General features: G+C 35.5%; 1 protein-coding gene across 1 annotated transcript; it reads right to left on the reverse strand.

The window, feature by feature from the left end:
* Positions 1-4,026: 4,026 nt before the first annotated feature.
* SLC6A15 (solute carrier family 6 member 15) lies at positions 4,027-33,137 on the reverse strand. Its single transcript, XM_062568102.1, has 11 exons — positions 32,849-33,137; positions 22,429-22,586; positions 21,851-21,977; positions 19,447-19,628; positions 17,875-17,985; positions 14,668-14,909; positions 14,370-14,562; positions 13,249-13,441; positions 10,241-10,400; positions 6,012-6,174; positions 4,027-4,399 (listed from the first exon to the last, which is right to left on the reverse strand). Exons 1-11 carry the CDS (start codon positions 33,135-33,137, stop codon positions 4,028-4,030), a joined length of 2,190 nt encoding a protein of 729 aa, XP_062424086.1. The 3' UTR covers position 4,027.
* Positions 33,138-72,089: the final 38,952 nt, after the last annotated feature.

The following is a 72,089-nucleotide window of genomic DNA, read 5'->3' on the forward strand; positions in this document are numbered from 1 at the left end:
TTTCCTGAGCGTGCTGCATCCTGGCTAAACAATGAATGTTTCTGTCTTTCATGGCGCTCAGTGCAGAAAACTGTTTCTGGAGTATCTAAAATCATTTTTGCAAACATGTCCTTTCTTTCTCAGTCACACTTACACAAAGATAACTGGCTCCTCACTTATGTGACAGGATCACTCACTCTTCCCCTTATTCCAGCCTGAGGATGCAAATTCAACATCAGCTAACTGGTCCCTGTTGCTCCCTAAGAAGATTATAATTGTCCGGTCTCTTTTTCTTCTCTGCACTCTGTGAGACAGCATGATAAAATTTTGATACATCAGGAAAGACTAAAAATAGGCAATGAGACTGCATGATCTCTGGCCTGCAATCCACTGAATCTGAAAAGCTCTATTGAAAAGTATGGAGGTAAAGGCACGGCTTTCATTTATGCTGTTCCAATGCAGATCCATTCTTTTACCTTCCTTTGGGGAAATCAGACCTCACAAAGCATAATGGTTTCAGAAACCTTAGACCTTCTGCAATAAATTATATTGGTATATTTTCACTTTCCACATGGATGATTTTGTTCTTAGGCTACTTCTCATTGTATAAGATATAAATAGGTTTTTCTTTAATTTTAACCATGACTGCCTTTTGCAATGATCTTTTTCCTTAACAAAAGACAAATTAATTGTGGTTATGCCTGACATGAAACAAAAACATTCTGGTTTTTAAGTAGATAAATATTTGAAATCTTCCTTTCCTGCCTTCTACTCTTGCTATCGTCTACTTTTTTTTTTTTTTTTTTTTTTTTTTTAACTTCTTTTTATCCATACAGGAAGTAGCAACCTGCTTTTAAGTAGAAGAAGATGTAACAGTGCTAAAATAAATGTGTATAGCATGACATCTCCAAATACTGTAGACACAGACACTGCAATCTCACGTGCCATTGGGTACATCATGATTCTTCAAAATCTGTCTTTCTGGTGCTTATTCTGATAAGAATTGTTTCTTTTGTTTTACCTGTTTTGTGATTTTATTACAACTCATAGCAAAAACATTACTTTTTTAGCCCTGCAAATAAGTCAACATATACAAATAATGAAAAAAAAAAGAGTATGGTCACGATCAAATTCCCAAATGTGTGAGGTCTTTTGATTTAAACTGCAGTTGTATATACACTTTCATACTTTATTTTTCAGTGCTTTTTTCATCAATATCAAAGGATTTGGATATTATACTTACACAGTAATTATTTTTAATGTTCTAAAAGCTTCAATTCTAGCTATTTTTTGACTGGTCCTCCTTCTTTAGGCAGGAGAGATGTTGCATGTTTAGTCCATCAGATTAAATCAGACAAATTCTTCAGCTGACAATGACCTTCTGCACTTCAGACCATGTTCAGTCATGGTTGAGATTACAACATAACTCTGTTATCTGGCAGTAGACAGGAAGATATGCATTCAGAGATTTCTCATGCCTGAAAACTTTAATGAAGCTGGGGTGAGAATTGCTAATGGAAGCTATTAGGAGGCAAATGATAGAGAAGCAGTGGTTTAAATGAGTGGAAAACTTAAATAGTGGTTAGAAGTGTTCATGGAGGCAGGCAAAAGGGTGGAAAAAAGACATACATTTCCCAGCAGAATAATCTTCAACAATCTATGTAGGCGGCATTATCTTCCTTTGTCATCCTTCAAACAGAAATAGTTACTGTGATAGTGAGATCTTGCTTACATTTTTTTTAATAGGTGTTTGTGTAGTAGCAGCCATTTGGCCTTCCCTTCACATTTAAACCTAGGATATGCATAACCGAAAGTATGTGTCACTATAGTCAAGTCGTCTGCGGACTGGTCACACAGGGGATCCAGAACAAGTACTCTGAGAATAAGCTTCCTTTAGGGGTGGGATGTAACAGTGGAAATGTGCTGCCGCTCTGTCAAAGCAGGAGTATTTTGCACGTGCTTCCTCTGTGTTTTCTAACATTCTGGCACATTATGTACCTACTACCACTGCCAACTGATCAGTTATGAATGAGCAGTCTGCTTAAATCATGCCAGGCCTCTGCCACATGTTCCAATACAAGCATTTTAGTGGACTACTTCAACCCTCTTTCTACAGGCATAATCTCACCTGTGATAGATAAGCCTAGTGTAGGTTTTCTCCCAACCATTGCTATTAGCCCAACTGCTGTTAAGAAGTGGAAATGGTTTCAAAAGATTCCAGACCAGAAGAAAAGTAGCTCGGATTAGGATTGTTTAGGATTTTGTTCCTTTTGATTTGTCTGGCATAGCTTTTCCACATTGTCACCCGTAAAACTGTAATCTTGAATGACATAGCTACAGTATGTGCTGGAACAGTTGTTCCACATGTGGATAAGCAGAAGAGCACTTACTTATCGGCCAGTGCAGACAGCATTCTAAATCAGCATTCACAACTTTCTGCCCATGTCAAAGGGCAAGAGGTTGGCAATAAGACAGGGCAGAGTCACACTTATATTAAGGATCTGTTTCAGTTTTTGACCTCTTAAACAGAGTTAAACTGTAGGGAGGGAGAATAGGATAGTGAGAAATCCATAGCTGATCATGATTCTGAGACTTGTACTTTACTCAAAGTAATCTTGTTATTAGGTTGATGCTGGGGCAATGCAACTAAGTTCTGCCCTTTGCTCATTAAAGGTAGCAAAGTCAAAAATTTAAAGCTTGTTCGAGCTTTCAGTGTGTCATGGCAGGTAACAGTGCTACATGAGCTGCTGTATTCATAGTAAAAGTCCTTAGCCAATAGTTTCATAACATCTGACTAACTGATTTAGCATGTTTCAGGTTTTTTAATCATCTCCATTCAGCTGGTAAATGCTACTCTTTCAGACAGTCCAAGTGATGGAAAAGCAAGCTACGTTGTAATAATACTATGGAATTACAGAGAAATACTTTGTCAGTATCTTTATTTATAGGTTAAAATGTAACGCCATACAGTTCTTAACAATTACAGACTGAAAAAAATTATCTGCATAAAACAGAAGCAAACAGAAGGAGACTAATTAAAAAAGCCATCTTGCTTCAACTTTTGAGACGATTACACATAGAATATACATATTTACATTACAAGTATATTATATAAATATAATATGTATGTAATCTTGTAACCACAATAAATATCAAGAAGGTCTTTTTTAGGCACACAGCATAGAAAAAATGCAGAATCTGCACAATCCTTAAGATTCTTGGAGTGACTCACTCTTACATTGTTTTCACACTGAAAAAGCAAATATTTTACACAAAATATACAGATACAGTTTTGCAGTCCCCAGTGAACAGGGAGTCCTTCCTTGCCTTCCCATAAGTCTACTCCTTGATTTTCTAGTACTATTGCTCTATACAGCTATTACATAAGAAAATAGTTTGCAGGTTTGTTTTTTATTCAGCTAATAGCCTAAGTAATTATCAGTGCTAACAAAGTACAGCATATCTACATAAGGTATATACAAATGTGTGCAGAAACACAGGTTTGGTGAACTACTCCAGAGCTCACTTTTAATACTGGGGAATTAACCTGAAAGCAGAATAAAAGGATTTCCAGTGATATTACCTCAGAAATATTATTGATGGAGATATTCTCTGGAGATACTCAAAGCCTGCCTGGATGCAACCCTAACATGCTCTAGGTGACCCTGCTTGAGCAGGGAGGTTGGACTAGATGATCTCCAGAGGTCCCTTCCAACCTTAATGATTCTGTGATATTACATTATTTGAGTAAGTGGCACCTAGACTTCAGAGATAGAAAGCTTTAAATTTAGAAATTAAACAATTTTTTGACTATGCTAGAAGATGTAGGCTATCATTGATTTTGTATGTATGCTCTTCAGTGCAAATGAAAAAACAACAATTAATCCAAGGGGAGTTTTCTCAACCTGTATGTACTGTCCTGATATTTTAAAGACTGTCACTATGAAGCACCTGAGATCTCACTCTAGTAAGTGAAGCCAACCACTTCTCTTAGGAGAGCCCTGATCAGTGAGAGGAGAAACAAAGAGAAAGCATTTTTCTTCTGCAGTTACAAGTCAGATTCTGGCATATCAGGCATATCTGCCATTAAATATCCAATACCATAGCGCCCATTTGGAGCAGTGTCCAGAGTTGGTGATCCAGTCTGTTTTCGATATATGCTTTTGCCAAAATTTGGAGATGGTACTTCACTTGGACTCTTCCCATGAATCAGACTTGTATTATCTCCCTCCAGATTAATAGGCTCCTTTATTATCCGGCCTCTTTTGTAGGATACAGCTGCCAAACTACCAGAGCTGTCATCAATAAGGTTGCAGCGGCGCACCATGAAGACTATTGGGACAGGCAGTATGGCCAACACCATCAGAGATATACAGATAATCATTCCCCATGTTGGATAGCTGTGGAACTCTTCTACAGCCTGGACAGTCCAAGAGAAAAAAAAAATATTAATGTATCTTTGTTTAAAAATGAGCAAATCTGCAGTCCTTGCTAAGGCTTGCAATTTTCAAGTGCATATCCATCTTTTTGTCACCTTGCACTCACAATTTAGGCACAACTACAGTGAGCCTAGCTGCTACTAAACCTACATCTTTAAGCTGATCAACGATTGCTATTTTTCTGCCAGTGAGCACCATCAACAGTGGCAGAGTGAACATGTCCCACAGTTCGAGATGCTCAAAGCACTAAAGTGGCATCCAAATCAGGATTTTCAAATTAGGCATTCTGCTACCTTTGCCTATAGTTGTTCCTGATCCTTTAAAACATGTACAGATTTTAGACACAGGACAAGGGAGCAGTGTGCACTGATATCTCTCTATCTGTCCTAAAAGGCAGGTCCCTTCTCTGGAGGCTAATATCCACCTGGAGTTGTTCTACTTTGTATAAGCTTCAGGTAAACTGTAACACATTTACTGGGCCAGTGACCCCACCTCTAGTGAGTACATGAATCACTGGACAATTGACTCTGTTTAGCTGAATTAACATTTAATTTTATATACAGAAAAGAGCAGCTCAGGTCTGGGAGATGGAAGACCTCTCCTATCATACTGAAAAGTTTGACTGTTAGAGTACTCATGTAAGATGCTTGTGACACAGATTCCAATCCATGCCATGAATGAAGCATGGCAGGCACCAGCACCCAGGTCTCCCCTAATCCAGCTGAGTGCTGAGTCTGTCGGGTGTCCTAAGGTCTTGCCTTTTCTGATTTTTGGACAGTAACATAACAAGTGTTCATGTGAGAATCTCAAGAAAACAACAGTAGTTATCTGGTCAGATGCAGGCACTACTAGTAAAATCACTCACTCTTACTTACGCTTTACCTGTCTTTGCTGTATTTTTTTCCACCTGGCTAATTTGGACTGTTCTCCATTCAGAACGGCCCTTGAGATTCCTCTGCGTGACATTTTATCCTCCCATATTTTGCAGGACAAGCCTGTACAAATAGCTCAGGACTGATGAGCCTACAGGCTGGCAGAACACTTCAGAGTTACGTTGGCTTGATCTCTTTTTGGACCTAACCCTCATCACTGATTCTGCGTTTCACACGGACAAGTTTCCTACAAATTCTTATTAGAGACTGATTTTAATGTAGCTGTTACCTACAACGTGATAGGTGTTCCCAAAGCAGAAATTTATAATACAGCTAATCTCAATATTTCGTTGCACATAAAAAAAAGATGAAACACCTGGAATGGTTTATTCATTTATGTCACAAAACTTTTATCTGCAGTAAAGAAAAATTTAATGAAAGAGAACAACTGCTCCTGCCCTTAAGAACATTTGCAACATACATGAACAAACCAACAGTCGCATAAATCACAAAGAGTTGGTGTTTAGCAGTTATGATTTTGAAGTAAAACAACCACTATATAATTAAAAATGATAGTTTTAACTTTAATATCACTTGAGATTAAAATAGTCATGCCATTCTCTGTAATAATTTACAATTGCAAATTTTTGTATTTTCATGTACTTCTGAAACACTGTAAATATGATCATTATGATAGTGGCGGTATTTGTTAAATACATACCATATCTTCAATCCAAGCATTGTAACCAGGAGGACTTAATCCCATTTGGACAATGCTAGCTACCAGCAACAATAACAATACTAAAGGAGAAACATACTTCCACACGTAGTAATAGTACTGGCTTGGAGAAAACCCAAGCATATCCTTTAAGTCCTCCATAAATCTGTGAAGGGAAGAAAAGGTTATTTGTTGTGTATACTGAAATTCCGCAGTTGATAAATGGCACCTAATCTGAGGGATCAGACGAACTAATAAAACACAGAGACAACTGCACTTAGGTTTACTTGATTGTCTGACAAATAGAACTTATATTATCAGTACCAAAGAGATGAATAGAAGAATATAATAACAACTACACAGTGCAGTAAGTTAGTAAACTGTCTTTTCACTTCTGAAGATTTAGACTCAACTCCTAATATAATTAGAAGTGAAAAGGAGACTCATGATCTTTCTAGCCCACAAACACTTTCACTCCAAGTTTTAATGCCTGGTCTGTCACAGCGCAAGGCTGTTGAAGAGAAAATAGAGACTAGAGAAGAAGTATCTTGAGTGCATTAAATGCAGCTTTTGCTCTGATTCCTCCTGGGTGAAAAAGTGAAAAATACCTTTAACTTTCCTTAGAAATGAGATCACATTTTCAGGGCTCCAAACAAATTAACATTCACAACTATCTTTTAATAGAGATCTTACAGACTTAAGTAATTACTGTAGCATAAAAAATTACACCAAGTAATACTTTTAAAACTCTTTTAAATTAGGTTCTAATTACAATAATTCTCTCCACTAACAGGTCTGTGAGCTAGGCAGCCATACCCTTGAAACATAGCCTCATTTAATTTGTGAATTCAAATGATACAGTGCATTTCTACAAATTTTTCTAAAGAGTAATCTTTCATTTAGAAGCAAACACTGTAGCAAAAGAGTAAGATGAAGCTACATTCTCTCTGCTTCCATAAACAAGTTAAGTGTGACAGGAAGTATGTAAATATAGTTCGAGTTTTCTGAAACTCTGTATTGCACAGATACTTGGCACTTGAACCTTCTCCCCTATATTTTAGCAGTGAATATTAGTCTACAACACTAAGGTCTGTGCTAAAGTGTGATTACAATTCAGAGAATTGCATATATCTAACTTTTTATGCAGTATGTTTATCAACATTATTTGAAGATACCACAAAATTAGTCTTGAAAAACTCAAAATATACAAGAGTGAAGATGATCTAAAAAAAGCAAGGTCTTGGAGGCTGCACCTTCTGATCTGTATTGTATGGCTGCACTCCTCTTCCATGCCATGGGACCCATGGGACTCCCTCCTGATGCGAGAAACGCTCCCTTTCTCCCAAGTACATCTAGCCTCCCGTGCAAACAGCTGCCTGCAAACAAGGGCTGAGAAAGCAGTCTACCCCATCTCCTCACCTCACCCCCGACACAACAAGCCTTCCTGTCTTTCTATTTCTTCCCTCAAACTGTTACGGTAGATGACACAAAAATAATTTCTTGTGTTACCTCATACAGAAATATGCCATAATGAGAAGACAGAACTATTTTAGGTGTTCCAGAGTGGAAGAGGAGGTGAGGAGATTAAGAAGGCAGACTAGATTGCTTACTAGTTTAGAATAAGTCAGAAGTGATCCTTTATGTTCTTGTGGAAAAATAAAAAGAGGACACTGCTTGCTTCTGAGAAAGACCAAATCTAGAAGTAGCAACAACTCTCCCACACTACCATATCCCTACCAGCAACATGAGCATTATAAAGGTGCAAGACTGCTCTGTTAAGGGAGCCAGAGGGGACATCTAGCTGTTGTGGATATCAATTCCCCTCACTCTCTCAGAAGCAGGCCTGATGGGAACATGCCTTGGACCAAACTTAGTGTGTGGGCTACTTAAAAGACATTTAAACTCACCTTTCTTTTTACAGATTACTTTTTACACCTTCTTATATTGTCTACTGGGCTATTTACTGAGACGTATCATCACTTCTGAGTGCATATAAAAACAGCACATCTTTCAGATTCTGCAAAATTAATTCTGAATCTCTGTGTGCTGCTCTGTAAAAAATAACATTATATGTAAGCTGCAGTTTGCATTATGCAAGCTGCTGAAATAAAACTTTGTGAAGACTTAAGTCTGCCTCCTTGTGCCTCAAAACTGCAATTTATGTTCTGAGCAAAGCCCCTATTTTTGTACTTCTTGACAGTGATGTACATGGGTTCCACAGCCAGTAGAAAAAGAGAGAATATTTTTAGAGCTAATTCTTTGAGAGTGTGCACACAAAGCGCCAATTCTGTTTTAACCTTCTTGTGGTTCCATTCACTTTTGAAATATGACTATAAAAAATTTCCCATAGCAATAAATATGCTTTGAAAGCAGTTACACATGTGAAGCTATTGTTACATAAAAATCTAAAAAATTTTGAACTGAATAGTTTAGAGTATCCTGTCCTTTGTTTACAATGCAACGATAAGCACTGTTAAAAAGAAGGTGAACTTATAAATGGCTTGTGCCCTCTGTAGATGGCCTTTTCTTTCTGGGATCTCCAGTTCTTCATCCAATTAATCATAAATCTGTTATGTTCACTTTCAAGGTTTTTCATTATCTTCTTTGTCCTACTTACCATGTTTAAGCTACCACTCTCCTTTAGCAAAACTGATTGCAGTTTTTATTTCCTTCTTTCTATATTTTCAAAAGATATCTTCTGAAGTACTGTCCCTCACTCATAAATACCTCCAACCGTATTTCAGTAAATCTTCTGTTTGCTGTGAAGTCTACCCAAATCTTGATAGCAGCTGCTTTGCAAGACCTGTGTTCATCAAGCTTACCAATACCTTTTCTTTGTTGCCTTCTTAGTTGTCTGTATCCATGTGTTGCCTCTACCCATTGGCCGTAATTGCTTTGGATGCAATGTTTTTTCTACATGTTCATAGGTACTGTATCTAAGAAGATATAATACACTTGGACCTCAATTTACAAGTGTGACTCTTTGGTGCTACAACATCGTACTTTCACGTGTGCTCAATACAGGATTACACACTTGGTAAGGAAGAATTCACTCTTGCTACATAAATAATACAGGCATTATTTGCATAGAACAGAAACAATTCTTGGAAACTATATAATGAGTTTGTTTACAGCTTTATTTCATTATGGTGAGGGACTGGCTGGTTACTCAGATGTAACAAGTGAAAAGTCAAAGGAAACATTCATCTAATGTTATCCTTTTACATGCAAAAGAGTAAGAGAAGTTTAAATTACTTCAACATGCTAGTGTAGTAAACTGCTGTTTTATCTGTGCATGATAGGAGTTTTTGACATAGACTTTCTCTTCCTTAAAAGTGTGGCACACACCAGAAATCATCAGAACATGTGCACTAAGTGATACCAATGATCTACACAAATTAGGAGGACCTGATATTCTTTACTCCTTCCTTCAATCATCATTCGTTGAATGTTACTTAACTTCAATATCAAATATGCTACTTCCATTTCAGTCTTGGTAATTTTCTTTGCTATTATTTTCTCCCTCACAACTAATGCAAAGAGCATTCACTACAACACCCCCAAAATAAAGCTAATGAACAAAAACATTCTTATTGTGTTCTGTACGCAAACTATGTATTCATGCAAAGTATGCTTTGTTCCTGCCCAAAATACTGCAAAGTTGTTCAAAGTAAGTACTACTCCCCACCTGCTACTTAGATCATGGTTATTGCTTCTTGAAATCTTCCCCTATGCTGCCTTGCTTATACTTATGTTCCTCATACTTGCCCATCCAGCCTCTTTTCTACCTCTCAAATCTTGCTTCTTTTGCTGTGTTCTCCTCTCTGTGGATCTGTTGTAATTGTTCTTTGGGTTTCACCACACTGTCCCGATGTATTATATCTTGCTCTAAATCTGTTCCTAAACCTGATTTAATTCAAGTACAGGCTGACCCATTTCAACTCCTTTACTGCATCAACAATAAAATCTTTATATTCACATATACCAGCAAGAAACAACTGCCAATATAAATTCCTGTTCTCATCTTTAATTCTCACTGCTTTCACCTTGTTTTTCTTCTTCCTCCTTCCCTGTCTTTTTATAAAACTGAAATATCTCTTTGGGTTAGGAATATCTTTCCTGTCTTTACATGCACCACAGAGCAAATAGTTGATGTTACATAACTGAAATAGTAATAATTACTGTAATGAATACTGTTGATATGGACACAGAAATTAATTTCCTCCACTTACTTGTCTATTCCATATATTCGGGTAATTGCAATATTCTCCAGAATGACCACAATTAGCAGAGGCAATGTAGCTGAGTAATCATCAAACATTGTGACAAAATAATTTCCAGAGCGCTGTACAAAGATCAGGCCAATAAGAAATGCTACCAAGCAGCAGATGACTGGAATAAAGGAAATAAATAAATGTGAACTGTAAAAATAAAGATATTCTACAGAGAACCAGAAAATAGAGTAATCAAACACATTTTAATACATCACTTTATATAACCAAAGTTGATACCATTTTCCTTTCTTTGGTCTCAATTTTGTGAATATTAGGAACCCTACATATTTCCTACCTATCAGAAAAAGTCATGGAAATAGAAGTAATTACTGGAATTATCATATTAAGGCAGCCCTGATTAAGCAGAGATTAATCACGGGACTATTTCTCATTATTTCACTTAATATGAATGTAAGGCTAAGATAAGGAAAACTGGTAAATTAAGCACTGTACATGATGTTATTTGGTCACTAAATCTCTTTTTTTAGAATTCAGAAGAGAAAAAAACCCACAAAGTTTAAGAATATGATTATATATATATATATATATATATATGTATGTATGTATATACACACTGAATAAAGTCTCCTAAAAGATCATTCACTGCACAATTCAGTTGGCACAAACTTTCATTACAATCTGTCTAAATGTATTTGTTTGCTAAGCAACATTTCTGTCTTTTCTTTTGTTTAGAGAAAACTGAAAATATACTTTTTAAATGCTTGCTCCCACATAATGAATCAATAGATTTTTTCCTTTTTCTCCTAATTTCACTAGGAACAGGATTGAATGCTTAGGAAGCTACAGAATAAGTCAAATTTCAATAAAGTGTGAAATCAGTTATAGGCTAAGCAAACAACACTAGAGACTGATTCTCCCTCTTGAAGTGTTCTTCTTTTCCCCCTCACTGCAAACTTAGAATAAGCATTGCACCTAATCAAGGCTGTCTTGAACTACATGAGGTGATTTAGGCCAAAGTATAGAATATCCTTAAACAGTATACCCACAGCGTAAGTTCCACCCTATTTATTGTTGATTTAAGTACTAAAAGGAAGAACAATACTTCTGTAAATTCGGTGGTATAAAAACACTGCTTCTTTCAACTTTGTAGTAACTATTATTTAACAATGATTTTCAGAGAAGAGAAGTTCAAAATTAAAGAGATCAATAGAAATAGATATGAATTCCAATCGAAGCTGACAAAAAAAAAGAACACAAACAGAATCTTCACATCAGTCTCATTAATCACATTTAATTTTTTATTATTTACTCTGAGAAAAGAGTAAAATTGGGTATATGCGATTTAGATTGTCTTGTATTCTATGTTCTCCCATCATATCTTACCACTGTGTCCAAAAAATGTGCATCTGGCTGTAAATTTAGTCTCTGGTAGATATACTATTCATAACTCAGTACATACACATGAAGACTCAAATTGAAAATACTTGAGCATAAAACAACATTAAGCATGTGAATTGGTTCCTCTGAATTCAATAGGGACTGAATTGGAACAACAATGATACCAATTACAAATGTATTCACATGTCTGTAAAAACTGGAGATTTGTATCTCCTCAGTACAAACTCTAGTGCAGGTACAACCCTTGTTAAATCCCACTGGTACTCTATGAGGTATAATCCAGGTATTCCAATTTTATAAACTACTTATAAAAATATTACATTATGTGTAATCCTTTGAGCGAAATTGACTTAAGTAGCAAAAATCCTGCATGAATAACACTTATAAAAGTAATCAGAAAACAGCAGTTCTCATACATTCTTTTGTCAAACTCTGTAACAATGAATTACTGTAAAATGGAAAAGTTTATCTCCATATCCAAAAGTATAGCTCCAAGACTATGGTATTTGCTTATATATTTATGTTAAATATCTGATTTCTAAAATGTCATATTATCTATTCAATAGGAATTTAAGAGCTGATTTTAAAAAGGCAATGGTCTAATCCCGCTTAATATCTTAGGACTCCTGAGAAAACATCATATTAATCTTCATGAAGAATTTAATTCTTAGATCTAGCAAAACACAAAACACATGCTTTCTGTTAAATATTCCTTATTACATAAGTATTCAGCAGTCAGGAAGTGCAGTGCTCTGTGATACCAGGCAATCACTATCAGGCAGTATCTTGGTAAACATATCTTTGTAAATTACAGTGATATTTTCTTCGTAAGAGTTAGATAGTGTTCAAATAGCTTATTCTAATTTTTACCCCTTCCGTCACAGATATTGTCATCTGAATCTGCCCATCATATCAAGTCTCTTGTGGCTGTCTTAAAGATTTTCAGGACTCTAGCTTTCACATTTTAACCTGTTTTTTTATTTTTTTAAAAAAGAAACTGCTACAAGATCATGTGAGCTAAATTAAAAGGCTACACCTCACATACCTTCAGGCTTTTAGAAAAGCAGACCTGCTGTTCAGTGGGAAAAAGTCTATTTCTCTAGGCTTACTAGACAGTAAGTGTACTGACTTCAGGCACAATGAACATTCTACCAAAAATTAAGATTTCATTTGACCTGTATGAGAATAATTTGTAGTAATGGACAATATATTTTCATGCTTTCCTTTTGCCCTCAGATCTTTATCTCCTTGATCTGTGACACAGGTTGGAATAGTGAATATTTTGAAAGAGCTCAGAAGGACTTACTATACAGAAACTTGCAACAGAAATGTTGTATTAAAATTTAAGTCCTAGGATGCTCCTCCTTCTCTTGCAGTATTCAGGAAATAGTTTTACCTGGATATACCAATATGCACGTGTATGGAAGTCATGTGCAGTTTGGGATACTTTGGTTTATGGCTATACTGTATGTTAGCACTGACAATTTTCATATTAAAAAAATAAAATAAAACACACAGAAAAATGTCATACTCTCCAAGACATTTTTAGTTGTTAAGTACAGCCTTTCATCCTTCTCTGCACTAGCAAGAAAATTTGTGAAACTCACCAGTAAGAATTTCTTTCCTCACTTTGAAGGTATCAACAATGGGTGTGATGATGCCTTCAATAGTTCCAAACATACTTCCAAGTCCCAAATTCACCAACATGAGGAAGAACATCACTGACCAGAAAGGAGAAGCTGGGAAGTGGGTCATTGCTTCTGTAAAGGCAATAAAAGCTAAACCGGTCCCTTGAACAGCCTGTCAGTGAGAGAAAAATCCACATACTATAATTAATGGATAGATTTTTTTTTTTGTTTTTTTGAGTTTTGAGTTTTTGTTTTTTGGTAAGTTTGGGTGCAGAAGTCTGATTTCATGTTCATATAGTGTCATTAACTCATTCTTGAAGGTAGAGTGGGGACCTAAGATGTGAATTTCCTACATTTCCAAACTTAATTAATATTATTTACTGAAATGTTGGATTTGGCTGAGAATCTGTAAGTGATTGATATTAAGAGCATACTTTTATTTCTTTCACTGATAATTTTGCATGGAAGATACTATACAAAACTGCTACAAATATACTCTGTTCTCTTCACTGAATACATGAAGGACATGATTTCTACACCTATGTGTTTTAGATTAAAACAGCAGGAATACTATAGATAGTCGTAGATATAGTCATGGTTTAAAACTGAAAATCCCACTAAAGTAATCAGGCTTATTGTGATGATTTCAGAATAGGACAATGATAATTAAAGAATTATCTAAAAAGAATTAACTTTTTAACTTTCTGATGAACTAGCATATATAATTAATAACTGTATCTTAAAATTGAAAGACATCATAGTTTGAGATGCTGCATATTCACATCTGCATTTTAGTCCTTGGAAAATGCCTGTGCTGAACTCTTCTAAAAACATGACTATAAGAAGAATTTATCATCTTTTAGAGCAGTAATGTTACGATCAAAATCTACTATTATTCAATGAAGAATGTATCAGATATCAGATCCAAAATGGGGGTTGGAACAAGACCCTGCACAGAATAATGTTTTCATAAGGACTTCTGCAGGTGTACCACTGCTAAGTACATGGTACTGCTTCTTTGTGTATACTTCACATTTGCAGGCTTACAAAAATTCTTCCATTCATAAACTTTGTATTCAAGACTTATTTATTTCTCTCACCTTGTTAAGTTCATCTTCAATTTGACAAGATTTTAGACCAAGAGAATCAAACTCTTCTTCTTTAACTTTTTGAATAATGTCATAAACTAAATTGTAATCTTCTGCTGTAATGCTTGAGAAATTGATATGATGTGGGATCATATCCTGGCTAAGATTGCCTGTTTTCAAAAGTTTTAAAATCTTCTCTGAATTTCTGTAAAACACAATAAAGAAATCAAAGTGAATGATCTGTGTGATCAGATATGCCATATAAATGAAATATACCATAAAAATGAAAAAAAGAAATGGATATTCATACTGGATAACACATTTTTCATTTATGATATTGGCTTTGAAGCCCAGAACAGCAAACACCACCAAAGTTGCCAGCACAGAAGTGAAAAAATTGATGAAGGACACCAGTACAGCATCAAAATGGCAGTTGTTGTCTCTCTTGTTGTAGCTTGAAAAGGCAATGACTCCACCAAATCCAAGCCCTAAGGCAAAGAACACCTGAGTAGCAGCTTCTCTCCAGACCTTGGGCTCCAGCATTATTTCAAGCTGTTTGAAATTAGATACAATATATGTCAGCTATAAAATGCATTTCTATTATACGAAAAGACAACAGAAAAAAAACAGGAAGACAACCTACATTATAAAATGCTAATACTTCACTATAAAAGCATTTTCATTATGATAAAACAGAAGCTGAATGCAACATCTAAAGTTAGGTGAACTTATGAGCCAGGATTTCCATTGACTACGCAATACAGTCCTTAAAGAAAAATCTGCTATACAATATGTCTCCAACAATGAGACATTACTGGACCTATTTGATAATTGAACTAACTGCTAGTTATAGCATGAAGTTGAAGACAATGTTACTTTTTTTTTTTAAACAATATATAGATTGATCAGTGTAAGAATTAAGATTTATTTTGGGATGTAAAGCAAAACACAACATATAAACGCTGGTCTCTGCAATTTGTATTGTAGTCCATGAGTCAAATGTCTCTCAGGTTAGATGCCTTGAACTTACCCTGAGATAAATGGATCATATACTTGAGGGGTAATGAAATCTTGTATCAAAGACTGAACTGTTAGCTCTACATGCATTGCTTCTTCAGCTGACCACATTTCAAGAAAAATCTTTGTTACAGTTAAGTCATAATTTATCTCAGATCTTTCTAGGCAGTTGGTTCCAAAAAAGAGGTGTATGTGAAATTTAAACATTAGATTTCCCCAAGCTGATCCAGAGCCTTCAATTATATGACAGTAAAAGATCTTGCTTCTGATAATACAATTTTTATCTCTTAAGAAAACCTAGCCTTATCAAAAACTGTAAACTAGAAAGCATCAGCCTAGATACACTACCCATCAGATGACTGATTGCCTTACTCTGAGAAAAGAAAAAATCTTTATTTCCTATTTTTACAATAGCAGTATCACACAGTTATGCTTGATCTTTTCCACTAGAGGGAGATAGAGGCATATTTTCAATTTTACCAAAACTTTAGATATTTTAAATATCCAAAAAGCTTCTCTTTTGTCAACATATTATTCAGCCTAATCAAATATATCACATTTCCAGATGCACCTTGGCTAGCTTTTCAAAATACATGCATAAGTGATTTTGCCATTTAAGATATTTACTGTGAGATTCTGAAGGCTAGATATTTAAACTTCATATATTCCTGTATTTTCTTCGTAGTTGTTGACTTCAGTGGGCTTTTGATATACCTTTCTTTCAGTATTTCATTTAGTTTAATATTTTTCATTTCTGTCTTCATCAACAATATCAAACTGAGAAAATCTCCCCCTCTTCATTAGCATTACACTATCACACCTGCACCAACATGCACCACTCTTCTGCTGTGCTGACACAATTATTCTGTGGGAGTGTGTTGTGATCTGTTTTGCTGAAGTGATCAAGGTTGAAAATAATGAAGGTTTATATTCATATACACTGTATGTGATATACAGGTTTCCTAAGCTCAAATTTAAACCATAACTCAAATTTTAGGATTCATACCTGGAAGCCAATAGAAAGAAACTAAAAACGTTTTTTTGTTCAAGATTGTTTATCTGAACAGTTTTAACAATTGTGTTACTAAGTTATGAAGTAATCATAAAGTAAGCATCAATTGCATCTTACTTTAAATCTATCTCATGAAAGATTAAATATTAAAATTATCCTTTAATACTAAAACCTCAGCACCCCTCCCTATTTACTTTCCCTCAGTATCTACTGGTATTTCACAGTTAAATGGGGAATAACACTGTGGTTGAGGAATCAAAGTATAATTCAAGAGGTCTATGTTCCATCTCTGCTACAGACATCCTCTTTGCCAGAAAGTGTGACATTTCTCTGTTGCTCGGATTTCGCCAAATTTGTCTGAGCAGCCTGTAAGTTCCTGCAGAACCAAGATTCTGAGAAGTAATGACAATGAGTGAAGTGCTCACACTCATATATGCATATTTGCATATCACAATACAAGAAACAATAATCTAATTGCTAATGGAAGTCTTTTTTATAGCATGATGGTTCTCCAAAGACTCAAAATGCCTGGAATCAAAACACCTGACAGTATTTCTGTCATCTGGCATTAGCCTCTATGTGCATTAATTGAAATCACATTATTATTTAGCTTTCATTTTTGAACATCAGTCTTGTTTATGCTGAATTGCATTGTTAAACTGACTTACTGGAAGTAAAATTATGTATCCCTGAGCAAGCAGGTAGTATAGCTTTGGCTACTCAACCACACTGTTCCTGTAATATAGATATAGTTAAAAGCATTTAATTGAGGTGTGAGCAGAATTCAGGCATTTAGGCTAACCAGTGATTCTTAGCATCTCTCCTCACCCCTATAGCAATAAAATATACTGTAACATAAGACCTTACAAGTAAAAATTTAGATGGTAAAAAACCATATGCTTAGAACTGCTGTTCTCTTGGTGTGAAAGACATATGGAGCATAGTAAGGAAATCTGCCTGGTGAGTACTTACACCACTTTAACAAGATGAGCTGGGTGTTAAGTTTCCTATGTTTCTGGACTACTATGCAAATAGCACTCATTTATTCCTAAAAGAATGAATAACCCTTTCAAAAGGGACAAATTCACCATGTAAATCCAGGAAAACATTCAGTGCAAGGCATTTCACTATGATACCCCAGAACTAGGCATTTAAACTCTACAGTTTAAAATTCACTTCTCTTCAGTATCTGGCCAACTCAGGGAGCTTTCTACACATCCTAAATACTGTAAATGCCACTTTAATTTGCTTAACGTTGTAAAGGTATTTAAATCTGGGAACTTGCAACCTAAGGGAGATATCTCAACACTGAACCTTGAACTCTTTGGACCTTAGGACTTGATATTGCGCCACTGAAGTCTACAGCAATTTTGAAAACTCTCAAGCAGGATCTTCTATGAAGGCAGTAAGCTCAATTGAGAGCATTCATAAATGGTCAAATTGCCACTAAAGCTTTAAGTATATTGCAGACAAAAATTAAGCACATACCTTAGGTGTGAACATGTGACGAATTCCATCCACTGACCCATTGAGGAGCAGTCCTCTGATCAGAAAGCACAAAAGCACCACATAAGGAAAAAGGGAACTAAAATACATGATCTGAAAAACATTAAAAAGAAATTTAACATGACATTCATAGCCTTCATTTTCAGTAGTTTTATTTTCTAACCCGTATCTTTTAGTTACATGACTGAACTGATAATCATATGCTCTCAAAAAAAAAAAAAAAAAAAAAGAAAAAGAAAAGTACACAAACAGGCTATAGAAATAGCCTGTTTAAAAATGCTTCACTTTATTAATGCATTTTGATCCAAGCAGATATGGTGAAGATATCTGCCGCTCTATGTAGCATGAATAACAACTTATTCTTTCTTTGAAAGGTGTGAAGATGCAGTCAATGGAAAGTACATAACCAACGGACTCAAATAATGCGCATCTAGTAGGTTTGAGTCATACAAACTAGAAAGTAATACTGCTTTGACTGTTGGGCAAAAAGAAACACAGAGTCATGTCTTCAGAGTCCTGAAATGCAGTACTACCCAGATTTCCATGCTGAAGAATGTTTTTGCTATCGTACTTGTGAAAAACAACACTTCTGGGCTTCTGTATCACTTTAACATTTGCATACATTTGAATATCTTTCTGGCACAATGAGTGATTTCATCTAATACACAAAAAAACAAAAAATTAGTAATGCATTATCTTTCATTCTCCATTATTTCTTGAATAGTAAATTTATTCTGTACTTTGAAAGTTCAGTAAAATGCTTCTCACTCAACTTTTATATAGCTATTTTTCTAACTGAAATACACTAAAGAGATTGTAGAATCCTATCCTCCTTCTCATCAAAAAGCTTCATGATAGCAAAGAATTGTGTAGATGGCAAAAATTAGATTATTTTTCATTTGCAAATCCCAATTAAATCATCAGCACTAGTAAATCTCTAGCAAATATAACTGATTGTATGGAAAGGAAAGAAAACAAGGTGATGCACTCAGATCCAAAGGGATGGTTAGTCAAAAGAAACAATCCAGAATCCTGAAAAGAATCTGTGATTATTATAGAGAGTATTACAGAAGCATAGAGTCTAATGATTGTAATAACAAAAAGCTAAATGCTAAGCCATTTTGAGGATTAATTAAGGAATTCTAATGGATGTATTACAACCATACTGAGAATATGGACCCATCTGGAGACTTAACTCCTTAGTTTGACATTCAGAAGTTTGACATTCAGCACACAGACACATGCTGAATTATCAGTACAACAAAGCTGAGGTGCGGTTATTTGAAACAGTTACGTGGAATGAGAGCAGAAGTGATTTTTTTTTTTTTTTAAGATGCTAGCTCTCGGGTTTAAATTACTACCATTTTAATGCTTAACTACTAACACTGCCCTACTTAAGATTATACAAATACTGAAGTGAGTCAGAGCTTCAAGCCTGCTCCTGCAGATTTCAAGAGAGAGTAGGCAGAGGGTGTGGTGAACAAAAATGCAGTGAAGTAGATCTTAAAATGTTTTAAAGTAAAACACTATCATTTAGGTAAACAGTATACTCACTTTGCCTGAAGACTGAATGCCTTTGATCATAGCTAGGCATACCATAACCCAGGCAGCCAGCAAGCAGATAGTCATCTTCCAATTTAAACCCCCACTCTCTGAGAGAGAGCTGGAAATATTCAGTGCTTCTCTGTACCAGTAATAAGTGGTTGCAGAACTTTTTTCACACTCTGGCTCCACAACTGTCAAGAAATGTTAGTAAGTCAAGAATGGGTTCAGGACAGAAGTATATTTTCATCATTTCACAACATTCTGCCATTCCCCGCGGTTTGCAACAACGGCATAATGACTTGTTAAACAACTAAATTCAAAACCTAAAGATAGTCTTTAAACGAAATGGTGACTGTGCACAGTGGGAATTTTTTTATATATATCTTTTTTAAAACACTCTTCTGGAATAATATATTCTTCTGCAGATGGTCAATCCAAGTCCTAGGCTGAACTTAGTTCTTATTTCAGTACTAATTGGCAGGTAGGCCTTGAGAAAAGAGATACATTCATCAAACGTGAGGTTAGATTTCCTGCATATGAAACTGATTTGGATAGCATGAAAACTATCACTCTGAAATTGAAGACTGAACTATATTAATTTTGAAATAACTATTAAAAAGAAATCTCAATTGTGTCTGCTTTGATATGACACTCAAATCAACAGGCACTTAAATGTCTTTTACAAATGTTAAAAAAACAAAATATTAAATCAAAAAGAAAAAAGGACTCCAACATAGGTATTTTCAAAAGAAAGTTGCTACTTTCTAGCAAAAAGCTAGAAGTGCTTTTTGATTATATTGCAATTTTGTCTTACTATCTTACTTACTGTTACTAGTCTTAGAATTTGTGTGTATGTAGATACGTAACACATATATAGTATGAAATATCAAACACATAATTCTTAAAGAGATTTAATTTTGTTTCTTATACATTATTCATATTTGACAAATGTATCTCTAATCTAGGTCCTGAATTGAGGTAATTAATGAAAAGATTAAAAACATACTAATTTTAAGAAAACTAGTATAATTGTAAGACCTTCACTGAATTAAGCTGTCAAGAGTGATATCAAATATAATAAATCTCTGTGGCTTAGCTTAGCTTAAAAGACCTTTGCTTAAGTTAGGCTAACATAGCATATTTTACCATTGAAGCAGGACAAGAGTATGTAAACACTGTACCTTGATCAATAGACAATAATTTATCAAATACAGTCAATCTGACTGCATGCCAACACCCACAAATACTCATTACCTCTTTCAAAAATTTACAACAGAATCAGGTAACTCTGGTAAAGACTAAATAAATATTGTACAACTCTTCAAAGGTTCCTGATCTTCATTAAAGAGGAAAAAAAAAAAAAGAAAAAAAAAAGAAAAAAAAAAAGCTAATGAAAATTTAAGATCTGAAACAAAAAGAAATCAGGAGAAATGTTCCATATTTCAAGAGCAAGGCAAACACAAAATGTGTAATTATTATGAAATAATACAACTGAAGGATAAGGAACTTTTAATACTGTTGCACAATATGCCCATATAAGACCATCTCATTATAGCTACAATCAAATCACTAATTCTCTAATTTCTATTTGTTTAAAAGCACACAAAGTTTTTATTGTGTATTTCACTGATGTTTACAGTTTTCCATTTTCTGCTTTGTCAGGAGTACCACATTTCTTAGCTTTGTTGGCAGCAAGTATGTTATACTAAACAAAATATAGAAACAGCCTTTCACCTTTGTTTTCACCAAGTAAACATAAAAAGCAGTATCAAATCAGAGAAAGTAATCAGAAATTCTTTAATTTTTTTCCCATGATATACTAAAATAAATAACACTCACCTAGTTTAGTTACTCTCTAAAATAATTTTGACAATGATTTTCCTTTCAGAATTCAGTGTATTTATTTCAGATTAGGTTTATTCATTCTTTTTTCCCCAAGTATCATAATGTGACATCCACTTTAAGTGTAAAGTCAATTATTCCTCCTTTTTCTTAAAACATAAAGCTTTTTCTAAAATGTAAGGAAGTCTTGAGTACAACACTTCTCCCTACAAATATCTGTTTAACTTGTGTTTTGTCCCCTTTTTGTTTGAAAATCCTAAAGTTCATATGAATGAACAACAATAGAGAATTAAAAAGGTAATGCACTATATACCAGTTCAATCAACTCTGCAAAAGAAAGTAATTGGAAGAATAAAGAGAAAAAATCTTTTTTCAATTCTTTTCACTTACATTAATTATAAGGATCAGCTGTAAAAATAGACAAATGTAAAAGAATGTTTTTAAGTCACATTTTCCTGAATAAATCCTGACACAAAGCCAGTGAAATTCAACAGAAAGACTAGCCTTTCCTTAATGAAATCATGTTTGTCTCTGGATGATTTCTAAGAATATTTATATATTGCAGACTTACAGGTGTGAGATGTATTTTTAACCAAAGGACACTGGTCCCATGGTAATGGATGCTGAAAAGACTGAGAAAAGTAAAACAGACTCCATCCAATAATGACATTGTAGTATAGGGCCACGAAGAAACACACCTGTAAAAATTGACATATAAAAAATTACATGTTAAATACATTGTAAATTCAAGAAAACTCAAAATCCCTAATGCATTTAATTCTGCATATTTCTGCTCACTCAATCTTCACTAAAAAATGACAGAATAGAGACTCAGTGGCTTACACCTGTTAACATACTTCACATTTTCTAAATTCTCACTTTCCTCTGTAGTTATCACATAACACCTGAAATATATTGTTGTTATATAGGCTTCTTTCCTCCCAGAGGACTACTCTATTTCCTTGTTCCTACCTTCCAAAGAATCATAGATTACAATATAAGGTTTTATATACACATCCATATAAACGTTTTTTATATACTAGTTTAAGATCTTCCTAAAAATTACCCTGAATCTCAGCTACAAATCACTCGCTTTTTCTTATAGCAAGACAGAAAGTTGATATCACACAATTTAGATTAAAAACTTACTACACAACTTGCAAATCCAATTCCTCCAAGCTTGGGGCTGATATAATTCCATACACCAATACTCCCTCGTCGGATTCTTTGCCCCACAGAAAGCTCCAAGAAAAAGAGTGGAATCCCTACTATCAGTAGCAAGATTAAGTACGGCACAAGATATGCACCTAAAAAAGGAAGAAAATATAAATCAGAGCAAGTGAAAGAAGAGTCAGTCAGATACAACAAAGGGGAAACCATCTAATATCTTCAAGTTAGAAACAGTGTCATCTACTTCAAAATGGTTTTGATCACGTGTAATGTATAATTTTATCTGAATGATGGCTGTGTATCTTTTAAAATCTGGAAAACCCAGAGATGACATACTTCTAAAGCACTGTACATAACACTTTGAGACAAACCTTACATAAAGTGATTCACTATCTACTAATCCAGCTGTTTGTATGAAATTTTGGGCATATGATCAAACTTTCTAGAGATTCAGTGATTTTATCAGGAGCTGAAACATTTCTATTACTATCTAATAGAACAGTAAGAGTGAATATGCAAAGGAAATAGCACAGTGTGCTTGCTACAACATCCTGAATTTCATCCAATCTTAAGCACATTTTCTGAAGACCATATTATTTATTTCTCCACATACTCCTCAGATGCTTAGTAATGGGATTTCACAATGTACAGAATAGTAATTCTATTCAGCTAAATAAGAAACCTCTATCAGCCTCTCTCTACAACACTCCCGACAGAGAGACATGAAGTGAAAATGAAATGGAGCATCACAGATCCAAATAGTCTACCCGAAGCACTACAAACTCTAGTTAAACACGTTTGAAAACGGAGCTTTTTTTTGTTTGTTTGTTTGCTTTTTTTTTTGTGTGTGTGTGTGTTTTGTTGTTGTTGTTGTTGTTTTAGACTGATATATATAAAGCAACAATTCTTTCCAAGGTTATTAATCCAGGGAAGTAATTACATAAATTTCTAACTTCAAGATTTAAGCATCTCCATTTATTTCAGTAAAATCAATTGCAAGCAAAGATATCTATACACTAAGTGCATGGACAGTTCAGAGACAAGCTTCATCCTTGCTGCTGTAGAGTATTTAAGACTAGAACTAACAAAATATTTAAGCATCAGTAATTAGCAGTGTGGCACCTAGTTTTCAGATGTCTGGCTCTTACACTAAAATATAGAATACTGACTGTCCTGACCACCTACTCTAAGAGCTTGGAGCTCTTGTTCACAAGCATTATCAGGCTAAGAAAGCACTTGAGAGTCAGACTGCAGCATGTCTGAGCAGGCTGCAAAGCAAAAATCTAAAGACTTCAGAACCCGAGATTCAGAGATATAACTACTGAGTTGTCTAATGAGTTTATTCACCTCTGTGAAGCTGAGCAAAGTTCAGAAACCAGTTCAGGACTGACAGCCTCAATTCTAACTAAGTCCTACTTTAAGTTTCTTCATCCAGCACCAACTTTCTAGTGCTTTTTCAGCAGTCTGTCAAAATACACTGTAATTTGCATAGACCTAATAAGTATTGTATCTCATATAGTAGGCTTTATTTTAGAAAAGATTGACTCTTCTAATGTTGTACAGAAAGCCTCAGATTTTCTGGTACCATCAGCTCCTATGTTCCATTTGCTATTCTGTTCTTCATGAAACAAGATTAAGTCCAACAAAATCTTCTGTATAAATATCTTACAAAAATCCTCAGCGTGGAGTAACTAAAGTCATAGGTCTCTAAGAAAAGAAAGGAAAGAAAATCTGTGAAAAACTGTTGATGGGCTAGAGGAAGAACCTATTGATCTTATTTACTCCACAGTCCATAAGCTATTGTTAGCAATGAAATGGCTGCTTGTATTTTATTTTTATGATATATGATATGATATGCAGTGACTATGCCTGAGAAGCATTTCTACAATAACTATGCCAAGTTCTGAACAACCTACTGTTTTTGAAGTTAAAATTCTACCTCATAGACCCAAACATCATGTTCTATCTACCCACTTCAGCAAACCATTACTCACTACTTAAGGACATGATTATAATTATGATTCATGTTGCAGGAGCAACTACATCCCCAATTAGTGCTTTGGGCTCTCTTGTGGCTGATCTTGTATGTGCACATAATGAAAAGATTGCAAAGAACTTGCTTTCTACTATGAGAAGAGGCAGCAGAGAAACAAATGTGAGGAACATTTACTTTGATAAATGAACAATAACATACCAAAATGAGTGGGACTATCTCTCTTAGGACTAGGAAGTCTTAAATAATACTGTTAACTATCCTTGATTTATTGTTATTTTTCTCTCAAAATTTCTGAGACAGAATCATACTATTAACTCACATTGCAAATGCATCACAGCAGCACAGGCATCAGTATTTTCAAAAACTTGGTCTTACAATTCACTGTAAACCAACAGTATATAGTTTTTTTAAGCACAATGTCACTACTGTAAATGATATCTGAGATATCTTAGTTAGGTGTCACATAGGTGAGCAGAGCAAAGCCTAAATATCTCAAAAAAATTGGGGCCTAAGTGACTTACCCTGTATCCCACTGGATGACTGTACTAGAGCAGGAACTGAACCCAGCTCTTCAGGTCCCAGTCCACAACCTTAACCACAAGGCTGCAAAGTTAAGCACACATTTAAAGACTGGGCTGATGTGGGTGTTTTCTGGTGCAATATCAATATAAGTTGCAAGGTTTATCAGTTAGATCCAGTTAAATAAATGTGGTGTTAAATCCACAGTTTGTTATACATTGTGCAACCCTATAACTTAATATGAATGGCCAGCAGAGATCATCTCTATAGTGCAGGGCTTGCGCAGAGGACATGAAATGTAGTCCTTTGATCATTTAAACCTGCTGAGCTCCCTTTCCAATCCTGCCCTCCCACCAACCCCACCATGGGAAGAAGAATATAATGGAGAATGGTGCATGTCTAAGTTTCAGTGTAATAGTTTGGATATAGCTGGATTGTATAACTGTGCATCAAAGCGGCAAAGCGCTCCTGTGTCCTATAGTCCACAGGAAACCACAGCATCTCTGAACAGGTACCTTGTTTCAGCCTTTCCTTGAAGTTAGACATACTTCAATAACCAGGAAAATATCTTCATCACAAAACAGAATCACTTTGGAATTAATTCTGTACGTCTTGTTATTTGCCAGTGCATGAAAACATGGGCCCTTAGAGTTACAGTGTTGAGTAAGGCTCATTCTTATTTGAATTAGAACAAGAAATTATACATGCTGACCTTGAATCGCATCCTACAATTACATACATACATACTCTGCTGTAGCTGCCAGCTAAGCAGCCTTTTGAGTATTATAGTCTTGTGTGGTTCAGAATCTCCATCTCTCTCTTCTACAATTCAAAAACAATTCTACTGTAAAATCACTGGTACAGGCATTTTTTAAACATTTTCGGCCTTTAAAATGGTCTTTCACATAAAGAAACTACCATACACTTTTCATCTCAACATCATAAGGAGAATAAAATGTCTAAGATAGATACCTGACTCTTCTTCACTAGAATTAATGGTAAAAATACAAGTGATTTCAGGGACTGGTGAATGTTCATACTATGCACTGCATAACTTATTTCTTAAATTTTGTATTTAATCTAGAATTGTAATGGGATAATTGGTAGACGGTCTCATTTGAGATTACCATACATAGTAAATTCAGCAGGATTATTGTTAGAAGGGGGATATTAACATCGTTTTTGATTTAAGTTCTTATAAATGTTCAAGAAACATATAGAATAACATGATTCATAACGGTTAAAGAATTAGAAAATAATTTTAACAGCAATAATGTAGGACAACTATTACCATCTGGATATTACAAGAACCTTCCTTCTCCTAGATTTTCTTGATATAACTCAAATGTAAAAAAAAAAAAAAAAAAAAATCCAAATGTGTTTCAACTGTTGCTTCTTACAATTTTTAATTGTCTAGTGTTTGATTCAAGTTCTCCTTCAAAGGAGGAGAGTTTTACCACTGTTTTGAGGAGACATATGCCCCAGTTTTTGCATCTTATTGCTTACAGAAACTTATAGAACTTATAGAACGCTAGAATGAAGCTGGTATTCAGATGAAGGTAAATTTCTCTTGAACATAGAGGGTGTTAAAATTTTCAAAGTTATCACTAGTGAAGAGCAAAACACTGCAAATTTACAGTTTACTAAACTATTTTAAATCAATTTATTTACAATTACAAAATACAAACTGATTTATCAGAAACACACTACATATTTCATGGAATTAGTTTTTCACAGTTTTAACATGTTCAGGTACGCCTATTTCAAAACTCTGCTTAAAGTACGTAACTTCTCTTAGCCAATCAGCTTTAATGAAATAATTTATCTTGCAAAAGAAGCCACTGATTTTAAGTTATTGATCAAGAACTACATAATGAATCTACTGAATCCATAATCAATGTTGGACTACAAGAAAATATTTTCTTCACTTCCATTCCACTTAAATTAGACATTCAGACTGTAGTTTTTAATCACTATGTGAACCAATTCAAACTTTTAACCATGTAAATGTTATTTCCTTAACAGTTCTCAGGAATTTTTTTTTAGCCTCACAGAACAATAACTGTTTAATCTCGTGGTATTTCAGTAAAAAATCCAGACTATTTAACTGTAAAAAACCTCCTGATCTGTTTCTACTCATGTCAATCTTTTAAAAATGCAGTGGCAAAGTAATCTTCTACAGATTTCTTCATGCTACTCACAGCTATTATCTGTTTATCATGGTTTTCTTGTTTTTTCAGCTTTTTAGGTCACAATACTATTAAAAGGATTGACATCAAAAAAAAAAATCAGGAAAATTAAGCTAATGTTTCTGAAAGTTCAATAAAAAAAATTTGTGTGCACCATACCTTGCAGACTCTCAGTAACATTTGCAATACTCAAAGCACCTCTTAGAATAAGAGGTACTTAAGTGTGTTTTATTATGAAACCAAGTGAACACAGTTATCTAACAGAACAGCCAATATTGTTAGTTTTTGTTAGTTTTAATATATGCATATACCATTTTACCTCTGCTTTTCCTTGGGAAAAACAGCAACAACCAAAAAGAATGAACTTTAAGTATTTCCTTAGTTTGAAAAAGCTGAATGATGTGCAAAATGATTCACCAAACGATTGCAGTGACCTCAGGAAAATACAGGTCTAGCTTGTCACTATTTGTTGGTCTCACTGCAAAACTGGATAGATTAAAGCTATTCATTTTTAAGGCTCACTATCACTCATAGGAAACTGGCAACTTTGAATCTTTTTCACTCTATGTATATAAAATCTAGGCCCAATGGACCACAAGATGGCTCCACAGGCTAACAATTAGGAAGACAGGAGGAATCACAGTTTTGGGAGCTATTAATGTATAAAAGTCATCAAATAAAATGTAAACTCTGTAGCAGCAGAACAGTGATCATAAAGCAAGTGAATGCTCTAATCACCAATTTGTTCCAGTCTTTCCTGAACGGATTGTTGTTCAGTGGACTCTCTGAATTCTAGTTAATTATCTCCTTCACCCAGAACAGCCTTTACTTTGTTATCAGGACACATTCTGAGAGGAAAGACGTATATTGAACAACCTCAGGCTAAGGAAGGCAAATAAATAAATTCAGTCACCAGCAAAGTAAGTTCCCAAAGCACTGGGCAACTAGATAAAAAGAAAACACTTCCTCCTCTTTATCCTGTGTTTTTGAAGTAACTCTGTTTTGTTCTGAAAAGGAGTGACTTTCAGTGCTCAAACAAGAATTTCAAATACCACATCATCTCACTGCAACTCAAACCTGTATGCTAAATCCTAATGAGAACCATACTTCTCCCTTCAGCATGCCCCCTTGGCTGGCTAAGGCGGGTCCCCACACAACATGCGGTTGGCTATTATTCTAGTCTAAGGATGATTACTTTCGAACTCTTGAGCTGATACTACCTGCCTAACTTAACACTTAGACTCCATTCCAGAAGCCAAATGGTTAGAAGTTAAACTCTCTTGTGCTGAGCTCTGAAACAGCCATGTTTGCTTATAGAATCAGTTCTTCACAGAATGGTTGAGGTCGGAAGAGATCTCTGCAGATCATCTAGTCCAACACCCCTGCTCAAGCAGGGTCATCCAGAGCATGTTAGAGAGGATCACGTCCAGGCGGGTTTTGAGTATCTCCAGAGAAGGAGATTCCACAACCTCTCTGGGCAACCTGGTCCAGTACTGTTCTTAGTTCTATGCAATTCAGAATAGGTGTATGTAAAATGTTTCTGGAATACAAGTCATACAAGTCATACAAAGTAATGCCCAGATTATCCTTGTCTATTAATCTGAGGCTATTTTCTTATTGATAATATGTAGTATTACATTAAAGAATAGGTCCCTTACAGTTAGCTCCTAATATTTGGCTTCTACAGCATACAAGATTTATTTTTACTCTAAAAAAAAAAAAAAATAACATAATCTGTAATAATATTACTCTATTTACTTCTGAGGTAATATGCAGAATAGGAATTTGGGAATGTCTGCAGTAAAGACACACATGACTGAGTCCTCTAGAAAAGCTGTAGGCTATTATATCATGCATTTATATATAAAATGACATACCATAATATGCATAGAAATAAATTCAAACTAGCTTCAGATAGAAAAATATAGTTAGAAATATTTAAGAATTTCCCAGCTATAATTTCTGTTTTGCCCTGAAATATGTGATTTTGAGTCAATCTTATAAAGTCTGTCTAGCATTCAGTAGTAAACACAGCAGTTAAATTTCATTCATGCAGCTAGAGTATGAGAGGAAGTGTCCTTAGATGACTCTTACATAAATTTATCCTTTTGCTTCCATGTTACTTCTTCTACTCAGCTTATCCTCTCTTAATCCAATGCAATGTTAGCAAACAAAAATGCAAGGGCCCATTCCTACTTTGGTGCTCTTTCTAGTGCTGATGAGACCTCATCATTCACCAGTTCAAAGCACGAGGTTAGTAAAACACATCCAGTGAAAAAAGAAGACAGTTTCTGTTGGATTAATCAGCTGACCAGGGTCATCAACTGGATCAAAAAAGAGTCTGGTAACCATCAAACCAATGAAAGAAGGCAACAGGACCATGAGCCTAGGAATAAGGGCAGAGTGAAGTCAAGTGATACGGCAAGCGAGAACTCTCATGAGCAGCAGTTGTTATATCAGTTCTGCTATCTCGTACAACTCATGCAACATCTTAAAAGACTAACATCTAAACACTCATGTTAACCAGTTATTATGATGCTGTGTTAATTATTGCCCTTCTATTCACTCTGGCTACAACCCCAGATCATTTAAGCACTCTGTCTTCTGTGAATTCACTTAAAATTGCTGGTTCATGCCAGTACTGGACATGATCCACTCTGAGTGGTCAATTTTCTAACAGAAATTATTAAAACATTCATTGTATTTTATTATTAAAAATCTTTCACTTAAAGAACAACACAAATTAAAAGATAGCAATCCTGAAAACTGCTGTATTATTCAGTTTTACTTTCTGACATGATTTCTTTTCTTAAAATTCTATTATGAAATTGTTATACAAGAAGTGTGTCTGCCTGCCCAAACATATCTATTTCCTTTCACATAGCAAAGGAGTAATAAACTGTATAGTATAAAAATGGTAAGTGTCAAAAACTTTTAAAGCTAAGTTACAGTATATTCAATTCCAGTGCAGACTACCTTTGTGAGGGTCAAGGAAGAAACAGCTTTTATATCCACAAGGCTGAAAGGAATGGAAGAGGTCTCTTAAGTTCCAGATGGGGATTGGTCATTCCCTACTAGGGAGAAGAAGGGAGACCTGCGTGAAGGAGAGTAGTGCAGGAGGCAGAGAGAAGGATCCAAATGCAGTTCTAAACGACTTTATTGAACAATTTCAGCCCCTCATTCACAGATCCTAAAACTGCATTGCTCTTCCCAAACCAAGTAACCTAGAGGTTACTAGGTTACTAACCTAGGTGTTACCTAGAGGGCACACCATTTTTTTTCCTTCTCTTGATATTCACTGCTACAGCTAGCTAGAATTAGCCGCTGCTACAGGAGCTACAGCTATTTCCCAACTGCAGCCTGAAGTTAGCCGTATAAGTGTGCCAGCCTCTCCTCTCACCTCTCACAACAAACTCCTTGTGGGAAGGAGTCAAGTTTGAAATCCTGCAAAGAACCTCCTAATCTAGATAGGATCGGGAATTTAGAATCTAAATAAGCATATAAAGTACTAAATACTACTCTAACTACTTATAAATTTATATGAATGAAAGCAATAGGGCAAACAGTTAAAGGAACTCAAGAAACAAAGCAGAGGAAGTTGTTTTGGCAGTACAGACGAGCTCCAGAATTAGAGATAGGAAAAAACAATGCTCAAAGTTTTTTTTTTTTTTTCTAAAAAAAAAAAAATTAAGATCACAGTTAAGGTTTACCTTCTCTTTTACTGATGGCTTTGGTTAACTTAATGTTGGAAGACATCTGTGAAGGAAACTTCTCGATGAATAACTATGTTCCCCCCCCCATTTTTTTTTCCCTCCAACTGGAATACATTTATTGGTTTACTAGTATTCCATAAACTTCCCTTGCCTGAGTTATTTGCCAAATATGAGTTGTTTAAAGGCAGAGAAGAAAATGAGAAATTTTTGGACAAGAGTAGTGTTTGCAGATCTAGTCATATACTTCACTGAAGTCCTTATAATAGGAAAAAAAAATAAAAACTTAAAAGTTTTCTCACTAAAAGACTACAGGACAGTTCTGATACAGATATTTTGAATGGATTGCATAAAAGTACTCAAATTTAACCTAAAATTGGTTAACGAATTAAACTTGCAGATGATACGAACCCAACAGTCTAAGGACACATCAAGATTTTTTCTTTGGTTCAAAAGAGAAATCCAATGGGCTTGCAAAATTCAAAATTAACTACGTTATCAGACTTTCCAAAGGGATCATAACTACACAAAACAGACTGCTGTAATTTTTGTGTAGTCCTTGAGACTACATCTTCACATCATATGCAGGATAAAATGATAGAGAATAGAAACATTTTAATAGTTATATCTGTAACTAAATACAAATCAGTTTGCTTTAAAATTAGATTTGTTATTTTTTTCAGCTAGTAGTATACATGATCAACCCTATAGTGTACGTTTCTAGTAGATTCAGTGATAAGCTATGGTTTTTCAGGAACTATATTCAACTTTTGATTTCTCAGTAACATCCTCATTGCTGATGAAGAAAAACTCAGATTCCACAGGAATCATTAAACTGATCAGTTGAAGACTTTCTAGAGTAAAAGAAAGTTAAGAAAACTTCTTAAGAAAGAAAGAAGTTAAATGAGAGTGAAAACATTTATATTGATTAAAATTTAAAAAAATGTTATAGATTTGAAAGTAAAAACTCCATTTTTATTGCTTTAGCTGAATGACCAAAAAACAAACAAATTACAGAATTACACTCTATTTATACTGTAGGCCAGTTTCTACACTCCTCAGTTATATTAGTTTTGCCATTCTGCCTTTAAAATACAGCATGAATATCATTTTTAATTTTCTCTTCTGTAGTACAGATCTAATTTTTGAATGGTGACAGATTTGTTTTGAATTAAGCTAAGTGATTAGACACATTAGGATGTACCTTAATGTACTGTGAAAGGGTACAATATAGTATAGAATAATACACTAAGCCTGCATTGATAGAAGAAGGAAGGCCTCCAATATCATACTTCATTCTGTGTTCAAGATCATAGATGGACAATAACATACAGGTATTTGTAATCTATTTTAAAAGAAAGATAACTTGTTATTCAGGAAAAGTAAAGTAACTGTACAACAGCACAATACCGTTACCATACTGATGTATTCCCTTTATATAAACTTTATCATTTAAATTATTCATTAACAAATCATGGTGAAACATTCTAGAAGCTTGAGGGTCAATAAAAAACAAAGGTTTGAAGCTTAGTACTGCTAAATATCAGTTAAACTGTTCTCGTCTTTAAAGTATATGTACATTTATTTTATGTTTATTTTAATGCCTTGATTTTTTCCTCAAAGTACTATAAAGAATACTTTTGTGCAACAATAATAAGGTTCTAAATAATACAAATCCTCCATAAAGTAACAGAGTTTTGCTTAACTAGTGGTTAGGTTCATATCAAGAACCTATCAAAAGGTTCAAGAACATATCAAAATCTTCTACCCTGAAATATGTGGAAAAGAAAGCTCAGAAGAGGAATCTGCTACTTTCTTTAGCAGCTTTGTCTCTTTAAATAAAGAGGATAAGGATACGGGTTTTTTTCCTCAGAAGCTCTGGTAGAAACTGAAAAAGAAATCTGACATGTTGGAGTATGTTTTATTCTTGAATATCTGTGCTACCCTTGAAATGACAAAGCTCCATTAACTATCGGAAAACTTACCTCCACCATTTTTCTGACACAAATATGGGAATCGCCACACATTCCCCAATCCCACAGAAAATCCAACTTGTGCCAGAATATACTGGAGTTTGCTGTTCCAAGCTGGTCTTTCATCTTCTACATCTGAACCTTCCTCAGCATCTACATCTTTTTCTTCCTGATCATCAACCATAAGTTCACTCTTCTTAAATGCATCATCTGAAGAGTCTTCATTAGAAAGGAGGTCTTTAACTGATTCAATGACCTCATCGTCTACGTCTCTTTTTACTACTTTGCTGTTCTTCGGCATTTGTAATATGTGAAAAACAGTAGGGAGCTCAAGTTTAGACCAGGGTTGAAGAAAGCTCTCCCTCTCCTTAGCCAAAAATACTCAGGAACTAGACAGAAGATGGTGCTTGATGAATCCGTGGTATGACAGAATCAAGAGTAAGGACTTCTGTTTCTAAATGTTTGTTCTACTGAAAATACCTGTGCGGGGTGAAAAAAAGAAAGATGTTATACAATCCAGAAGAAACATAATTTAGAAATCGTATGCCTTGGTTTGCCTATTTCAGTTTATCTCCCCGTGCTTTGACAGGAAGAAAACAGAAAAGGATGCCAGCAATCTGGGTAGGTTATTTTAAACTACTTTAAAATTATAGGAATTAAAACCACTTTTGTAGTCTTAAATATATATGTAAAATGCATATCTTTCACTTTTCCTGAAGACCAATAAGCTAATTGTTCATATTCTGATTTGGCAGTAAAACAACATTCTTCTTAGCAGGTGTAACAGGAGAAGCATTTTACATAAAATTTAGAAGACAAACTCCATTCTTTTTCTGAGTTAACAGCTGTGCTTGTGTTAAAATACTTCAAACAGAGCAACTTGCGTTTTTGAGGCCATTTCCTAAAACTCATACAGCAATTAAGATTTTGATATGTAGGATGCATACTAGTGGTTCAAAAGCAAGGGAGACTCAGTGTCCTGTATTCATGAACAAATATAAAATTACAATCCTACTTTCAAAGGCAAGATGCTCATTTCTTATGAGCCTTGATGCTTTCAATGGTTTCTTGGAAATAGGGAATAATTAAACACATCTAAAACACCTTGAGAAGCTGCAACCAAATCCTTTTAAAAAGCTTTGTTTCAAACATGTATGTACAGACACAAAAATGCCTAAACTTAAATATATGCTTTTCTTTAACACAACGAGTCATTCAAAAGGACAGTTTGACTTGCCTGCAGCTGCCATATTGAAGGTAACTGGACGATTTTAGGAGGAATATTTTTCAAGGAATTCTCCACTATTCACATGGGACAAAACTGAAATGTGCAAAGCCATCTGCACAATTAAGAGTCTTAAAAGGGATTTAGATTATGTGTTAAGCTTCATGAAAGCCCTACAAAGAGAATATGTTTACACAAGGAGTTTAATCAAGAACTCTTAACTGATGAGAACTAGAAATTATTAGAGGATACATGAACATTTTCAGCTTTTGATTATAGACTTGATGAAATGTCTCAAACATAGGATGCAGATTTATATAATACTCTGGCAAACTCACACATAAGCAGAGAACTGTAAGGTATTACTGGAATGCTAGTACAGTACCTGAGAGATCAAGCTTCTCAATGCTACTTCTCAGGGCCCAGTGACAGATCACAAGGAAAGAAGTTAAGCCACTGGAACATAGCCCACAGCTTATCAAGAAGAGGCTTTGCACACACAGAACTAAAACCTCTGTCAGCTTAAGTACTATCACCAGGCTTGTGTCTGACGATGCAACTACCTTGTTCAATAGTGCCCAAGAATTTTGCAGCTGAACTTCACTCCAGTTGCCTACTCAATTCCCTTCTAACCTCTTTTCATTCATTCCCTCAATTCCTGCAGCTGCCTGCTCACTTTCCCTCTCCCTAGTGTTACAACCTCCCTCCTGTTACTGTCTTCTCTCAGCAATTCCAGCTCTGGCATGCTGCCCAATTTTTTAAGCACCGTAAAGCTTACTGGCTTCTGATCTGCTTCATGGCTCCCTGCAGATGCTGGAAGGTTTCAGGGTCCTACACACCTTCCTTCTAACATGGCAGAACTCGAATCAGGCTTTGTATTGATTAACACCAATTCTTAAAAAACCAAACCAAAACAAAACACAAAAACAAAAAACATATGCCTCATGCCTAATGAACAGCTAGACACAGCAGAGTAACTGAAGAGCCCCTACAGAGATGGGGAGAGCAAGTTGTTAGGTAACAGAGAAATTGTAATACTTTATCCTGTATTTCCGGGCTAAATAAATTGTCTCGCAGACCTCTCTAGCTGTTTTGTCCTTCAGATTTTAAGCCCTTCAAAGGGTTATGTCCTATTCTAATCAATCTATAGTTCAGTAGTTTTTAATTGTCACTAAGATACTTAGGTTATATCAGGATACAAACAATAACAACATATTAAAGCATTTAAACAGTTCTAAGGGAGCTATGGGATTAAAGAGACAGCATCTGTATTTCAACTACTACTTTTAATTACATTTCAAATTTTTCTTTTTCTCTTGTTCCAGTGAGGTAAATCAGAGCAGCTTCTCAGTTTCAGTAATAAGCAATAAGCAGAGTAAGTACAGAGTTAGAATGACACAGTTTTCTCTGTATCTTTGATAAAACAGTTGCAGAAGTGAATCCACACCAGTTTTTGTCCATAAGTCTGAAATCCCTTTCTGACTGTAATAACCAAAAAGTATCTTCAGTCTAAAAGTACAAGCCATGTATCTGTATTTATGAAAATGTTTTCAAGGGACATACCCATATTAATAAGGTTTTTAGATATAGTAACGTGCAATGCAGCAAATCTGAAGCTGTCACTGATGAGTCAATGCCAACAGAAATTGCATCATACTATCTGTATTCTCATGCACTAAACACTCCGTTTCTATACTTTGCACTAAACTGGGTTTGATGCTTTTATTCCTAGCACAGTAATATATTAATTTCCTTTTCATTAACTTTTCATTCAGCAGTATGTTACTAATAGTGGCATTGCTGTATATGCTTGTAGTACTTGCATGGCTTGAGAAAATGTGGGAGATAGAACCAAATATTATCACTTCAATTTGGTTAACTAATTGAGTATGAATCATTGCCCATATCGCATCAAAGATTACATATCTTACGTCTTGTATCACAAATCCACAGGTACTCTCCAACTGTCAGATTTGGCAAATTGTTCTCTTCACTAACTAAAAGAGACAAAACGTCCTACCTCAGACACCACCATCAGGTGCAAATTTAAAGACATAGTCACAATTGACTTGTGCAAGGAATCCAGTGTTTTGTTCCTAGAAGGCACTTTAATAGACCTGCACAAAAAAAGAACTTACTCTTTGACCCAAATCTAACGGGAACAGAAGGCAAGCACCAAACTATTCAGACTGTGCTAGTTCTGGACATTAATTCTCTGGAATGAAGAATGAACAGGAAGATTCCTAGTAAGGGTACTCAATAAGCAAAGTTAGATGAAATGGGAATAACTGAACAAGTTTTTTTGGTATCACAATATTGGACTTTAGCACCTCTATCAATCAAAAGCTATTTTAGGTTCCCAAATAATTTGGATGTAGTCAAGTAGAGAACTTAAGCTTTACATTATCATCAAATAATAAGCAGGAAATATCATACAAAATTCTGTTAAGGTACTATTTCAGGTCCATGGCTAACTACCTTCTACAAACCTGTACAGTAACATAGCATTAAATGATAGGATTGTCTCTCCTAAGGATTATTAACAAATGTGACAAACCACCAGGGTTACTAATGAATTGCAGAATAAGATATCATTGTAGACTCAGCCATCCCTAAGGTCATTTCAAACTTCAAGTTCTAAATCTTTTCTTGTATGCTAAAATATAATGATTCTATACAATTACCAGCATCTTGGATTAACAATAAGATGTCTAAAATATAACTTGGCATAATTGAAGACACTTGGGGGGTGCTATATTTGATCTGATCACAATATTAGAGCAACTGATTTATTTTTTATTTCTAAGTTGTCTCACTCATCCTTTTCATAACTTAACTGAGGTAGTGTGTCAGATGAAAACACTGACAGGACATTTTAATTCTTACATTTACAAGGAAATATAATTTTTCCCTGGACTTTTCCACAAATAAAAGCACCAAACAAAGGTAGTTTCCCATTCCTTATGTAAATTCACCTTTTTAAAAAAATCTAAACTTAATCTTAAGCTGAGCTGACTTTTATTATTATTATTGTTTGAGAGAATTTAACAGAAGTTGCTGAACAGTACATGGTTCATTTTGAAGAATATTTAGAAAAAAAATACAATGTCTGCATTAACAGTAGTAATCAATAATCTGAGCTGATATACACAAACTTTTCAGAAACAAGTTACTAAATTAAACAGACTAACCAGAATTTTGTGATGTCTTACTAGTATTTTTTCTGCTATGTTAAAATCTTTATTTCTTTCTGGCACTTTCTAGTACTTCTTTCTGGAAAGCTAAAACAGTGCATCTTTGTTGACATGTCAAGCAAATGGCCAATTCAAACTTTATTTCTCAGAAGACAGTGGGAATTTTGTTGTTTTCTCCTGTGCAAGAAGAATCAAATCTTAATGTGTCAGCATTCAGAAAGAAAGCAACTTTCTTAGCAACCACTTAGACTGCCACATTAGCAGCTTAAGCAATAATAATCTCTTGCAATATGGAATTCAGACCTGAATTAGCTCCATAGGAGATCTGGCCTCACTATAGAGCTTCTATTTCAGGTTCAGGCAGAAATTCAGAAATGCTGGCACACGGAGATAAAAATTGTGAAGTCTCCCTTGACCAAACCATGTACATTTGCAGTAGGAATCAAAGCAATTTCATTACTGTTGAAGCACCAAGAAAAAAGTTCAGAAAGATTTTTTTTTAACCTATCCTTTTCTTCTAACCTTTCTCATATTTACTCTCAAGTGAGAGTTTTAACAGTTCTGTCCGATAGTGTCTACTCCTCTTCACCTTTATTTACATTCGTAATGAATCTTATGTCAGATTCCCTTTTGAGACTTATCTATTAGAGACCATCAGATCTACCTGCCAATATACAGACACTGACTAGATGAACACTGTATTTCAAATACTCTCAACTGTGCAGTATCAATAAAAAAGTGCTTTAGATTTTCACAGCCTGTACAGAAAAACATGAACAAAAATATCTTACTGGCTTAAACATTTGAAAGGAGAATAACTGCCCATGTTCTTGCAATTACAGCAAGAATCTCTATAAAAAGTCATTAGTAAGGCACTTTTTACATTTAAAACATTCCTACAATGCTACAGTAACAACTGATACAGCTAAGTACTAAAGAATTTTATCAATGCTTTCTTGATAAAAATTAAAACAAGATTATTTTTATATTGCTGATTTTAAAAAGGAATACACTTCTCTGAAAAAGAACTGATCCAGTAAGCCCTCCGTTCTTTTCACAGTGTATTCTACTTCTTTTATCATCTTATTTTTATACCTGATCAAAACAAGGAAATTCTGAAAAATTACTACATACAGATTTTAATGAATGACAAGTATCCTCAAATCTTATTTGACTAAAACCACTTTCTATCTTCGAGTTGAGAAACAATATTCATAAATATATAAAGAAAGCCCGAACAGAAAAGAACCTCTAATTTTCCAGAAGTCTTGATATGCTACCATAACATCATGAAAATAGAAAAAAGGAAATAATGGGTACCTCTTTAAGTTCAACGTTTGCCCTTAAAGTGAGCTAAAGATTAACATTCTGTTCTTCAGAGCTCAGTGTTCTTCTCTGAGGAAGCACTCAACATATCGACATGTTACTCTGGGGGTGGCAGAATACAATAAACTGCAAGGAGTTCCCATTATAGTAATCTCTGTTTTGAAGGCAGATTGCGATAGCATAATCTAATAGTCCAATCCCACAAGGTGCCTAGTATTTTATGCTCCTATTCACAAGATCTCCACCTTAACTCCAAATGAAGAAAACAGTGTGATTCAGCAGAGGGCACAGAACAGAGTCAGGATTTTCACCATGACAGACAAACATGAAAGATCTTGACTGATACTCATATCAAACGTTTCAGGCAGTATGAAACCACTGGATGAGAATGATATACAGGAGTAAAGATGAGGAGCTTCTGCACCTTGAAGAAAACATGTAAAATTCATTTCATAAGCATCTACCCTTGTCTAGGAGTTAGACAGAAGAATGATGTTGGGAACAACAGATACGAAAAAAAGAGAAAAACAATAAGGAGCAAAGGACTTGCTTTGAGTCTGCAAAAGGGAATCAGGCCACTGGTGCTGGCAGGAGAGCAGGGAGTAATAGTCAAATATGATGGCCATTACCTAACAGAAAGAAGACTGCAGAAACAAACTGAGTTTTGTGGGAGTATTATGACTGGGAAGAATGGCAATAGCTGGTGAAATCTGCGTACGGATAATTATTTCAGTAAGAGTTACATTATGTTACAACGCTCAGTTGAACAGACTTTGAATTACTACTGCAATGCAGTAATGTGTTCTTTGGCAGAAATAAGAATACGCAACATAGTCTTCTTGCCTAGTCAAGCCCATTTTTCTCTGTCTATCTACTGGAGCAGCCATTAAGCTGTTCCTCAGCACAGACTGTATGATCTATCTAGCATTTTGCCCTAGACAGTCTAATATAGCCTGTTAGAAATAGATGTAGATTCAAAAGGTACCTAACTTCACCATGATGAAAGGTAACTATATTCTGTACAAATAAAACTTACATTTCTCTGTATTCTTCAATGATGTTACCTGAGACATGCTAATTAGCACATACACACTACATTAAATTGTAAAAAGTGTCAGCTTTGGGGCTATAGGTGACTTCAAAGTATTAGAAAATGTGAATATTTTTGATTCTGGCATCATTTAGATTATAGCAAAACTATTTAAAGGCACACAATCAAATTCAGATTGCTGCAAGTAGAGGCAGTTATACAGACTTCAGTGACACAGCATCTGTTTACTATAGCTGGGAAATTTGCTCCCAGTTCCTACAAAATACTACTCCTGGCTTACTCTTACATCAAGAATCTGCACAGCAATTTGTCATATTAGTCCCCCTAAATTCTAGTTACTAGTGAATACTTTCTACAATTGTAAGACGAACAATATAGTTTGGTAAGGAAAATAAGATTTCTTTCTCAGAATCATACAATGTAAATTAACAGCTTTAAAATTCAGAACTGACTGAACAGAAATTGAGAATGTTAAAACTTAGACTTGTTGAATGGTTTTGCTTTTCATTGCATGTAGTATCTGAAGATGTTACTGCTCTTAGACTATCCTCTCACCAGCTTTTATGGATTTCTCTGTATTTTCTCCTTACTGGTCAATTTTACTAAAATACTTTACTGATTTGCATCAGGTACCTACTGAAATCTGCTATTCAGACATATAAAAATTATGACTTGCTCTGTAGCCTTTATTATTATTATTATTATACAAATAGTTTACTGAAGGATCAAGTTTAGTAGTTATCATTCTTCCAGCTGAAGCTGAGTGAAGGAATACTAGCAGTTCAGAATACACTCAACTGTGGATTGGTCAAGTTCAAAAGGCAACCTGAGACAGAATCTCCCTTTTCTAATTAACCAGATAAGCTACATCATGACTAAGATTTTACCGTAAGATCTTATCACACTTCTGAGATGGGAGAGGATATGAAAATATATTAAATATTTCCTAGGAAATACTGAAAAGCTATTTAAGTCACAAAATTACATATTGAAAGCTAGGTATTATAACAGTTGTCCTGAGACCTTAATTCTCTGCCCTCTATGCATCTGAATAGGTTAATGAAAAAAAATCAAGGTGTCCTTGGGGGAAACCTGATGTGATTACACCTGAATCTGTCTTTATATGTAACCAAAAAACACTCAACTATGTAACCAAAAAGACTGAATTAATCACAGATAGGCTAGCAGAAAATTTGCATATCCTCAACTCTGAGTAATTTTGTGTTGTCGTGCTTTCAAACTATGTTACTGTAAAGTCTTAAATCTTTAAAAAGATTAATCCAAATTCCTTTATATCAAATCCAACCGTGTCATCTTTCCACTCCAATTCACCATCCTTTCCCCATTTTGTCCTAAGAAATGCATGATGAATCATTAGCACTGCAGTATCCATTTCTGACACTTGAAATACAAATATCATTTCACTCGCCAGCTACAAAAGTTCATTTTTCCAAAGTGGGAAATGGACTACTGGCACCACAAGGTGGATTAAAGACCGTGTTGTTCACAACACGGCCTTGCTCTTTTCTTTTTTCCCCATGATAGAAAAAAAGAAATCCCTAATCTTAGAATATAAAGTAAGACTCATATTTCTATGTAGACTTCTGGGAAGCTCAGCCCAATTATTGCTATTTCCTTAAGCAACTGCTTTGATAATTCTGATTTTTTTTTTTTTTTTTTTTTTTTTTTTTTGGCAATTGCTGTGTGTGTCTGGTTTTGTGCATCCAGGTCTTTAGAATACTAGTATTCAGTTACTGTCTTTGACATATCTTCCTACATTATTTGAGAACATTTCCTGAGTAATGGCAAGCTCACATTTGGATAAGTTTGAGGGAAGAAGGGCCTCAGTGAAGTTCCAGGATGCCATCTGCTAAAATGTAAAAGTTCTTCTGTAAACAACTGGGAATTCAGAGATCTTTGAAAAGTCACAAAAGCTACTACTAGTATAAAATTAATGGGATGGCAGTATAATTATTGAAAGATTAAAGCCAGGAAAAGAGACACGAAAGAACTCTAAGAAATGTATTTAAATACTAAAACTTTACATATAGATTACTTAAATTTAAATCTCACTTTTCTGAGTGACATTATTTATATGAAAGTATATACTCAGAAGGTAAACTCCAATTATCTTCATCTGATGACACTAAATCTCAGTACCTTAGTTTGTGTTTACTATTTTTTTAATGATTCATTGCTATGTTGATTCACATAGTTTATGAACTAACAACCCAGAATTGTTCTTCCAAAGTTAACAGATATGTTGTCTTTTGCCGGAAGAATATTATTCCTTGGTATGAGAGAAAGTCAGTGGCATGGCTAGTAGCCAGGGAAGTGGGTGTTTATCTCTGAATAACCTGCTTTTTTCTTTTCCAAAAAAATCCAATGTTTTAAAAATTCTGTGCACACAGGCTGCTGCAATATATAGCAAAGACAAAAGAGTTGACGGAGTTGTTCAAATTATATGGTTCTCATCTGTATTACTACTTTTTCACTTGCTTGCCTGTAAGAAAAAAGAAAACTCTAAGAATGACAAGGCACTAGAGGTCAATATGAATCAGCTTATACTGCAAAAGTAGCTTCAGGGTGCCTTAGCAGTTTCATGTATTTAATTTCAATATTGATGTCACATCTGAACAGCTATAAAACAGCTTGTTTCTTCATCCACAGATCATAAACAATGGGATTTTTTGTTCTTGAACTTGAAGTGCAGAACTGAGCCCAAAGGGAGTGTTACATGTGGACAGAATTAAAAATCAGGCCCTAAAAAAACGCCTTATCTTAATAGGTTCTAAGCATAAATCATAATCTTGTATATTAGCCAAGTACAAAGCTAAGCAATCATTACTTAGGCATTTTTTAAAAGTTCCCTTTTTAATGGGGTATTGATAATGCATATCTGGGAAATACACTGCTAAATAAGAACGATTTTAGGGTATTGTCACCATTTTTTAGTAAATGGAGAAAACTGTCTGGATAATACATCCAACACACAGATACAAGCTATCAAAAAAAAAAAAAAAAAAAATCAAAGAAATCTTCAATTTCCTAATGCATACCTTTCCTGAGAGGGGAAAACAAATTTGGAGAAATCTACATCTCTATCCTATAGTAAATACAGTGATGTATTCACAGTGACATACTATGTAAAAATAATTAGGCTTCTCTTAGAAATCAATACTATGACTGTGGGCTTGCTAAGCAATACCACACAGACAAAATAAAATGGCTGATAAGGACGAGATCTTGGTATCTTTTACAAATAAAGTGAGATTTATTGGAATGGAACAACTCCTTTTTCAGCCTCTCATTTAGCAAGTCAGCGTGACAGCATGGACATATTTCTACAATCTCATTTACTTTCCGGAAAAAAAAAGAAAAAAAAAGAAAAAAAAAAGCATTGCAAAGAAATTCTGAGTTTCACTGCAGGACCTCCAGTTCACGTTAATACTAGCAAAATCTTAACAAAAAGAAACAAAGGTGGAAATAAGAATTGCTAAGGAAATTTGAGGAAACTGAATAAAATTCAAAAAATCAGTCACTGCAAGAAGACTGTAGCCGTCAATGTACGCTGTCGCTCTGTGGATACGCTGCAGTACGTGGAGCGCTGAAATCACTGAAATTTGGGGCAGAAAACAAATAAATCCAGGCTGAGGGAAGGTCTTCATTAGCACACCCACCCAAACATGGCTGACAGGGGGGTGCCCCCGCCGCCGCCCGCCCGCGCGGCATGAGGGCGAGAGCATCCCGCCGCCGCAGGTCTCTGCCCTCCTCCATCCTCCTCCTCGGCCCAGGGCTCCCCCAAACCGAAGCCCCCGCAGCCCGCGCTGCCCTCGGCGGCTCCTTCTCGCCCACCCGCGGGACCAGCGGCGCGCGCACCGCGGCATCGCACCTCTCCGCGGCCTCTCAAGGCGCCCCACGCCACGCGCGCGGCATCAATGGGACGTCTACCATTCACGCGAGCAGAAAGGAAGGAAATTCCCCGCCAAAAAATAAAAAATAAAGAGAAAAAAGAGAAAAAAAAAGAAAGAAAAAGAACAAAACGGAAAGCGCACGCAGACATCCGTTCAACCCACCCGCCGCGGAAACCAGGAGCACGGGCCGCTCTTTCGGCGGGCCCCGCTATTGTCTCCGCCGGCGGCAGCGCCACGGCCCCCGGCCACCACCCGGCTCCGGCTCCGCACGGCGCGGGGACACCTTCCCCCCGCCCCCGGCGGCACCCGCTCCGCTCCCCTCCCCGCTGCCGCCGCCTCACCTCCGCGCGGGCACCGGCGGGAGAGGGGCTGCGCGGGCGCGGCGCTCAGGGGCGGCTGGCGGCGCGGCACATGTGCCCAGCCCTCTCTGCGGCGGCTGTTTAAAGACAGACATGAGCGCGGCGGGGGCGGGCAGCGGCGGCCGGGGGAGCCGCACCTCCTGATGCAGGGAGGAGCGCGGCGCCCGCCACCGCCTCCCGCCTCCCACCCGCCGCCGCCGCCGCCGCAGCAGCAGCGCGCTCGCGCCTCCCGCCTCCCGCCGCCTCGCTGTGTGGGGCGCAGGCGGGGCCGTGAGGCCCGCGGGGCGCTGCAGGGGGAGGCAGGCAGGCGCCCGGCCCTGGGTGTCACCAGACCGCATCAAGCTTCTCCCCACCGCTCCTCTCCCCCCAAAAAAATTAATGGGGTGTGGGCCCCAGGAGTCAGCCAGAGAGCGATGGAGGGGGAGCTGGGGGGCAGGGACACCCTCGTGGTGGAGGCCACCAGGCCCCACGATGTGGCCGGGGACACTCGCGAGGCCGAAGGGATCAAGCGGAGAGACGGGAGGAGCTGTGAGGAGGCTCCAGCCAAGGCCCGTGGTGGCCAAGGCCTGTGGTGGCCAACACCTGTGGTGGCCAACACCTGTGGTGATGCTGCGCAAGCTGTGCAGCCTGCTCTTGTAGTGCTGCCCCAAACTGCACAGATGTGAAACAGGGATATTCCGCTTCAGTCCCCCCCCGTAAACTTTCCATCGTAAAGCCTGTCCTGTGGCCTTCTACTAGAAATAGCAGTTTCAGTTTGGGTTCATTTCTGTGAACTCAGCTTCTATGTACAAAGTACAAAGGAAACATAGAATTTACTTTTTTCTATTGCCACATCATGAGATACATTTTTATTAATAAATTAACTACTAAAGATAATGTTACTGCGTGACTGTATGGTTAACTGAGAGAGAAAAAGATAATTTCTGGATCCTTTTGTACAGTTAAGGATGAACTTAGATCTGCAGTCATGTCCCCAATAATTTTATGCCACTAATTTTACCATGAGAAAATTGTAATTTAATTTTTAATGTCCACCAAGCATATGATGGACATACAGTCCATCAGTTATTTAGTTTTCTGCAACAATTACAGTTCCTCAAATACCAATATTGTAAAAGAAGCATGTTTAAAATACCACCTTGGTAAGCATTCTGTTGTATTGTTTTGCTCTTCTTCAGACTTTCTACAAACCAGTTATCTCCATTCTGAATTGATGGACATTTTTTTACTGCTGCTCTTGTAAAGAGAGTATTTTTACTCCAGTTCTTGTAAATGATCTGTATAATCTTTTTTATTAGGTTTACTGGAACTATAAACAACCATCCTTAAATTCCACATTCATTTACTCTTAAAAGGGCAGATATTTCCAGCTTCAGAATTGTGGAAGCAAAAGGATTTCTATTCTTTGCTTCTTTGTGGAAACGATAAAAATATGATACAAAACTGACTTACTAATTCTTTGTCTTTTTTAAAACACAAGAAATCAATGTATTTGATAGATAAAAAGGTTGCAATTAGCCTTTTTAAGTTTGAGCTGCATTGCAGGAGAGCTTATTATCATTCTTTAAACTGAGTTATGAGCCCCTACATAGAGAGAGTGCCTCATTTGTTGGTCAGCCTGTTAATATGTCTGGGCATGTGACTCAGGAAATTTGAGGATAGTTCAATTGGAAGCAAACAGAGTGGAAAGGAAGAGATGCCAGCATGTGTAACCCTATCTTGCAGCAAAGCTGAGAAGCTCCTGTACAAAATCTCTATCAAAACTTCTGATGAAAAATTTACAAGTAGAGAAAATAAGTATGCATTATTTAGAAGAAATTGTTCTACGCATTTATGCCATTTTCATAAAATTGGCATTTATGTCAATTTTAGTCTTTATTTTTCTTTTAGTACCTTGTCACCTCTATGGCAATTTTATTCTAAATACACTTTTCTGTACTATTGTTAGAAGTAAGCACTTATGAAATAAGCCACTCATTATTAAAAAGTACTTTCATGCATTTTCTAACTATCGAATAACTACAATTATATTTAATACTCTCTTGTGTTCTTTAGAAACCTCCTCTGCCCAAAACTATTTGTATTCATTAGTTTGATGGTATGCTAGTCAGCAGTAGGTGAAAGTTAGGAGTGCATTCTTGTCACTACAATGAAGTAGACAAACACATACCCAAAATATTATGAACAAATAGGAGTCATTGGACACCAATAAATTTGAATGGAAACAATGATAAGCGATTGTCATTATTACTGGTTAAAGTCATCTTTAAGGTTTAGGGCCTAGCACATGACTTTGCAAGACATTCAGTGGTTTGAGCCTGTGCAGGACTTCTCCATAACATCTGTTGCATAGTGTTATTTCTTGTTGAGTCAGCCTTTTGTATACAAATATAGCTAATATTCTCAGGGCACAAATGTCACTTTTCCCTACCCTGGCTAACTGTGAAATCAGATAATATAGTATCTTCTGTCTTCTGAATCTGTCATTACTTTTAAAATGATGTCTCTTTATGTCAGTATTAGCCCATCACTGAAACTTAACTGGAACTATTGAAATTCAAAAAACTGTGTATTGTAAGCTGTCTGATACCAGTTATTATCAGCTATTCTAGATATTTGACCAGTCTTCTATGGCTGTACCATGATGACTTAAATCTCTGTTAGACTGCTTTACACTAATGTTTTGCTGTTACATGTTTTAAACTATGATCTGATACACAGTAACCATGCAGGTGCTACATGCAAAATCCATTAAGTATGTTATCAATTGCAAGTCTAGAGTTTTGTACTTACACAGCAAGTTGATTGTCCTAAGGATCATATTCAGCCTGAAATGTGATGCTGTATTACTTACGAAATGTTAGAAATTGAACAAAAAATATGCTTAATTTTGTTAATATAATTTGTCAATGCCTTATTCTAGATAGCACTGATGAGAATATATCAGTAAGGATGATATTCATTCTGGCGCTACAATGCTTCTCACCAGGGAAGCATCTGATGACATGAGCAAATTTCCTTGGATGAGGAAACAAAGACAACAGCTGCATTGCTAAGCATTTTTACTGGAGCTGCAAAGATGGTTGTAGACTTTGACGTGGTTCTTTTACAAATGACAAACTGCAAACAACATTTCAACAGATCTTGATCAGATGAGAAGCCACTGTGATCCTAAGCACTGTTCAGGCAACAGTACACCTAGCAAATGTTCTGCCAACATTTCACCAACTTCTGTAAGCAGTGAAAAGCTACAGCAGTTGCTCCAACATGTTGCAGTGATGATGGAATCCTTACAGTTCTTCACATTTTCACCTCTAAATGTTTTCAAAGGTATCTACAGATATAAGAGTTTTGCTACTCTTTGCTGACTTCATCAAAGGACGTGTCCATGTTGTCAGATGGTCAATTGTCTATTAATTACTTTCTATATATAATTTCATTGCAATATTTAAGGGTGTGTTGAGTAGAGGGCTGAAATGTTTTTATGACTGGACCCAGAAATTCTAGCTACTATATTCAGGGGATCTAAAAGAAAAAAAGTGACTGAAAAATCCTCTGACGTATTATTGGCACATTCAACCATAGTGGCAGGACAAGAAGGTGTATAGGATTAGCAAATAAACTCGTATTTCAGCCTTACTTTCCCTGCTTTTGGACAGAAAATGCACTGGATTTCTGTACTTAGGATTTCTGTAACTCTACAGCAACACTACAAGAAGTTATCTGTTGTTTAGAATTGTAGTATGTTAATAATCTCTCAGCCCTTGTCTTTTGTGGTGTATATATTTACCACGTAAAAGAGAGGGATAGAGAGTGTGGATGATCTCTGCCAGGATCACTGCCATGATCTCTGTCAGGAATGATAATATCTGCCATCATTCCCATCTATATCAAGTTGGTAAAGGAATATTCTAAAGGTTAAGTCCTTCCTGCAGGCTCAGCAGCTCACGGTATTAGTCCCTTGGTGCTCGGAAGCAACTAGATTTTATGGTAACTTCAGTGTTGGAACAACCTAATTTAGGAACTCACTGCCTACCCCATTCTAGTATAGAAAAACATTAGAAACAATTTCCTAGAAGTTCTACACTTTCACAGAAATCTGGCCAGACTAAATGTGTCCTTCTTTCACCTGTTGGGAGAACAAGCAAACAAACAAAAACCTACCATGAATATTTCAGATCTGAAACAATGGGATTATATTGACTGATAAAAGAGAATATTGGATGAGTATGCAAATCAGATGCTCAGAGCACCACATGATTCATTACAGATAAAATGCATCATTATCTTAGGTTAGCATCCAAACTAAGCAGAAGACTCCTATAAAGTCTTTAAAAGAATATATGCAACTTTGAATTGTATTTTTAGCAGTTATATCTGACACAGATGATTATACTACTCATGAAAATGTGGAAAATTAAGAGATATTTCTTACATTGGAGCCATCCTCCTACATGTAGACAATGTAGAAAGATGCAACCCAAATTGTTTGATGATAGCAATGCAGAAAGCTAGCAGCTACTTAGAAAAATAGAAGTCACTTTTTCTTGAAGATATAACAGATATAATACCTACAATTTATGTCATGCTGCACAAATCAAATTTTAAAAAGATTTTAAAATAATGTGGTTGAATGGGTCGAAAATAAGACTAGGAACTAAGAAATCCTCCAGCAAATATACATCAATTAGAAAAAATAAAATAGATTATGCTAAACATCAGCCACAGTTTCAAAACACAGTGTTCTTAGGCAAAGATAAAATGTGAATTCTTTACCGTATATATTGGAGAGTTAAGCACAGTTTTCAAGAAGGTATCATTCCTTGTTTTTTACATATTTTTTCATAAAGCCTTGTGATCCAGTGGTTCTAAATCACTTATGATTATCATTTCAGAAATTAGGTTTTTATTTTAAATACCAGCCTATTTGCTTAACAATTTTAGTGATCTATTCATAGAAGTCAAAATACATTATCTCCAACAGTAGCAGAAAGATAACAAAAATGACACAATTCAAATGTTTTATGTAAATCATTTATTGCCACTGTTTTTGAAATAATGAATGTGTTGTAAGAGCTGAAGTTGAACAATATAGAACCACTGACAAGTCATTCATCAATGATGACTTTTTGTTGCAGAATCATGCTAGCTGTTCTTAGCTTTTCAGAAGGTAACTTCTGGTTAAGATTCAGTATTTATTCAGAACAATGCTATCTCTCTCTCTCTTTGTTTTGGCAGGGTATATAAACTGAGGTTTTGTAGAGAAATGAAAGATAATATAAAGCTGCATACCTCAATTTTAGTCACCCATATCCTGAGGAGTTATTAGCTTGAATCTTTATAGCAGCAGACTTAAGATAGTTTACTACAATATTGTAATAGTGAGGTGTTGTACCTGAGGACAAATTATGTCCCTGTGAAGGACAAAATAGCTCATGCATTCAACACTATGTAGATGTAGCATATGCTATTTCTAGTCATGTATAATCAGAACAAAAGTCCACTTGAGCCAGTTTCTAGCTCCAGCACCAGCAAAAGGAAGATACTTATAGAAGAGCATAATAATAGGGCAAGTATGGAGTAATACTTACCCAAGATACTCTCCCAAACCTCTGATAAGGAATTCAGGGGCATCCTGAGTCAGAAGTGGAATTTTTATTTAATAACCCATGATTAATCAAATGTACTTGTGAAATCAAATTTGTGCAAGCAATGCATTTTCAACCATTAGCATCTGCAATATCTTACAACAACGCAGTATTACTATATTGTGTGAAGAGCCACCTACTTTTTATGAAATTACTTCTGGTTAGTCTCATATATATACATGTATTTCTTGCGCCAGAAGAGTTAATAAACCCTCTTTATTCAATTCATAACTGTATAGACATTTAACATATCTATCTCTTAGCCAAACTGAACATGTTTGGCATGGGAGATGGTGCATGTCATTGTGACAAGTTCATTGCACAGTCTTGGCATACCCTTTATTTAATCTTGTAAATGATTTTTTTGTCCCTTGATCATTCTAGTAGCCCTTTTGTGTCACTGTTCTAGTTTGAATCATCCTTTCTTGTGCATCCTTATTTGCACAAGAAGTAATGTACACCAATTCTAGATGAGATCCAAACAGTAGCTACAGACTTCCTATATCTGCTTTTGGAATTTTTAACTCTTATGATCACATTTTCAAAATTACTACTATACTTGACTTTTTTTCTCTTCTTTCAAGCAGCTAAGTGTCCAAGAGGGAGCAAAAAAAATCTTACTAGTCCTCAAGTGCATTACTTTCGCATTCTGAATTTTTAAATTTTATTCTATTATTTTGTCCTTAAGATTGCCCATCTCCTTTCAGATGACACTTGAATCTGTTGCTCTTACTTCAAAGAAATTCCTTCATAACTTGCAATGATAAAAGTTGTCTTTTCATTGCAATTTCTCTCTTCTTTCTTATTCTCTACCTCATAAGTCATGCAAATTTCCTGTTTCAGTGTCAGCAATGATTTTTTTCTGTTTTATATCAAATGCTTAGTATATTTCAGGCAAAATTTACTATAGTGAAAGGAAACTAGTTTCTCCAAGATAAATATGAAGCTTATATGCCTGAATTATCTTTATTAAACTCATATTGAACTTCCCTGATTTTTATTTCCCTTCAACTATATTTTTCTTTCAAATATAGCTGAAAAATCTGAATATAATTTAAGTCAAATTAATAGGCTCACTATTTGTCCTAACCTCAATAAATGTATTTCCAGTCTTATCTACAATCTTTGATTTGATACCTTTATTTTTTAAAAATGAATCAGTAAATTAATAAAAACTAAAAAATGCTTAATTTCATACAGAGTACTTTCAATATTCTCAGATGGAAAAAAATGTGGCTTTTTTTCTCCAACTATGTAGAAATTTAAGTTTTAATTTTGAGTTTTGCTCAGTTTTAATCATTTTCATTAGCCAAGCTGTCTTTGCCACTGAGAGTTATACCATCAATTTTGTTGAAGACTTAAGCAAAATCTCATAGTTCTTGCATATTTTACTTAAATAAATTCTATGCCTCTTCATTGTGTAAGTCCACAAGCTTATCTAATAAGTTTCCCTAATTCCTCTAAATTAAAAAAAAAAAAAAAAAATTAGTCACAGACTTTCTTAACCATTTTACTTATTTGGTTGACCTAACTACTGATCACCTAACATGTGATTTTCCGTAACTCTTTCTTAGCTGTTTTTTTTCCCAGTAATGACTTCAGTACTTCCTAAAACAAGAAGTTAATATAGCATCACCTATTTTTGCTTTACTAATTAGTTATAAAACAAATCTATCGTATGTCATGCTCAGGAGTAATTGCTACAATATTTCTCTCCAAACTATCTGTAGCTTCTATCTGTATGACACAGTCTTCAGTAGTATTTATCTTGCCAATAACATTATTTATTTTTGTTCTTAGCAGTGTCTCATCCTGAGGGCTTATAGTGGAACCGTGACACTATCACAAAACCAAAAGCCCCTCCGAAGTCCTTTATTTATGCTCAATTCTTATTTAATTAAAGCTTTCAGCTGCAGTTTCTGGAATACTGTACATCATCATTAACTTTGTCTTTGTTCCATACACCTTACACCAGTGATTTTAATTCTTTCATTTTACTGTTAGAGGCTTTTGCATTAATGAAAAAGTATACTATTTATTTTCTCTGAGTTCATCAAATTTCCTAGCTGAATTAGGCAGTTTTCCTTTATCTATCTAAATATTTTGTTATCAAGGAGTTATTCTCTAAATATGATTAAGTAATAACACTGATTAACAACTTCTGTATTTACTCATGAAGCGAGCTATAACACTACTTAATTACTCATTTTTCCATTAAGAAATGTTGTTGCTAAAGTTACACACACACTAAGGCTTATAGCACATAGTTTTAAAAGCCTGTTTGATGCTTGTGTTTATGTATTCATTTATTTTATTCTGAGGGACAGTACTTTATTTCTTTAAGAGAAAGGCTAGCATCCTGTCATCTCAAGGGAAAACATATTATCAGTAACACAAAAGAAAATGTTTTTTTCAGAGTATGTAGATGCATTCATTTCAACTACTGACATGTGAGCACAAGTTATAACACTGGAAAGTATGTTGTATTTATTTTCAAAATCTGCTCCTTTTAGGAGTTCTGCAGTCCATTTTGTGAGTTACAGTAAATCACATTTGATAGTTAATCTTTTAAAATTATATCTCTTGCTTAATATTAATTAGCATTTAAAAAATTTTAAAACAAATTCTATTTTGCAATGATACCTTTGAGATCTAGATTGGACTAACAACATTAAAAATTACTTCAGACATTAAAAACTAGCTCATACTTGAAAATTAGATGCTTTTTTTTAGTCTTTTCATATAGAAAATGTCTGAAGTATGGATGTGTCACAGTTACTTTAAAGGTAGGATTTATCTACCATAGTGTCAACCATGCTAACATTATTGTAACTTGCATACCTGTTGTGGGATGGGATCAGTTATGGATACCTGTTTTGTATATCAGCTGAAAAGGAGATAGAAGTCTAGCTTAGTCCAGACACTTAACTCCTAGGTAACTGAAAAAATTTCACTCCTACCCATGCACCTTAAGGCATGGCTTTCAGATACCAAGTCTTTCAGTTAGGCACACTATCACAGAAACCTTTTGACATCATCTTGGGATTCAACCTAAGTAGCTGTATGCTCTGACTAAATCCATTATATATGACTATATACATGAGAGCAAGGGTTAAAAAAAGATGAGGTTAGAATGACATTTTTTACTACGAGACTATGTACAAATGCTGATTTAAAAATATCAGCAAATAGGCCGTGGAAAAATTGGCTGATAATTCCTTTGGATTCCGTATCTAGTTAGTTTGAAGATTATATAAAGGCTACAGTTATTCAAGGTAGTCATAAACCTTGCTCAAAATATTTTTTTTCTGAATATATGTTTATAAATATGAGAAAATAGTAATTAATATTTACTTGAAAATACAATAAAAACTTTTCTATAATGCAAACAAATCAAATATGCAATATTTACATCAAAATTCTTGCAGGGTTATTTTTTTTTACAGAGTACTGTAATTTGGTTTCCCTTTACTTCTAGACAACTGATATCTCAAGAATTTTATATTACTTCAGTGAAACTCTTTTATGAAATCATACCCAGGCTTTGAAGAATCATTCTGCCAATGCAGTTTAACAATAAAGTTTTAAAGTAATAGAAACTCAGCTATACAAAGCTTGTGGCTCAAAAGTAAATCTTAAATGCAATTTGCACACGTTTCAGTGCAATTTGTAGGTGTTGGTATGCAAGACGAGGGTTTGTGGTTCTGGATTTGTTGGTATTTTTCTTAGATTTGTTGTCTTACCTTCGACTCTACTGTAGGTGAGGTGGGGGTGGGGGGAGTCCCTCAATCAAACTGAATTTGCTAAGGAGTAAACTGTGAGTTAAATCCTCTGTGTATGATATTGCCTATCTAACAAGGTTCTGGGCTACAAAAGTAGGAATCGATCATGTGCTTAGTGAAGTCTGTGGGGAAATTTCCAAGGTAAGTAACAGTTAAAAAATCTCCCCACCCTTGGCAATGTGTCTATGTGAACAAAAGCTCTAATTTTCTGCAGGTATAAACTAGCAGGAGATACTCCCCAGCGTAAGAGAAGCAGGCAGGAATGTGCACCACAGGAACAGGCACCTCGTTGCAGACCCTTATGGTACCTGGGATTGCTTCCACTTTATGCATCAGTTTGGCTGGGGGCTAAAAGTGCCCCCAGTCTCTAGGAAAAACAGTACACAGAACCACTTGCATTTCAGACTTCAGGATCTACCACCTCGGTTAGAGGCTGGGAAAGTTTGACAAGCTTAATATGTTTGTTTAAGTGAAGTATATAAATTAACAAACAGAAAACCTTGTACACAAATACACATTTTGTTCACAAAAAAATAGTATGTCCAAAGTAAAGAAGCTATTGTATATATTCACGAAGAGATAATTAATGCTGGATTGAAATGAAAGAACCAGTTAGAAAGCTGCTCACGTAGCTGATTTTCCTTGTCTCTTATCTTTAAAATGCAATGGTCTTATATGGACATGACAAATGGGGACCACAAAACCCTGCAAAACAAACCTTATCTACTTTGTAGTGCTGATACCATTGTCTAATTAATGAAAAGAATGGATGTTGTTATTAAAAAAATGAAAACATATTGTTGATTTCCTAAAGGATCCTAGTGAGAAAGTAAGCAAACTGTATCATCATTCTTTTACCTGTGAAAGTAAACAAATTGCACACAATCAAACATTTTTCTTTAATTATGGAAACTGCTTATTCATATTGGCAGAGGGGTACGGACATTCATCCTTATCAAATAGAATTGATAACTGCTATTAAATTAATCTGAATATTTTTCCAGCTGTTTTGCAGAGATCTATGCATTTCCAAAAGCTTTTGATGAATTTGTGAAAAGCTGGCAAAAAATGAATAGAGAATAAAGCTCCTTGCTCTAAAAATTATGCTCACTAATATGCTTTTATTAATTGTTTTTGACTTCATGCTAGCAAAGTATTTTTGTGTCATTTTGGCAGCCAGTGGAAGAATATACATATGAATGATAAGTACAGTACTCACTGGAACATCAGTACCAATGATGGCTTACAGTGCTCAGTTCAGCATCTAGAAGAACAGCAAAGAGTGGGCTGTGCTGAAAGATGTGGTTTAGTTCAAAAAGTCTAGTTCTTCAAATATAGTGCATACATATATTCACACCATTGTAGAAATAGAAGGTCCTATGCTTCAGTTTTTATTAAGTCAATAGAAATCGTGTTCTTTTGGATATTTTCACAAATTGATTGAATCATCCAGTCCTTTGAATTTCTGTAATCATTTTCCTTATCTCAAGCTATGTAGGTAATGATAATGCTACATAAAGTAACACAATTATGAAAAATTAATACAAAAAGTAGCAAGAGAAGGACTGCGAAAATTGTGGGCTCACTACTGGCAACAAAGGATACAGAGAAGGCAGAATTACTGAATGCCTTTGCTTCGGTCTTCATGGCTAAGGGCAGCCCTCATGAATCCTGCAGCCTGGACATGAGGCAGAAAGCCCGGAGAAGGGAAGACTTTCCTTTGTTTGAGGAGGATAGGATTAGAGACCTTCTGGGCAAGCATGACATCCACAAATCCATGGGCCCTGATGGGATGCACCCATGGGTACTGAAGGAGCTGGCGGATATTATTGCCAGGCCGCTCTATCATTTTTTGAACAGTCATGGAGAACAGGAGAGGTGCCTGAGGACTGGAAGAAAGCCAATGTCACTCCAGTCTTCAAAAAGGGCAAGAAGGAGGACCCAGGCAACTATAGGCCAGTCAGCCTCACCTCCATCCCTGGAAAGGTGATGGAACAGCTCATTCTGGATGTCCTCTCCAGGCATATGGAGGAGAAGAAGGTGATCAGGAGTTCCCAGCATGGATTCACCAAGGGGAAATCCTACTTAACCAATCTGATAACCTTCTGTGATGGAATGAGTGGCTGGGTAGATGAGGGGAGAGCAGTGGACGTTGTGTCCCTTGACTTCAGCAAAGCTTTTGACACTGTCTCCCATAACATCCTCCTAGAGAAGCTCAGGAAGTGTGGGTTAGACAAGTGGACAGTGAGGTGGATTGAGAACTGGCTGAAAAGAAGAGCTCAGAGGATTGTCATCAGTGGTGTGGAGTCTAGTTGGAGGCGTGTGGCTAGTGGAGTTCCCCGGGGCTCAGTACTGGGTCCCGTCCTGTTCAACTTCTTCATCAATGATCTGGATGACAGGACAGAGTGCCTCCTCAGCAAGTTTGCTGATGATACCAAGCTGGGAAGAGTGGCTGATACACCTGAGGGCTGTGCTGCCATTCAGAGACCTGGACAGACTGGAGAGTTGGGCAGAGAGGAACCTCATGAGGTTGGACAAGGGCAAGTGCAGAGTCCTGCACTTAGGGAAAAATAACCCTAGGCACCAGTACAGGCTGGGGGCTGACCTTCTGGAGAGCAGCTCTACAGAGAAGGACCTGGAAGTGCTGGTGGGTGACAGATTGGCCATGAGCCAGCAATGTGGCCTTGTGGCCAAGAAAGCCAATGGTATCCTGGGGTGCACTGAGAAGACTGTTGCCAGTCTTCCCAATGGGAGGTGAGGAAGGGTGAGGAGGTGGTCGAGGGAGGTGATCCTGCCCCTCTACTCAGCCCTGGTGGAGCCTCATCTCAAGTACTGTGTCCAGTTCTGGGCTCCCCAGTACAAGAGAGACATGGAGCTGCTGGAGAGAGTCCAGCGTAGGGCTATGAGGATGATCAGAGGGCTGGAGCACCTGCCCTATGAGGAACGGCTGCGAGAGCTGGGCCTCTTCAGCCTGGGGAAGAGAAGACTGAGGGGGGATCTTAATGTGTACAAGTACCTGAAGGGAGGGTGTCAAGGGGATGGGGACAAACTCTTTTCAGTGGTGCCATGTGAAAGGACAAGAGGCAATGGGCAGAAACTGAAGCACAGGAAGTTCCACCTGACCGTGAGGGGGAATTTCTTCCCTGTGAGAGTGACGGAGCACTGGACCAGGTTGCCCAGAGAGGTTGTGGAATCTCCTTCTCCGGAGATCTTCAAGGACCACCTGGATGCAACCCTGTCTAACATGCTCTAGGTGACCCTGCTGGGCAGGGAGGTTGGACTAGATGATCTCCAGAGGTCCCATCCAACCTTACTGATTCTATGATTCTATGACAAAAACGAAAAAAAATCAAGACAAAACTTTAAAAATCTTAGATTATTTGAATATCTCTCAAAATTTTAGCTAAATTACTTTCAGTACCTGTTGGCAGAAAGTATTTATGTCCTTAAAGAAGAATTCAACGTTTTATTTAAAAGCACAAATGGTCTGTCTCATAAATTCATGAGGACAGCTTCTTAGATCATGAAGTTTGAATTTTAATAGGATTAGAATACAGCATTTGAGGACTGGCCTTCTGAGTTAAAAAGTAAATAGAGGAAGAGGAAGAGAAGGTGGTTGCAGACTTGGAGGGTTTATTTAGAAAGTTAATAATAAAAAGCAGATGATGTTATATTCTTTGATGATTTAGCAGATTTGTTTTTTTTTCTTCTTTAGAATTTTATCTTTTATATAAAGATCTCTTCTTCTATATCCTTTTATATATATATATATATATATACACACACACATATATATAACTCTACCTTTTACATGAAGCTATACACTGTAATCTTTTCTATGCCACCTTCTTTGATGTGAGAAGTATGATTATAAATCATATAATTTCTGCAAACAGAATCTGTTAACTACTTTAAAAAGTGGTATAAAAGAATATAGATATGCCACCATGAAATCCAAACTCAAAAAGTTTGCTTTCTAGGAAGAGAATGCAGCTCTTAATACAATGCATGAGCCAAAGGATGATACTTGTTATGAGCAGAAGACCTAATGTGAAAAATTTAACTGTAGCTTTTACACAGATTAATAAGCAAAGGGGAAAAAAATAAACTTAATAAATCTGAGTTCATAATATGGAAACTGGTAAAAAAAAATCTGAGTACAAATGAAAGAAAGGTTATCATTCCACAGATGCACTTAGAAATGTAAGATCTTTGAAAATGATGAGCTATCTGTGATGAAATTAAGTCATTGAATAGGGATTATTGTGAAATGCTTCTGTATAAAATGAAATACACGTGACTCAAAAAACTCAAAGCTCATGGAAAACAAATGGGTTAGCAATGTAGTATGTAAAGTTTTAATTAGCAATTGAACTTTGTTTTATGATTGCTGCAAAAGAGAATATGACTGTACATTTTAGATACTTAGATAGTGTTTATATTATTCATCATCTTACCACTTGTTTCTTTTTCTTAATTGCAAGTCTGGCATTGATCAGATCAGTCATCCTCCAAATGATAGACAGTTAAACTTTTAAAAAGTTAACTATTGGTGGCTCTCAGGAATTCTTATCAAATAACATTGTATTTTTTTTTTACCAGACTTAATGTATATCCTATCTTATCCTATGTATAAAAATATGTTCATAAACATATACAGAGAGAAAGATAGATATCCAATTGTTAGGTCCACTGATATTCACAACACTCAGGATTGATGATTTGTGAAGAATAAGCCTGGGTGTTTTGACAGAAACATGCTGTCACTAGGCACAATATGGATTCTCTGTCAGGAGATCAGAGAGAGTTAATAGTGAGGTCAAAGGCGAGAGCAAAGCGGATGATGGTGTCCACTTTGGAGCTCTGAATCTTCTTCTGGAAGATCCTCTTCCTGCCCATGACTACAGGGAGCCTGGAGAGACCACGACACCTAAAAAAAGGCTTCAGAAAGAGATAGTGCCTCACTTGTTTTGGACAGTAGAGCTGTTACACGCTTTCTATGTCGGTGTGAGTGCATTCTTGTATGTCTCAAAAGCAGGTCGCAGCAGAGTGACAACAAAACAGCATGAGGCAATTCTATTTAACTGATATATTTGCTTGCTTTTGTTTGCCTGGCTTGTTTGAGCAGTTAATATTGGTTTCGAGGGCATATATTAGACAACATTATGTCTGTTGTACATAATCAGGAACAGTGATCTCATGCCAGCTTCCCAGTTGCGAGTCATAAATGATATGTCCTGTGGCTACACGAAACTCAAGTTTAGAATGTCATAACTTGCAAGTATGCAGGATTGATTTACTTCGCATCTCATTACACTGAATATAAACTTCATCACTTAGTATTTTATTTTTAACTGAAGTTAGTATTATTTCTTTTCCTGTAGAGTAGAAGTAAGTCTTCCTGAAAGCTGTTACGGCTGAGGATCTGTGCCAAATGAATCTGAAATAAAACTGTCTGAAACAAGCAATGAAGTTATACATTCCTCTGGCATGTTTTGGTATATAGATCATAATCATTTCCCTTGGGATATAATCATCTTCTCCTGACAATAGATGTTTGCTCATGGCTATAATTTTCAAAAGCATAAAACTTACTTCAAGGAATGATTTTTATCAGTTTGAAATGAAGCAGTGCCTCTGAATCATGGAGATGCTTTAAAATTGCTCTCCTTTCACTCCACTAGTACATTCTAATTCTTCAGTATATGAGAACAAATTCCCCTTTTTTATATGAATCATTTAAATACATGAGAAAATATATCCAATTTTGATATTACACATTTTCTTGCTTTATTATTTAAGAAACAACTTTTGACTGATATATCATTTTCAAATGATAGCATACAGAGTACTCTCACTCTTATGCCATAAGAGGAAATAAGCTTTTTGTGGCATTTCAGACAAAATAATGATGACAGTAAAATGAAAATATTACTTAACCACATGTTTAAATGACTGAATTGTCCAATAACCTAAAAGCATATGCATTCATTATTTAAAAAAGAGACCAAAAAAATTTCTGAACTTGCTTTTAGTATAAAGATTAATTTTAATAAAATATTCAGTAGTGGGGGTGTGGGGAGTAGGACACATTTTATGTCATCTTAAATGTATTATATTGTGCTAATATATAATTCAGTCAGCTTTTTCCATTTTCTGTTATTTGTAAATTGACCATTGAGTTATGAAGGAGAAATACCTACTACTGCTAGTGTCCACGGTGAAAATAGGCCATGAAGAACTGTCTTGGGGTTATAACTCTGTGGGATGAAGCAAAGCAATCCACAACAGACTAGGTGAACCTTGGAATCAAAGACACTGGGCAAGGCAGGCTATCTCACTGGTGATTCTACATTTACTCCCCAATGCTCCTGATACTCTCCAGAGCCCAGCCTTTTCTTTTTTGAGTGACAATTTTGGAGGGGTAGACAAGCACCATGAAATTGAATACATTGTCCTTCAGACCTGAGAGCATCAGAAATGAGGTCCAGAACTTCATTTCAGATGCCATGTTCAAGGTCATGGGCAAGGGACATGGCCAGTACACCTTTTCCGCATTATTGCAATAACAAGTAAAAGGTCCTTTTCCTGATACCAAGGAAGATAGTCATCTTCTTCGCCAAAGTCTGCTTACCAATAGCCCGTAGCAATCATTAGGTGGGCAAATTCACAAGTGGTCTGGTCATAGTCTAAGTATGTAAGAATATCCTTCAAATTCCGCATTTCTGTAAACTTCACATCTCTGGCATCTCAAAGTAATTACCAGAGAGACAACTATTCAGGATCTTCCTTTCTCTGACCTATTTCAAAAGAGGTCTACTAGATATGGCTATATTTCCATTCAAAAGTAAAAAAAGTAAAATAGTAAGCAAGAAACAAAAATTATTATTTAGTGAAAATAAGCTGTGTTTCCATTTAACAAGTTATTTAATTTTTTTACCACTGTAAATCATAATGTAAAATATGTGTGAGTTTTACAATATATATATTCTTTGAGTGTAAAAATCTACTTTTCAGATTGCAAATAATTTTGGGGAAGGACACATATTTGCTTAAGCAATGTGGAGCACAATACCTTCTATACTTCTACTCCCAATTTATCTAAACATCACACAGTAACTTTTAAAATGAAATCTAGCTTTAGGTTTATGTTCTTACATTGTAAAGTATGGGAAATAAATGATAAATACTTGGAATGTTATTCACTTTAAAAAACTTGCAAAAATTTAATTTGTGTTAATAGAGGAAAAAAACCAAAAGTTTGAAAGTCACTGTGAAAAAGATTTTCCATCCTGTGCAGTCAAAAAAAAGTAGTTCATTCTTGACTTGGATTATTTCAAATATACAGCTCTACTTCCTAATGACAAGAATGTCTGCAGGCAAAGATATATACTAAAAAAAGATTTAAAAATTCTAGCAACCCAGAATTTTCCACAAAATAATATTTCTTTAAGTAATGTCAATCCACAAGCACAAAAATGAAATCTATCAATTGCAAAGTGCATTTTTAGGATCTAGGGAGCTTACATTTCATTCACAATTCCAAATTGTTTTATATCAGCCGTAATTTAGCAGAAAACAGAATTAAAAAAGCAATTATATGAATCAGAAATTGTTTCTTAGACAAAGCCTGGTCAAAATTTAAAAGCCTTATTTCCCTCCCCCAAACATCTGGTACACAGACACATGCGAAGGCAGAAAAAATCTAATGTCTCACAGCTATCGATCCAGATAACAACACTGGCGATGTAAAGGTGATTGAAACCTTTACCCGACAATCACTGCAATAATGGAGGTGGCAGAATACAAGACGCTTTCAGATATTAACAGGCATGAGAGGAAGAGTATCTACAAAAGCAAGAAAAGAGGAAGAAGCATCAGTAAAATATGCAAGGAGTAATGTGGGCTGAACACTTTTTTCCTAAACCTCCTTTTTTTTGCTAAAATGTATATTTCATTAAAACTATAATTTAGCGTAATACTTCATATTAAGCCCATAAATTTTAGCATTTTGCAAAAAAAAACTAAACATGCATCAAAATTAATGTTTCATTTAGCTTTGGATTTATTATTTCATTTTCTTCTGCTTTAACATCTTGTTAGGAAAATTACATTTTGTTCAAAGTTCATGGCAAGATAACATGTTGCCTTGCATGTTCTAGCTGGGCTGAAAGGGGTTTGTGTCGTCTTTTTTGTTTTGTTTTTTTTGTTTTGTTTTCTTTTCTTTTCTTTTCCTCTTAAAACTGATTCAGTTTAGCTGTTTGCTTCTCCTTACCATAACTGAAAGTAATAGTAACTAATAGTATTTCATTAACTCTATACATCTGCATTGGAAGGAGGCTATATCATGTAAAAATACAGATAAATACAGATGCGTTGGAGAATTTATAATCTAATGCCTTACCTCTTGCACGTGCTAAGCTGATATTCTTGGATCAGACAAGAAGCTTCCTCCTGACCTTACAAATATTTGCATATAGCACCATGATTCATGGTTCACATAGATTTGTATGAATATCAGCATGCCTACAGCTGCCCACTGCGTGATGTCTGCAGGTAATCATACCAGTAATGAGTGGAGTCTAGATCTGGAAAATACGAGCTATTGTTATGACTCACATACCTCAAGCAATAAATGTGCTGTTGTGATACTTACAGTCTGATCTGGGTTTACACATGTATTCATACACATATATACACATATACACATGTCCTTTTTCTTATTCTGAGAGATTTCCCTACCAGGATACAGCTAACAATGACACTAAGTAAAAAACCCATACAGCCTGACGTGTGCCACTTCTAATCCATTTATAATGTTCCAGAGTATAAACTCACTCAGGGCAGTTTTACTTAACAGTGAAGGGAAACACTTGGAGAGAAACCTCAAAGAATATTTCAGAAACAACATGAGCTTTTTGATTAATTTTGCTTCACATAGTTTCTTTACAAATCTCCACTGAACTTTAATTAAAGTTTTGTGCTGAGCTCCTGAACCTGGAACACAGGATTTTTTTTTCTTGTAATACAAACTTTACTTTGCACATAAAAACAAACAAACAAAAAAACAAGTAGAAGAAAAACCTTATTTCACTTACATTCTGTGTTAGAAGAGTCTTAAGTGAGAAAATGTAACTTATGCTAAATTTAAGAGCCCTTCAACCTAGCAGGATTTTGCAAAGTAATTTAGGACTAGGTCTACTACTACTAGAGCTAGTAATTTAGACCAGCACTAAAAGTTGGAATTAATATAGGCCACAGATGTTTGAGGGTTTAACATATATACAAGATTTTATATATATATATATATATATATTTTTTTTTACAAGCTACATTTAAGACTACCAAAATTCCACATGCTATAAAATAACCTTCTGTACTGCAGAAATATATCTTCAAATTTATTGATATGTTGCTAACATGAGCACTATCACTTCCAATCTCTGCTTTCAATGTAAGATTAAAAAATAGACTATTGCTCATTATACATTTCTGTGTAAGAGACACAGATGAAGCAATCAGACACCATCAAATATAGAAGTAGTTATAGCTCTGAAATTTCTAAGAGCAGCCAAAATATTATAAGAATCATTCGTCTTTGTATATTAAACAGGCAAAATATTCTAATTTCTAATTCTAAAAATGCCTGTCAGGCATTTTAAAGAAAATGTACATAATAATGAACTATATCGTTAAGTATTTTTACAGGGGTTTTGCGTTTTCCAATCATAACGCTATTCAGAATACTGTTACTGTTCCACAAAGCAACTGACAATTGCCAACTATCACAGAAGAGTTCAGCCTCGGTTTTATTCTTTCTCTGTTCTGGGTGTCGAAGTTAATAGATTTGTACTACTGAAGATTTTACATTTAGTTCCAAAGACACTTAATGTCATAGTAGCATCCTATTGCTAAAACAAAAAAAGATGAGCAGATTTTGAGCATGCCAAAAAACATAAAGCCAAACTACACCAAACAGTTGCTTTAAAGGATGCAGAAATGTGTAAATCAACATTGATTTCAGAGAATAATCTGACATGTTCAGAAGAATCTATTTTACTATCTTTATGCTCTAACAACTGTAGTGAGAAAGGCAGTGGTAAATATCCTCACTAACTTGGGATCAAAATTCATTTTTAGAACCGTGCTCTGAAAGGTAGAATTCATAAGACGAAGAAATTAACACAACCTGAATCATCCAACTGTTGTGTGCTTGTATTTTTAGGCTGTGTTACCACTTCAATATCATTTTCTTTTCATGTTGAAATTCCTGTCTATGACAGTATTCTTGTCAGAAATAATGACACTAACTTACCTTCATGATCTTAGAGTCTGTTGCTCGTGACCTTAGTTCTATGCACTGCTGCGCATGCTTCTCTTTCAGTGCAGCAAGTTCCTACAGCTTCCTCTTTAACAGGGAAAATATTGTCACGCTGTCTTCAAATAACTTATAATATAGACCAAGAGCTTGTGGGGCAACAAAAGTGATTGGGAAAAAATGGCAAGTTCACAGGAACTAAGGAATTCCTTGGTAAAGCAGTGTTTTAGCTGATCAACCAGACAGATTTCAGAATCTTGCTGACAGATTAGAGAGGCCTATTTTAATATGCATATATAACTGCACACTGTTTTAAACTGTTGAAACTGTTTTATAGTTGAATGCAGTTGAATATTCAGCTATCACTTTTTAATATTTTCCCCATGAAATTCAGCAGTTGTGCTGTCTCTAACAATTAAAATTGTCATTCTCTTCATTTACTCCTCCCATTTTTCTCATTTTCCTTATATGACTGTCAAAACCTGCTCCAACATGAGTGTTAGCCTAGAATACACAATATTTTGAGTAAGTGAAAAGCACTGTTTTCATCAGCACAAGGAAATGAGACTTTTATTTACTTTTCCACAATTTGTATTTTGTTACTTGAATATTTTCATTTTTAAATCTACACATCTAAGTAGCATTTTTAAGTCTACACATCTACAATGTGAAGACTTTGCCTGAAGATATTTACCTTCTAATTAAAATCTGCAGACATGAGACTGAGCGAAAAATAATCCACTAACTTCCTCTCCATTGCTATGAATAAAACACCGGTTAGCATATCTCTTTTTGCAAGGTAATTTCTAATCCAAATAACAAAAGCCAGCAGCATCTCTAGTCACATTACTTGAATGTGCAGGAGCCAAGCAAGCGTTAGGAGCACTTTTTCATGCACAGTTCTCCATCACAGCATGTACCTCTTGACTTTCCTCTTCACTAACTCGTAAGACAAATTCTCAAGCATGTGCTGTCTCACTTGGTAGGGAGGTAATGTGTATCTGGGAAGCAATCAACATGCCTCTAAACAGGCTTATGCCCTTCTCCAGGCTGGGAGGGATCAAGCACGTCAGGTCAGCAGATCACAGGAACCCCCAAACCATTGTGTTTGGAGCTGGAGGAGGTTGCACATGAGGAAGGTGTAAATTTGTTCAAAGTCTTACATAAAGTACAAGACTTTGGAGGCCTGGAGTCAGGGCCAGAAAATCTTCTCTCCCACGGGAGGAGTAGAGTCCTTTATTAGGGCTTGACTGCTATGGCGGCCATTGGTGGAGGATATGAGGTAAAGAAACACTTTGCCATTTCTGAGTGACAGAACTGTAAAAGATACCATAAATAATGTAATCTGGATTGTAAATCATCTTACAGAAAATAATATGAAATTATTTTGAATAGTAATAATAAAGCTTTTAAAATTGACAAAATATATGAAATAATAGCAACATAGTCATAAATTTAAAAATTGCGTGATATATATTCTTTTTTCTTTGTAAGTGAAAATGCTAAGTAGGTAAGAACTTCATTTTGCTACTGTTCGATGGCTACCTTTTCAACATAAGCAATTTACTACAGATGTCTAATTTTTAAAAGTCCATGGAAAAATTGCCAGTTTGCATGCTATTGCAAATCAGTTTTCCATCACTGGGTGTTGATTAGCAATGGAAAAGAAAATATCATGACAACTAGGAAGCAAAACTACAAATCATTCATACATATATACCTATAAAGAGCAAGATATAAGACCTTAGACTTGGATAAAAAGATACCAATATTTAAAATAATTCACAGTATATTGAGAAGTGTAATTCCCTGTAAGAAGACACTAGATTTGAAGAGATCTGGTTCTATTTTGCCATATTGCATGGGCTTCAGCAAAATATTCCATTTTTCTCTGACTCTCTTAACATCATTTGCAAGTTCTGTTTATTTAAAACAAAAGATCTCATATGAAAAACTTATTGTTTCTAGTTGTTATATTCACTATATTCCAGCCCAAATTTATAGTAGCTACAGTAATGCAGACAGTAAGCAAGGCTATATTTAAATAAGTTAATCATGGAATTAAAAACCAGGATATAGCATGTGAGCAGAAGAGATGAGCTATGATGGTCTGAGAAACAAACTGGTAATTTTTGAGGCTCATACTGCAAACAGGGCTATGTATTTATTAAATATAATAATATATTATGTAAATATATAAAATGTAACCAAATATACAAATAAAATTAACATCTGCAGATATCGTATATATGATGTGAATCTCTTTTTGATATGTTCATTTGAAATATTTCTTGATATACTTGAATAATGAGTACTCACATACATACTTACCCATATCTATCCACATCTGGAACCATATCTGTCTACACTGTTGGGGGAATGGATTTAACACTGTCTTGAAGGAGGTGGGCAGTTCTCTGGCACTGAATGACTTCAGAGTCGTGTTTTGCTAATCAGGTTTTAGGGGTGAGAGTAGAGGAAGATAGAGTAAAAAGAGATGTGCTGGAGATATAGTGAGCCTTGAAGCTTTTGTGTTAATCCTCTTCTCATATTGCAACAGACTTGCTAGAGCTGCAGGATAAGGGTTATTTCACTGCTATAAGACTACAGAGGTTTTCTAGATTCCACAGGCATAAGAGGTCTTGGTTTTTCATTAAGGGCAAAGGATAAACAAAAAGAAATAATTTGTACTGCGCTTCATATGCCCAACCCTCTACATTTGCTATTAGATTCTATTCTGTAGCATTCCAGTATTAATTCACTGGCTGCATGACCTTCAATTCTTAATTCAGGATTTCCTGATTCATTGCATGGCTTTCTGTTTTTAAAAGTAATTTGCAAATGCTATTCACTATGAACAGTATCACACATACAGCCTGGCAAAGCACTTCAGCCCACTTAAGTTTTATCTTTTTCACGTGCAAGAAAACCATGCCTGGCATCTTTATCAGATAACTATTTCAAGCACATCCTGAAATACTGAGAACACCTCAACATCTCACCTTTTATATCTGATAAGGAAGAGGCACAGACTGAGATTTGTATTGCTAAAGCTGTGTTGTAAGAAAAGAAGAGAGAATGCCTATATTTATCTCATGTGTATAATCTATTTTATTCATCCTTACCATTTAGCTCAGTGTGTCTTTCCAGCTCCTACCTTTCTGTCTGGCTCTGTTTTTACCTGAAGAACTGCTGGGTCAAAAGCCACTGAGTCTCCCAGATTCCAGAACAGTATATCCGTGTCAGCACCTGAGGAAAGTCCAGCTCCTTCTCTGCTTCTTCATGCATAGCCGTTGTTCCAAAGGGCAAACGACATAATCTCTGCGTTGGCTCAGTAACCCTACCATCCATACACTAAAGTGCTTTCCAGCTCGAAACTTCCTCTCTAACATGTTGCAAATGTAACGTGTGTGCAAAGTGAGAACGGAAATTCTGAGAAGCATGGTGATGAAAGTGCTGCAGAAAAGCAGTATCCTGTTCAACGAAACAGCACAAGAGCATAAACTATAGGACATTTTATAAAATGGCAGCAGATGTTTATCTGGACTACATGGGCATAAGAGTTTCCCCCCCCCCCCCCCCCCCAGCCATATGAAATTGATATTAATCATCTGAATGTGACATCAAACAATATACACTAATAAGACTTTCTACATGGAGATGAAGAAAAGGCACTATCTTTTAAAATGCGCCTTCAAGAAAAGAGAATGTAGGTTATTTTACTAACAGTCTCATACAAATTTTTGCCCTTTTAAATACCCTTATTATTACTAATTGATAATTGTTCTAAGTAAGGAGAAAGCAATGATTTCTCTGTTCATTCTTAGGCCTTTCTACACTGCCACAGTGCACATGAGCAAGCTTGTATTTTTTCAGCTAAGGAAGTACAAGAGATTCTGCTGTCTTGACAATGTTGAAGACGCAAGACAGATGGTAGATTTGACCAGTTCTGTGTGTTTTTGAAGTTCTGCCTTCCTCTGTAAGAAATTTGTCCTGAAACACTTTACTTCTTTTTATTTATACATTTCACGCAATGCTAGATTTGTATTTTTTTATGTATTGTTCAGTAGGGTGATATAACTCAATCTAGTAGTGTTTAGATTTCTCCACAAATAGCAAAAACTTTTCAAATTAAAACAAATTTTGATTTGGTTAAAGACAGAATGGAAATTCCACTCTGAAACTAGAGATGTAACTTTAAAATAGAGAAAATTGAAAGTAATTAAAGAAGAAAACAAAAAAGAATAAAAGGTACAACTCTCTGCCTGCCTACAGCATCCTTGAGGGGCTTGGAGTTCAGCCAGCTCAGTGACTTTCTGAGGGACACAGCTTCTGCTCTGGTCCTTAGGAAGTACCTTCTGACCACTTTGAGGTCTATCTGCTCCCTGTTCCTCACTGCACTCTCTTTAGCCTCTATGGGAGACTAAGCCACTCTCTGCTGTCTTTTTCCCTCGACAGCTTCTAAGGAAAAGATGCAACCTCACTACACATCGGTCATCTGATCTCATCATGCAAAGTACAGCTAAATCCTCTCAAAATCAAGAATGAATGGCAAATGCTGTCCCTCAGAGCTGGTCAGGAGTATCCATTTGCTTTTTGGGGAGGCAGATGGCAATAATCTTCACTCCAACCTGGCAGATGGTGAGCCAGATCCACAGCTCCGTGGCTTTCAGGTCAGTGCAGGCTTGCACCTGACTTGCTCAGAGTCATGCAATGCTCATTCAGGTCGGTTTCCAAAAGATCATGGAGATATACTCAAAAATTAACCCTGGGCATGTTAGCAGCCATCAAAAAATGAACACCAGGTACTTGCAGAGCTCGGTCAAGTTTCACTTGTAGGTGTGTAAGTATATTAAGATAACCTATAGTCACTGCTGTTAAATTATTATGTATATTTATCATTCTTTTTTTTTGTTTGTTGTTACCACTTGAAAACAAGCCTGTGTCTCATGTGCTATTGCATGAATATAATCAATGAGAAAGTCTGTGTCCCTAAAAGTGTATAGTCTGAAGAATGAGACATAAATATGAAATGAAACAGTCAACTGGATGAACTTGGGGGAAAACACACTCAAAAAAAGAAATCTACAATTTAATATGTTCTGGACCACAGTCTCAGCTTTCCATCTGTTTCTGACTGATAACAACCGGAAAGGTACCACTTTTTCTGTTATTGCTTTATTTAATGAAATGTTATGTTAAAAAAAAAATGTTATCTCTTGGTGAGCATTAGTGAAATGAGTATTAAGGGATAAAACACTTTAGAGATTTTTGCCTTCAAACTATTTCCCAAGTAAGATAAATACAGTAAGCATCAAAGTGATTGCCCACTGTCCTATATTGCCAATAAAACTGGTAGTTCTAATATAAGGCAAGTTAAAGAACTAAGTACCTCCCAGTTCTTTAACCTTTCTGTGTGTAATTCCACTAAAGCCAAGAAATGTACAGCATAAGGACTGGGTTCAGTCATAAGGTATTGTCTATTAAAGCTCCATTTCAGAAAATGAATGTAAATAAAACAAATCAAAGTAGAGAAAAGAGAGAGATTTCTTCATTTAATTCTTCAGAAACAGGAAAAGTCTTCTGCTAGACAGATACTATCCAGCAAAAGTAAAATTAAGCAATTTTGTTTAAAATAACAAAATGCATATATATTCAGAATCCTTTAATCAATCTTTTAACATAGATCTATAATAATTTCATTGGTAGAAGCCAGTCATGTATTTCCACTGTAATTATGGCTCATTATTACTGTACTCTTTGGAAGAATTTAGATAAAATCTTCAACAGATAGCAAGTTAATAGAAAAATTAAAGGCATTATTTCTGTGTTTACACTAGAAAACGAGTATATTTTAATGTGTTCACTTATAAACTGTTATTACACATGTTAAAGCACTCTTTAATATCCAGTAGGTAGAAGAAATGTTGTTATTTTAAAATATTTTTTCCTTGTTATACTTTAGTTCTATATAAGACAAACTTAATTTTTTTATGTCTCATATTTTTCAAGATTCATAAAATCTTTCCATCTAGCATCATCTTAATTAATACATTTTAAGTGAAGGTAAATTTTGCAAGTCTAGATAATTTTTTATCTCAGATAAGTGGTAAACTTTAGGACTATCTCTGTAGTATAGTACAGAGGACTTCATTTGTGTCTTGTTTAGCTTCATAGGCAATATTAAAGGCTCTCCTTCATTTATTAAACTAATTTCTCACTGATTTTTGCTTAAGTTGTGGAGTTTATTGATTTACTTGTTCTACCAAAAATTCTCTGCCAGCTGTTTAATATGGCCAGCTTACTTTTGAAAACCAGCATTAGGGTGTAAGTAGGACATCCACGTGGATTGTCAGTGTGAGAACTTCTGGCAGAAGGAGAGTAACGCCACTGCTGCTTGCAAAGTAAGCATCTGTCCATGGCCTGGTTGCACTGTGCTCAGCCAGATCATGGAAAGGCAGTTTGAGCTCTGCTGTGCTACACTGCATTCCATCACAGCACTTCCAAACACAGTCTTTTAATTCAAATTAAAATAACGTTTCTTGTTGTCTACTTGGTAACGATTTGAAGTCATAGGAATACAAAAATAAAATTCCAAACAAAAACGCTAGCCAAAATTTTCAGTACAACTAGGATAAATGAAAAATTTCAAAATTCAGAGTTTAGGGTGAATGAACTTCAAGGAACAGTAAATGTTGATTAGTATCTATTATTGTTGAAATAACAGTTGCTATAATGTGTGATTTGATCGATTAAATTTTATTTTATGAGTGTATCAAACTACATTTAAGTACACTAATTCATCTACATCTCAGAGGATTAGGTTGCTTTGTTGTCCTTTCATAGGTAACAAAAAATACGTACTCTCTTCTAGTAATTAATTTCAAAGCTAACATAAGTTTTTGGGCTGCAGTGCCTCCAGTTTTTCTTCTATTTTTGTTTCTGGTATCATCAACAGTTTGTATTCGTTAGTCAGGCTCTCTCCTACTGTAAATTTAGAAACCTCCTGAAATAGAATTTTTCACCTGCAGTTTGAGATTTAACACATTCCAAAGAAGAATTCCCAGGCAGCATGAAAGACAGTGTCTTTCTCAACACCAGAAAAAATAAAATTTCTGGCTATTCTCAAAATGATTTTCAAAGGACGGAAGTAGACTGACTATTAATATTTGGACTGGCTTTTTTTTTTTTTTTTTTTTCTTCCTTCCTTTTCTTCTTTCTTTTTTCCCAGAGGCCTCAAGACTAGTTAAGACTTATATTGTTGACACAAAGTCATTTTGAAAAATTACTTTAAAGTCTTGTATTTGCTTAGTATTCTTTAACCTAAAGTGTTAAGATACCAGGTAATGTACTGAATAGTATGAGCTATAGTGACAGGTAAGATAAGAAAGAATGATGCTTTTCCCTTCATCTATTTTTTTTCTTTTGAATACAGGCCTTCTGATATACAGAAGACACAAAGATTATAGTACAGTTCATAAATAGTCATAGTCTTTGGAATGATCATTTTTAAGATTTTGTTCCTCTTAGCAGAAAAGTTGGACAGGAGTCATAAACTAAATAATTATCAGAAAAATTGACACCTCTGATATGGCAGTATAACAATATACTTCATAAGTATAATCTTTTAATATTTTTACTATTCTTGATATTTAAACTAGTACATCTTTCCTTTCTGAGTTGTATTCAAATGTCAAATCCATTCACAGACACACACTTTAGAGAAATTTGTAGATCCAGACTTAATACCTCATTAAAAGTACAGCTAAAACAATAAATGTCTGCTAGTATTTTATGAGAAAAGACATAAGAAGAGACACAAGAGGAATGGAAGGAAAGGAAAAACAGGAACTATAAAGTAAGCTAAAATATTAAGAGAAAAAAACTAATGATACAAGAATAAATTTGCCTATTATTTCTTTTTATTCTTAGCTTGGATTTGTGTGGCAAAGACAGGAACTCATTTTATATATTGTTCAAAATATGGTTTTCATTTTTATCATAGATTCATAGAATGGTAAGGTTGGAAGGGACCTTTGGAGATCATCTAGTGCAACCCTCAGTTAGCCATGCAGGGATTGAACCCGCGACCTTGCCATTAGCAGCACCATGCTTTAACCAACTGAGCTAAACCTGCAGCATAAACCTCAGCTAACTGTCTCAACAGAAAATAGTTGATCATATACCATTTCACACATCAAATATTCATTTCCAGTTCAATATTGACCTTAAAGATTTGAGTAGTTCACTAACCTTAATAGATCTTTAGTGCAGATTTACATTTAAGCATACAATTAAATACTGTTGTCGGTTTTGTTTTAAATAAGCTACTATTATTTACTTTTTTTTATTAGATTTCACTGTGTTACTAAATATGTTTTTATTTCATTGGTAAAATATGGAAGTGAACATATACCAGTTTTAAATACATACACT

Source organism: Rhea pennata, chromosome 1, assembly GCF_028389875.1.
Source record: "Rhea pennata isolate bPtePen1 chromosome 1, bPtePen1.pri, whole genome shotgun sequence".
In the NCBI taxonomy this organism is placed as follows: Eukaryota; Metazoa; Chordata; class Aves; order Rheiformes; family Rheidae; genus Rhea; species Rhea pennata.

What these genes read in the sequence shown, in the direction of transcription:
- SLC6A15 (XM_062568102.1), bottom strand. Translation starts at nt 33,137, where the DNA reads ATGCCGAAGAACAGCAAAGTAGTAAAAAGAGACGTAGACGATGAGGTC. An exon ending in TTGAAGATGAACTTAACAAG is followed by an intron (nt 13,442 to 14,369) that starts GTGAGAGAAATA and finishes TCTCACTGACAG; the next exon opens with GCTGTTCAAGGGACCGGTTT. An exon ending in CGAATATATGGAATAGACAA is followed by an intron (nt 6,175 to 10,240) that starts GTAAGTGGAGGA and finishes TTCCCTTCACAG; the next exon opens with ATTTATGGAGGACTTAAAGG.